Genomic DNA, 72,089 nt, shown 5'->3' with positions numbered 1-72,089 from the left:
GCGGTATACAACGGAGAGGCTCTGTTCAAACATCCTGCAACATCGAGTACAAGCCCTGTGAAGTAGACGATCGCCAATCGATTTTTCTTGTCCACTCAGAGCTACAAATCTTTGCTCTTCGCATGAATACCGACTCCAGACCAGTTCGTACAGTGTGACACGTTATTTTGAGGAAGGGACCGTGTTGTAGCCACGGCCTGGATCCAGGTGGGTTGAAGACGAATTTGCTGTTCAGATGTATCCCCTCTCCCCTGTCCACACAGATTTCGCGCTGTATCCCCATCTCAACCTCAGAACCACTGCGTGGAACGATTGAAAATGAGGTCACAGGGAGCTGGATCAGGGGCACATCATGATTTCAGAAATATCATTCTTCCATAGAGACTAGAGCCTGCTTTACAAGAATACTAGGATCAGATCTGTCGTATCACACTGTGATGATAACAGTGAAATATACTTACAAGTTTTACAGCTCTCGAATGAATGTGTTTGACTCCCATATAGCCATTAGTTAAATGAAAAATTTAAAGTTATTACATGTTTGACTATGACACAGAAACCAGGCGCTTGGCCGGCGATTACCAACACTCTTTGAAGACTTCCGTACACATGTCAAATGGTTCAAATGGCTCTGAGCAGTATGCGACTTAACATCTATGGTCATCAGTCCCCTAGAACTTAGAACTACTTAAACCTAACTAACCTAAGGACAGCACACAACACCCAGTCATCAAGAGGCAGAGAAAATCCCTGACCCGCCGGGAATCGAACCCGGGCGAGGGAAGCGAGAACGCTACCGCACGACCACGAGCTGCGGACGTACACGTGTCACTCAAGTTCTTAACCTCATCAGAGTCTTCCATATCGTAACAAAGTACAGTGTGGCGAGCAGTAATTTCCTCTGTGACATGCTTTTTCTGTGAGCAGTGCTTAGTTTGGTAGAGGGCATTAGGTCGCGCCTAATGGCTATGGTGCCAAGTTCCATAGCTCACAGGAGTTCCTTTGTATCACGTATTTTGTTCCGGAAATCTTTTATCCTCCTTCGTTTGACATTTAAGGGATCTACTTCCATTGGACAAGACTTAACGTAAGACAGGTAGCCGTTAAGTCTTAGCAGACACCTCGGAAATGTAATTAGTTTTCTTCCTCCCTGTGTAAGAATATCCCTTGTCATAAACTTGGCCGACGAACGGTGGCCCCATAGACTGAGGCCGAACCGTTCACTTACGCCAACAATAAAAGTGGCCTCCGGATTATAACTCCAGCCATCTGCGCCAACTGGCAACACTACTGCATGCCGAAGTTTCTACAGGTGCTACTGTATTCTACTCAAGCTGTTCTTGCGCTGTATCTGCTTGTGGTGTGTTGGTAAACGTCGCTCAGTGTAAACATGATATCGAGAAATCGAACACGCTCATTCCTTTATTTTTTTAAATGAATTTCTTCTGTTTGCTAACAGTATTAGTGTGACGGAAGCTCTAAGACAATTTACTTCAGTTTCGATTCAGCCAGTAACAGAATAACTTCCATCAAAAATTCTGTAAAAGAGCTCGTGGCCGTCTGTCCTCTGGGTGCAGCAAACGACACGATCTGTGGACACCACTCTCTTGAAATCAGCTGAATTACAGGCCCGTATCACTATCGTCGATTTGCAGTACGGGTTTTGAACGTATACTGTATTCGAACATTATGAAGTGCCTCCAAGAAAACGATTTATTGTCACCTAGTCAGCACGGTTTCAGAAAATATCGTTGTTGTGAAACACAACTAGCTCTTTATACTCACCATGTAATAAATGCTATCGACAGGGGATGTCAAGTTGCTTCCATATTTTCAAATTTCCAGAAGGCTTTCGACACCGTTCCTCACAAGCGTCTTCTAACCAGACTGCGTGCCTACGGGGTATCGCCTCAGCTGTGCGACTGGATTCGTGATTTCCTGTCAGAAAGGTCACAGTTCGTAGTAATAGACGTAAAGCCATCGAGTTAAACATAAGTAATATCCGACGTTTCCCAAGGAAGTATTATAGGCCCTCTATTGCTTCGGATCTATATTAACGACATAGGAGACAAACTGAGTAGCCGTTTCAGATGATGCTGTCATTTACCGCCTTGTAAAGTCATCAGATGATCAAAACGACTTGCAAAATGATTTAGATAAGACATCTGTATGGTGCGCAAAGTGGCAATTGACCCTGAATAAAGAAAAGTGTGAAGTTATTCACATGAGTACTAAAAGAAATCAGCTAAATTTCGATTACACGATAAGTCACACAAATCTGAAGGCTGTAAATTCAGCTAAATACTTAGGGATTACAATTACAAGTAACCTCAATTGGAACGATCACATAGATAATATTGTGGGTAGAGCAAATCGAAGACAGAACACTTAGAAGATGCAAGAGGTCTACTAAAGAGACTATTTACACAACGCTTGTCCTCCCTATTGTGGAGTATTGCTGTGCGGTGTGGAATCCGCATCAGGTGGGACTGACGGATGACATCGAAAAATTACAAAGAAGGTCAGCTCGCTTTGTATTATCGCGAAACAGGGGAGATAGTGCCACAGACATGATACGTGAATTGGAGTGGCAACCATTGAAAGAAAGGCGTTTTTCGTTGCGACGGGATCTTCTCATGAAATTTCAGCCACCAGTTTTCTCCTCCGATTGCGAAAACATTCTGTTGGAACCCCCCGACATAGGGAGAAATGATCATCACGATAAAATAAGAGTAATCAGGGCTCCCATAGAAAAATTTAAGTTTTTGTTTTCCCGCGTGCCTTTCGAGAGTGGAACGGTAGAGAGACAGCTTGGAGGTGGTTCATTGAACCCTCTGCCAGGCACATTATTGTGAATAGTAGAGTAATCACGTAGATATCGATGTAGATGTAGAAACCAACCGCCATCCATGCCAGCGATCCTGACGCTGACGCTTCACGCCTTGCACCTACGATCCACTGTGACCATTTAACCTTTATACGGAACTTACATTCAGAGAGCATGATTAGAAAGTTCAGAGTAAGGGTACCACATGGTTATATTCAAAGCAACCAAAATGGCAGCATTAGTCGGAATTACATTTCTGTTTGCATATAATTAGTCACTCACTCAAGATTTCTATGTAGCATCGTTATTGCTGATATGGGTTGTTACGCCACTTACATAAAAACTTACTAATGAGTGAGTCCAAGTACGAAACGTGTCCTCAGGCAGGGAGGCTTGTGTCTGAACACAAGAGATAATATTTTGCATCTGGTGTTACAAAAATGGCTGCCGTTTTCTACGAACAGCTTCCCAGCAGTGTGTACAACACCGCTAGAATTTGTGACTAGCATCCAATAAGGTTTTTGGTAAGAAAAACGACCAAGAAGAAAGAAGCAAGAGCTGCGGCACGGATTTTTTAAAGAAGAAACCCATCCAGCAGCGAGGTTCTCCACATTTTGCGCTGTAAAAGATTTACCTCTTTTACTCGTTCTCGAATGCTCATCAGGACTGTTCCATTCCGGATGAAAATGACCACTAACTTTGATTTCCGAGATATTTACCAGCAGACCAGTACATTTCTACAGGTGTTGAATCGAAAAACTATCCGAACACTCACAGTCTGAAGAAACAATAGTAATAGGACAGAACTAAGGAGACTGTGGCTGTGTGTTAGGGGAAAGTGACAGTTAGAGAGAAACAACGAGATAATGACGATGATTTGTGCTCCGATAGGAGCATTTTCCTTGTGGTAAGGATTTTGGCCTGTTCTCCAGTTGCTATCTCTGCTGCATGGGCACATTTCAATTGGTCTCGTAATGGTATGAGCTATTCGCAAGCCAAACTGAGCACCTTAGCACGAGAGGCACTACAATGATTACCTATACAAGGTCCAACATAGGAACCCTGCTAACAAGAAGAAACAAAATATCGACACCATAGGGCCAGAAATAAAAGTCTTTCAATGTCTTGATTTATTGACATATTCCCCTCTGCCTAAGATAATTACATTGTGTGTACAACTGTAAGGTGTCAGGCAAATCCAACACCTTCCATGAAAACCCTGACATGATAAGCAAATCCAGTAGTATGTCACATAGCTCCGAGTAAATCGTGACATTAAATTAACCAAAGTAATACGAGTAACGAGTGAGCAAATGGAATGCCACAGACTAACACAAGAATGCCTAAATGCATGTCATACCTTCCCACCGTGAGACAGACGCAGTTCCGAGGGGACAAGCGAGAAGCGAGAACAGAAGCCCAGAGCAGAACCGTGTTAAGCTGGAAGGCCCTACGATAAGGGACGGACGGACACCCACGTCGCCAGCTAGCCGCTAGGACGACACCACCCGCAAGTTTTAGCGTGAGACTTTTTCGCGTCTCTGTTACGTTAGGACCACCCCCAGCCCATGTTAAAAGATAGTGCCCTCCAGAAGAACAGTACAAATCTTACGATAACGCTAAAAGGACCACACCAGCTGCAAGTTTTAGGGTGAGACTTTTTCGCGTCTCTGTTACGTTGCAAACTTTAAAAAACATTGCCTCACCACGAAAAGTATAACGTTTCTCATTGGATAGACAGAATTTTTGTAGGCGGAGCTTAAGGTTAACATTGAGATCCTGATTGGTCAGATGAAAACACAGCCAGATAGTTGTTTTAAACCAACTTCGGTAAATTGTAGCAAGGAGAAGTTAGAGGAGAGTTGCTTCCGAGAGGGCGAGCTGGACGGAGCTGCCCCCCCCCCCCCCCCTTACGAACACCGACAAGGTAATGAACGCACGCGATGCCGTATAACAGCGCATAAAGCTTCACTCAGAACTGCAGAAGTCTCATCTGTTACATCCCCTTTTTGCATAATACTAGTGTCGATCGTCAATTAAAGCTCATGATGTTCACATTTGCCACTTGAAGTAAAAATCTGACACGCGATGATTTTTCTGTTATATAGTTATTGAGAAGCCACATCAGCCACTGTAATTTACGACAAGTTAGATAAATAATTAAAGATAATTGAGGGTCACTGTAGACCATTTTGATAACTTTCTCTTTTGTGAAACTTAATTTAAACCTAGATTATAGATGTGATATGGCATAGGTCATCCTTCGATCCATTGTAGAACTTGGAAACCCACTCAGGGAATATTCGTTCACATTTTTGTTGAACGCAGTTGGTTTTTACCAACCTGTACTAAAACATTTCCTTTTATCAATAGTGCAATTTATAATTGATGTTTTGTGAATAGAATAAAATTTCCAATGGTAAACTTACTTGCTTTTTCGACGTTATTTTACAAGCTAACTAAAAATAGAAAAGCCTTGAACCCCTTCCACTAAATTTAGTTAGTATTAAGATTCCTTTACAGGGAGTGCAGTGGAGCTGACGCTGAAATCATTGAGTATTTGATTATATCATCGCTAGTCTCACTGAACTCTTCTGAATTCTACATGTCATGTGTGGTCTGGCGTCTTCTTACCAGCAACAGGTCCCAGGTTCAAACTAGTCAATTCCCTAAAGAACACGCTCAGAGCGTCGTTGAGCGAAAGTGGTAGGGAGACACGATATAGAACAAACAGACACCACGCAGAATGTTTGGACAACAATGAGATAGTATTGCACAGCTTTTCCGTACACAATATCACTTCTGTGTCTAAACTGTCCACTATTAAACCCAACACTAGTGACATTCCAAAATATCATATTTATGTGTCAATGTTATAACCTGCCACGCATACTGTAACAGGCGTTAAAGTGTCTGTCGTGGTTACACAGGCGCATTGGCTTGCGAATTGCTCATATCACTGTTAATGGGATGACAGATTTATAATCTGAACACACTCTCGTGCCGTTCTGAGCGCCCTAGATCATACTCCTTACTGTTTCGAATACCACTGTTGTCTGTCAATATACTAACGCATATTTCTTTAATACTACTCAAAGTGGTAAATTCTTAAAGTGTCTGTTACTCACAAAAGTGATTCCTTGACGCTGGTTTCAACTGTCATCTATCCCTTCAAATTTCTTCATAGTTTAATGTTCCCTCAGTAAAGGTACTCGATATTCTAAAATAATTGTGGTTTACATACATCATAACCTGTCATACCAAATATTACAGTTATCTCTTAAAATATCTTTTAAATTGAAGCAACAGATCCTGATATTTGATACCATTTATCTATGGCGTGTGTTGTTTTCTTTAATGTCTCCCAATATAGTGGTGAAATTTTAAGCTAAAATACTGCGTGACAAAATCTGGTAACAAAAATATTCCCCTGTTACTGTTCTGGTCTTGCCTTGTCTTGCAGAACGGGATATTCACGCTGCCTCAGGCTTCCTTCTCATCCCTCAATCGGAATGACATAGAAGTGTAAATATTTTTCGCAAAATGAAGAACAAATCGCCTTCAGTCACAAGTTGCGTTTATTTACTGCACTATGCATTTCGAGCCCTGGAGGCTCATCTTCAGGTGCTTTTTAGTGATTTACATGAAGTTTTTTTAGTTGTTTGCCTGTTGATATTACATTTTTGTGGTACAACATGGTATATTGTAGACATAAGTTTAACAGAGTTAATAATATGAAACTAACTTACAGTTTAACATTGTATGATGTTTGCTTCTGTTGTGCAGTTGGTATACGCAATACGCATCTTTAATTTTGCCGTACATACTGGGATATATACATAGTCACACACTTTTTCGCACATTGTAGTAGCAGAACGTAAACATACTAAAGATTCTCGTTCATACAGATGTTCTGTTTCTAAATATAATCGATTTTCTTGTTTCACAGAAGATAATATGGTATAGTATTACTAGTACACAGGTATTATTAAAATAATTATTTGGCATCATGTTGTAGGTTGTCAGCTGTTTGTACTATTATAGAGTTGAATCCTCAGGAAAAAATAAACTTTTAAAGGTGTAGAAAAAATTGTAGCTGTTGAACTCTGTTTGTTCATTCAACAAGTTTTCGCAATATTTTTCTTTGTGTAGCATTATTTCTAACTGTTTTAGTAGATTAAGTTTTTTACTGTTGGGTTCTGTGTGAAGTACAGTTAGGCTGTTGTGGATGTCGTCAAGTCTGCGTTTATTAATATACATGTGGTTAGCCATTGTAGATTTTTCAAAATGGTTTAGTCGCAAGGCGTCGTTGTGTTCTTTATACCGTGTGTGGAAGGTTCTTCCACTTTTTCCTACGGAAAACGCAGGGCAACTGTTACATTGTAATTTATATATTCCACTGTGTTGTGTTATTGGCTTGTTTGTGTTCAGTGTGTGAGGTAAGTGGTATCCAAGTTTGCTGATTGTGGAGAAAGATATTTTAATATTGTTTTTTTTTTTTGAATAAGTTAGCTATTTTTTGTGATACTGTGCCTAAGTATGGAATGCTTGTGAAGATTTGTTTTGTGTCGGTAGTTTTCTTTTCAGTGTTGTTGTGAGTAATGTTGGTCTGAATTTTTCTAGATAGTTTATGAATTGATTTTACAGAGTAACTATTATTTACTGCAATTGTTTTGATAGTATCTATTTCTTGCGTTAGTGCTTTTGGTTTTAAAGGTAATGTATGTGCCCTGTTCAACATTGATCTAAATGCAGCGTACTGTGTGTTCGGATGGTGTGAAGATTCATGTATTCGATCTCAGTGTAGGTTGGTTTTCGGTAAATGTACAAGTTATGTTCTTGTTGTTGATTCACAATTGTGAGCTCTAAAATTTATGGATTGATTTGTTTCATGTTCTATTGTGAACTTTATTTTATTCTGGAGTGAGTTGAATGACGTGAGGAGTTCTTCAAGTTCATCTTTAGTGCCATCAAATAAGAGTAGTGTGTCATCTACATATGTCTTGTAATACACAATTTTTTGAACAAGTTTATTTTCTCCTTTGAAGAACTTATTCTCCAAGTGGTTGATGAAAATGTCAGCTAGGAAACTTGACATGCAGTTATCCATAGCTAAGCCTTCTTTCTGTTGATAGATTTTATTATTAAATTAAAAGTATGCATATATATATATATAAGAAATATTTTTACTGATAATGGCAGAGTTTACATGTTCAGTGATAGAAAAAATTATGAAAATAAAATAATTTCAATAATATCCGTTTTACTACGTGTATACTTGCGTTACAATGCAATAATAGAGTCCTGGAATTACTTGTTTATACACTAAAACCTATTTAGAAAAGAAAAACTCTCCGTAATTTTTTTAAGAAAAAACGATATAAATAATTCCAGCCCGGTCATGTAGTTGGCTGTTGCAGGGAATACACGTTATTTATGTAGCTATGTTAACGACACAAAAATGCAGTTACTTTTTGTGAAGTTTGGTTGCGCATTCTTAGATTTCTACTATCAGACATACGGAAGTAATTTATTTCATTCCTACCTCAAATGTGCACTTTTAAGATGAGTGAAATTGTTCTCTTCATCTGAAAGGCTAGAGTTCGGTTGCCTTTGGAACTGGAATGCCCGCTTAAGAATCGCAGCAGTTCCAGACACGCCAGATAAAACGCGGGACCGGGATAAAGAGGGAGCTAAGCCGTAAATCAGGGTTGCCTGAGTCTCTCGGTTGCTCTACTTTGCTACGATTAACACCAGGGAAGGAGATTAATGGCCAAGGAGAGGCCTTACACGGCTCGGCTACCAACATAAGTGTACATCCTTTCCTCTAATGCTCTTGTTTAAAATTCAGAGTCCCGGTGTCGCTTGCTTTGGTGATATTTCTTAAAGGACTTTAAGGTTATATTCATAATGTTATGTCTGATGAAAGGTTATTCCCTTAACCAGTCTGGGATCTTTTTTCGGCCTTTCGGTCAGCCCAGGATGTTGACAGCTCGTCCGCTAATTCTTGTTAGCCCACTGCTTAGACTTTAGACTTTTAAGCCGGCCGAGGTGGCCGAGCGGTACTAAGCGCTACAGTCTGGAACCGCGTGACCGGTACGGACGCAGGTTCGAATCCTACAAAAAGCATTTATTGAGACATAAACGCGCAATTCCTAAATTATATCCTAATAATCTGTTGTCTAGGGTAGCGTTTTTGGTTCGTAACCAAAATGTCCTTGGTCCCGGGTTCGAATCCCGCCACCGCTTAAATTTAGGTTAATAATCAGCATTGGCGGCCGAAGACTTCGGCCATAAGAATTACCCTCATTCTCCCAACGGCCTTGTCAAGAGGGCGGAGAAGCTAACAGAGGTTCAGGGCCCTCTGTTGTCGTAGGGGTGGAAGCTGCCCCTAAAGGCAGAACAATCAGCAATGACAAACGGCATGAGGATGTAGAAGGCAATGGAAACCACTGCATTAAAGACAAGTAACGTGTATACACAGGACATGGGGCCTGGCCTGTAACGGAAAAATCGTCATTATGATCTCTCCAGTGGCAAAAAATTCCGGAACAGTCCCTCATTCGGATCTCGGGGAGGGGACTGCCAAGGAGGAGGTAACCATGAGAAAAAGATACATTAATCAACGAAAGGATAACACTCTACGAGTCGGGGCGTGGAATGCCAGAAGCTTGAAAGTGGTAGGGAAATGCAAAGGTGCAATGTAGATATAGAAATAAAATGGAAAGAAGACAAGGGTTACTGGTCAGCTAATATAGGGTAATATCAACAGCAACAGAAAATGGTATGTTGGGAGTATGATTCGTTACAAATAGGAAGATGGGGCAGAAAGTGTCTTACTTTGAACAGTTCAGTGATAGGGTTATCTTATTAGAATGAACAGCAAACCAACACCGTCAACGATAGTCTAGGCATACATGCCGACGTCACAAGCGGAAAATGAAGAAGCGAAGAAAGTATACGAGGATATTGAAACGGTACTACAGTACGTAAAGGGAGACGAAAGTATAATAGTCATGGGGGACCTGAACGCAGTTGTAGGGGAAGCAGTAGAAGAAAAGGTTACGGGAGAATATGGGCTTAGGAGGAGGAATGAGAGAGGAAAAGGACAATTGAGTTCTGTGACAAAATTTAGCTAGTAATAACGATTACTCTGTTGAAGAATCACATCAGGAGGAGGCATACTTGGAAAAGGCAGGCTGACACGAGAAGATTCCAGTTAATTACGTCATCGTCAGACAGAGATTCCGAAATCAGACACAGGATTATAAAGCATACTTAGTAGCAGATATAACCTCAGACCACAATACAGTGAGAAAAGTAGGCTCAAGGTTAAGACGTTAGTTAGGGAGAACAAATGCACAAAGAAGTGGAATACCGAAGTACTAAGGAATGACGAGATATGCTTGAAGTTCTCTAAGGCTATAGATACAGCAATGAGGAATAGCTCAGTAGGCAGTGCAGTTGAAGAGGAATGGAAATCCCTATAAAGGGCAATCACAGATGTTGGAAAGAAAAACATAGGTACAAAGAAAGTAACTGCGAAGAAACCATGGGTAACGGAAGAAATACTTCAGCTGATAAATGACAGGAGAAAGTACAAAACTATTTCGGGAAACTCAGGAATACAGAAATACGAGTCGCTGAAGAATGAAATATATAGGAAATGCAGGGAAGCTAAGACTAAGTGGCCCGCATGATAAATGTGAAGAAATCGAAAAACAAATGATTGTCGGAAGGACTGACTCGGCTTACAGGATTAAGAGTGCTACCGGAATTCCAATGTTAAATGCACATGAGAGAGCAGATAAGTGGAAATAATACACTAATAGTCTCTATGAGGGGGAAGATTTGTCTGATGTGATTGAAGAAGAAACACGAGTCGACTTATAAGAGACAGGAGATGCAGTATTAGAATCAGAATTTAAAAGATCTTTGGAGGACTTAACATCAAATAAGGCAGAAAGGGTGTATAACATTTCATCAGAATTTCTAAAATCAATGGGGGAATGTGTAGAATGTATGATTCTGGCAATACAGCGTCTGACTTTCGGAAAAATATCATCCAGACAATTCCGAAGACTCAAAGAGCTGACAAGTGTGAGAATTATCGCATAATCTGAGGAAGAAATTTCTGAGAATGTACGTCTCGGGAGCAGCATTGTACGGTAGTGAAACATGGACTGTGGGAAAATCGGAACAGAAGAGAACCGAAGCATTTGAGATGTTGTGCTACAGACGAATGTTGAAAGTTGGGTGGACTGATAAGGTAAGGAATGAGGAGGTTCTACGCAGAATCGGAGAGAAAAGGAGTACGTGGAAAAGACAGATAAGGAGAAAGGACAGGATGATAAGACATCTGATAAGACTTGAGAGAATGACTTCCATGGTACTATAAGGAGCTATAGAGGGCAAAAACCTTAGAGGAAGGAAGAGATTGGAATACATCCAGCAAATAATTGAGGAAGTAGGTTGCAAGTGCTACTCTGGGATGGAGAGGTTGGCGCGAGAGGAATTTGTGCCGTGCCGCATCTTACCAGTCAGAAGACTGGTGACCCGAAAAGAATCCTAATAACCATGGATAAAAAGAAGCAAGTAGATTCGATACTTTCAGACTTCCAAAAAGCTTTGATTCGGTATCACTATTAGACGTACTAGTGAGAGAGAGAGAGAGAGAGAGAGAGAGAGAGAGAGAGAGAGAGAGAGATGGAGGATTTAGAGAGGGTGGGGGTTGGAGTAGGGGAGGGGGGGAGAGTCAGGTGTTCATATGGAATATGTGTGCAACTGGGTTGATTACTTCCTCATATGCAGGACGCTGTTATGGATAGAGAATAAACCATTGCTCAATCATAGACACCTACTTGGTAACATCAATCACCCGCTTTCACCCGATAACGGCGTCGGTGTTTCTTGTGATTGACTCAACTAGACAGCCAAGGCCATTGGAGACGATTAGTGATAACTAATCCGCCATGTGCTGTTAACAGGGGTGGTGGAAGTTACATTCAAGCGACGCACGTGCCGTTTGATGGAGGTTCAAATGTGTTCAACAGGACTGAAATCAGGTAACCTAGGGGTTCCCCGAACCTCGTTCAGGTCCATGAAGCAGTACGACACGTTTCGTCAACAATCAGTCAGTAGACTGTCATACCAAAGGTGCAGGATGCCAGAGGGTTGACGTAGAAGAGTGAGCGTATGCACGTGAGACCGCTACTCGTACTTCTAACCGACACCTTTCTGTGCTTCGACCGACCACTGGCTATGTTTCTCTAGTTAAGATAGCCTCTGTGCCTGAATGCAGGGTTTGACCATATGGGATTGTTCTACCTGCAGCCGCTAGTGCGGAAAATATTTTGGGCGAAATGGCAGCTGAATGGTTCTACTTTTCCCACAACACTACCAAATTAGTTACAATGTAACTTGTAATTTGCTGAAGGAATCTGCAATAACGGACTATGCTTCCCGTTATCAACACTACTTGACGACGATAGCTGGCTCTGGCGTTGGTGACTTCCACTGAATGGAGACGTTAAAGATACATCTTTGAGAAACTGATACACGAAAAGGACACTGTCAGCAAGATCCTTGAGATGGGTGATGATCAAACCCAATGTCCCTGTGTCTCTTGTTAGCTCTCTGATCGGCTGTCACGCTGACGGCCAGTACAAGGTCTGACGACATTCCAATCTCGTGACATGATGAACTATTCGATTCAGGCCACCCCTGTATAAAAAAATCGATTGTATTTAACTTAATTTCTTGGGAATGTGGTTTCTAGTGAGCACGGGGAAGTGCGACAGAGCTGTTGTTTTTTCTTTTATAGGTTCGTGATCCTGCGATTAGTTGTAACAAACGGAGCTGATATCAATAATGAGTGAAATCCCATAATAAAATTAGTAATCCACGTGATATTCTGCGAACAAAGTATGAAGGGCAGCAGACAGGTATCCTTAAAGCTTTTGCTTGGTGCCCCACTGCAGACTGTTAACAAAGGTACACGCATATGCAATAGGTTCCCCCAGTGGATCGAAGACTTCTTAAGTAATACAATCCATTACGTTGTCTACGATGACGAGTGTTCACCAGAGACAGGTGTATCGTCAGCTCTGCCTCGGGGAAAATACGATAGGACCCCTATTATTTTCTGTAAACATAAATGATATGACGGACAGGGTGAGCAGCAAATTGCAGCTGTTTGCTGATGATAGTGTGGTACACGAGAAGGTGTCGTCGTTGACTGACTGTACGAGGATACAAGATGACTTAGACAAAATTTCCAATTGGTGTGATGAATGGCAGTTAATGCTAATTGAAAGAGAGAAATAGTAAGTTAACTTACACGAGTAGGAAAAAGGAACTAGTAATTTCGGGATACAGCATTAGAAGTACGCGGCTCGATGCAGTCATGGTATCATCACGTTGCAGAACGTCATGAAATGAAACGAGCATGTAAGGATTGTATTAGGAAAAGCAAATGGTCGAATTCGGTTGTTTGGGAGAATTTTAGGAAAGTGTGGTTCATCTGTAAAGGAGACGTATCTTTGCATCTGTAAAGGGGGCGTATAGAATCCTATTTCGATCCATCCTGGAGTACTGCTGGAGTGTTTGCAATCCTCACCAGGCCGGTTTAAAGGAAGGCATCGAATTGCCTCAGAGGCGGGCTGCTAGAAGTGTTATCAGCGGTTTCAGTCACCACGCAAGTATTAGGGATATGCTTCGTGGTCTCCAATGAGAATCCCTGTACAGAAGACGACTCTATTTTCAAGGAACGCTATGAGAAAATTTAGAGACAGGGTGTCTGAGGCTGACTGCAAAACAAACTCTACTGCCGCCCTCGTACATTTAGCGTAAGGAACTCAAAAGATAACATAAGAAAAATTAGGGCTCGTACAGAGGTATACAGGCAGTCGATTTTCCCACGCTCTGTTGCGAGTGTAACAGGAAGGAAAATGATTACTAGTGGTACAGTGTACCCTCCGCCACGCACCCTACGGTGGCTTGCGGAGTATAGATGTGGACAGATAATTTTGATTAAGAACTGTTTCCTCCCTTCCTCCTCCCCCTTCCCCCCCCCCCCCTCCCCACTCCTCTCTCCCCCACCCCCTGGCCACCAGTTCTGTTAAGAATCGAAGTCCGTTGTATAAAACATCTTCAAAGGTCTGATTACTCGATGGTAGTTTAAATATTTGGCGTTAAGCATAGAAAACCACAATGGCCGAGTACGCTACACCCTACTTCTGTTGGTTTTATTAACTTAATATTACGGACTAGATTAATGAATAAAAGAAAAGTCAGAAAGAAAATAAGTCTATATTCTGTAAATGTTTAGGAGAATACATTTCCAGAGCTATGCGTCGTAGAATAATATAATTTTGTAGATTCATTCAGTGTTATATGGGAATACTGCTTGCAAAATGTTTTGCTAAAACAATTACAAACAAAATTAATGAATTAACACGTCTTGTGCGATGCTGAAGTTTTACTGTGTGGGCGGAGAAAATATAATAAGCGTTGAAACTTTTTGATTTCATTATTTAGTGGTAGTTGTGAGCGAGAAAATGTTTCGTAAAGGTTTGAAAATACGTGTAAAATTTGTTAGAAATCGCTAAGTGCTCTCATTCTTAAATACTGGATGAATATGCCTCTTCTGGACACATACACAACTTGTAACTTTAATTCTTATCTTATTGAAAGTTTAATGTAGCATTACGCCGCTTAATGAGTAGCTTATGGCAGCATTTTAAATTTATGAATTAACTGAATAATTATGCCAAATACTGAAAATCAAATTATCGTTCCCCCTTAAAGCCGTTAGACAGGCATGCTGTTTGTTTTGGGTTGGGCGACGGATTTAAACATTTAGTGATAGAGATCAGTCCAGTAGAAAACTGCGTAATAGAAAAATATGTTCTTGTACATTACATCAATGGAAACGTATTGCTGCCTTCGAGCACACGATTAAATCAGTCGAATTTCCTGATAACAACAAAGGTAGTAGTAGAGCTCTTATTTTTATCCACAGTCAAATCGTAAACTACGCATACATTCCTGCAGTATCGTATCAAAAAACCTGGAAAATGAGGCAGCAAAGCAATAATAATAATAATATGCGGTATCAAAATTCAGTTCTACATTTCTATTTTTTTCTAAAACAATATGTAACAGCCAAATTCTCAAAATTTTTTTCACTTCCACTTGCTTGTTAATCTGGTACCATTTTTGTACATATAAATTAACTTCCTACATTATAAGAAGTGGCGGGTGCATACTTAAGTGAAGAAATTTCAGAGACAATCAGATTAAGTACAAAGTCCTTTACATTTTCGCCACACAATACTTTTTGTGAACTTGATAAACTCAGAGTCAGAACTTGATCCGATACGTTTTTGATATTTTTATCTGCAACACTCACTTCTCCGTAGGATAATTGCAAAGATTTTTCAACCTCCTCAATATTTGTCAGAGGTTCCATCAGTTACTTGTAGCTCTTGTAGCTTATGAAGTTTTCTGGACTCAGAAACCCCAAAATAAAACATAAAAGTATAGTTCTATATCCATTTACTAACAAAATAATTTTCTTCGACTTAACACAAATGGCCTCCTCCGACTGATATTGACGCTCACAACAAAGTGCAAAAATGTCAGTAACCTGGAAGAAAATCATAATAGACGGGAAGTCCGCTGAATGCTTGTAACACAGTCCTGTTACTGAGACACGCAAAGATATTCTCTGTGATACAGTACATTCCAAGTTTACGATCCAACGGGAAGGCATAAGTCGGAAAAGAATGATACTTAAGGTTCCAACAAGACCATAAACAATTTCAGAGTCCCTTAGTCTCACCGGACGAGTCTGACAGTAACTAATCATACCAACGGTACCCACGAGCACGTCACCAAACTGGAGATGAAGATGGTGTACAAGCGGAAGGGGTACTGGCCCGAAGCAGAGGGCATCAGCAACGTAACTGGCTGGATCGGGGCCAGTGTATTCCTATATACTCGCATAGCGGAGGAATACATGCATTCGATTGACATCACTTGAGAAGGTGGATGCAGCAAAAGGTCCGCAGCAAAAGCGACCCCTGTCGCTATTGTGCGCTCCACCTGTTCTCGTGTCTGGTGTACGAGAAGGCTTCTGCGGGCCGGGATGCCAATTTCGTATCTCGCTGCTCTGTGCAATCGTTCAGTCACAGGTGCAATGCTTGCTGCAGCCCGCCTAGCAGACGTGTATTGCAGGGTGGCTTCGGCGCCTGATGACTTCCGCGACACACCCGCTTCCAACTTCATTGTTATCGCAAGCACAACCACAGAATTTGATTTAGTGTAAATTAAGTCTTGCTTCATGTCTGTTTTCTTGAATGTCACTTCCACATAATGCAAGCTGCATTAGTGTCCTCGACAGTATCTGCGACCCAAACCCAGAATTAACACGATTAGGGGATAATAATTTGAAGTTTTTCTGTAGGTAAAGCACACAGATGTTATCATCATGGACTGTGTGGCTGGTCCCGGCGGAGGTTCGAGTCCTCCCTCGGGCATGGGTATGTGTGTTTGCCCTTAGGATACCTTAGGTTAAGTAGTGTGTAAGCTTAGGGACTGATGACCTTAGCAGTTCAGTCCCATAAGATTTCACACACACTTGAACATTTTTTGTCATCATCAACAAATTTTCGTGAATTTACGGTCTCCTAGAGCCTTATTGTCAAAGTTATCACAGTAAAGATGGCGTCATTAATTGCATTTCGGACGTCTCATTAACTCGTTTTTGGACACTACCAGTGAATTCAAATTGTCATATTTCAGACGTACTGTTTCTGCTACGGCTTGTATTGCGTGGGCTAAAGAACGAACGTGCCTTAGTTTACGGTAAAATATTTTAACTGCTTTCCCATCGAACAAGTACGGCGCAGCATTTCTTAGCAACAACAGGATTGTTTCTAGATTTAAATTAGTGGCAAAAAACATATGCTGACCTCTAGCAACGTCTACCGAGCCGACGGAGGGCACTTGAGATCATTATGAAGTACAGACTGGCACAAAATTAGCGAGATTACGCATGTACTGCGATTTTGACATGATTTGTGTTATATAAACATCAACAAGAGGTGTTACCACGCGAGTTATTGCAACATACTATAAAGTGACTGAGTGTGCCGCCCCCTAATCAATAAAAGTTTGAGATTCTGCATGTAACAAGAATTTCGAGACAGAGTTTAATTGCACTCGAAATAAGTACCAAAACATCAAATTGGCTCTTGCTTGCAAAGGGGACGATGTCGGAATTAAATTTTTGCAACGTGGTGATTTAATTACTAGATATAATTCTATTTACAGTAGAATATTTGTTTTGACGTTTGTCAGGCTTTGAATTGAGTAGATACCTTTACTGATGTGTTTTCGATTTTCACGTCAGAGGAAGGTGAGATGTAAGTGCCGCGGACAGAGGAGAGAGCGCTTTTGCTTTGTTCTGTTTTCTTGGACGAAACGTGTGCGTGAATCAATAATTCGTCTTGGTAATTTGAAAACACGTAGATTTGAATAGTCGCGCGATAGACAATAGTGTGGTACGTAAATAATTAGTGGAGATTTAAAGACTCACCCGTGCTAAGTATTAAGATATTCAATTTTGAAATAATCGGCAATACGGAGTAGCTTACTGACTCCGTTGCTACGTTGCATACGAAATCAGACTATTTAAGATGAGTGGATGTAGAGTAACTGCAGTTTTATTTCAGAAGGGTCAATAAATCGCAGTTCGACATATTCAATGTTGTTCGATTTTCTTAACGTAAAGCCAATCTTTTGAACTTTGAATGCCAGTAGACTACATATCTGTCGGAATTTTGGTGAGGGTGACCAGACTTTCATTAAAAAAAAGGTAAATTAAATTAAAAATACAAATCCACACCAGGACACTAACTGAATAGTCACGCTTACCGAAACTCTACCTGCCGTTCTCCATCGCTCCTTCCCTGAGACGAACAAGCCGGAAGACAAGAGGGCACGACGCCAAGCGGTTCACGTGGTGATGCGAGAGAAGGAGGGGAAAAAGTGGTTCAATATGCACCGAGGCCAGAAAATAGATATAATCTTTATCATAAATATGTGATTTGGTTAACTTGATGAAATCTTGGAAACATGGATTTACTCCCCAAATGGCCGAAACATGCAAAGATGAAGGTATAATACATATGCGTGGATATCCAGTTGTAAGGTGTCAGGCAAATCCAACACCTTCCATGAAAACCCTGACATGATAAGCAAATCCAGTAGTATGTCACATAGCTCCGAATAAATCGTGACATTAAATTAACCAAAGAAATACGAGTAACGAGTGAGCAAATGGAATACCACAGACTAACACAAGAATGTCTAAATGCATGTCATACCTTCCCACCGTGAGACAGACGCAGTTCCGAGGGGAGAAACGAGAACAGAAGCCGAGAGCAGAGCCGTGTTAAGCTAGAAGGCCCTTCGATAAGGGACGGACTGGACAGCCACGTCGACAGCTAACCACTAGGACCACCTCAGCTGCAAGTTTTAGCGTGAGACTTTTTCGCGTCTCTGTTACGTTAGGACCACCACCCAGCCCATGTTAAGATCTAGAGCCCTCCAGAAGAACAGTATAGATCTTACGATAACACTATAAAGGACCACACCAGCTGCAAGTTTTAGCGTGAGACTTTTTCGCGTCTCTGTTACGTTGCAAACTTTAAAAACATTGCCCCACTACGAAAAGTATATCGTTTCTCATTGTAAAGACAGAATTTTTGTGGGCGGAGTTTAGGGTTAACATTGAGACCCTGATTGGTCAGATGAAAACACAGCCAGATAGTTTTTTTAAACCAACTTCGTTAAATTGTAGTAAGGAGAAGTTAGGAGAGAGTTGCTTCCGAGAGGGCGAGGTGAGTGGAGCTGCGCCGGCCGCCGCCCCCTGACGAACACCGACAAGGTAATGAACGCACGCGGTGCCGCAGTTTTGAGCGCATAAGGCTTCACTCAGAACTGCAGAAGTCTCATCTGTTACATCCCCTTTTTACGTAATACTAGTGTCGATCGTCAATTGAAGCTCATGGTGTTCACAATTGCCACTTGAAGTAAAAATCTGATTTTTCTGTTATATAGTTGTTGAGAAGCCACATCAACCACTGTAATTTACGACAAGTTAGATAAGTAATTAAAGATAATTGAGGGTCACTGTAGACCATTTTGATAGTTTTCTCTTTTGTGAAACTTAATTTAAACCTAGATTATAGATGTGATGTGGCATAGGTCTTCCTTCGATCCGTTGTAGAACTTGGAAATCCATTCACGGAATATTCGTTCACATTTTTGCTGAACGCAGTTGGTTTTTACCATCCTGTATTAAAGCATTTCCTTTTATCAATAGTGCAATTTATAAACAATGTTTTGTGAGTAGAATAAAATTTCCAATGGTAAACTTAACTGCTTTTTCGACGTTATTTTACCATCTAACTAAAAATAGGAAAGCCTTGAACCCCTTCCACTAAATTTAGTTAGTATTAAGATTCTTTTACAGGGAGTGCAGTGGAGCTGACGCTGAAATCAGTAAGTATTTGGTTATAACATCGCTAGTCTCACTGAACTCTTCTGAATTCTACATGTCATGTGTGGTCTGGCGTCTCCTTACCAGCAACAGGTCTCAGGTTCAAACTAGTCAATTCCCTAAAAAACACGCTCAGAGCGTCGTTGCGCTAAAGTGGTAGGGAGACACGATATAGAACAAACAGACACCACGCAGAATGTTAGACAGTCTCTGATAATTAGATATGATGTGTAACGATCATTTATGGTCATTTGTAGGAGGTGGCAATGTCAGATTACGATTTATTGTCAATAAACTTAATCAGTAAGACGCCTTCCAATGGTTTATCAATACGAGAATACCATCGATATCTTTTCTGTTTCTGCTGTCGACAGCTAACCGTGTTAACCTAGTCTTAGCTCAAAAGTTACGAAACAAAATAGTATTATTTTCAGCACTCTATAGCTGTTTCCGTGTGCAGCTAACAGAAACTGAAGTACGACCATGCAACAGGAAATATATTTAGTGAAGAAATTTGGTATGAGTTACCTTCTTTTCCCTTATGTCCGGAAGGTCCTCCTGCAGTTGTCTTACCAGCTCAGATTCCCCAACCTTTCCTCAACTCCTCCTCCTCTCGCTATCTCAACCCGCAAATCATTGAGTTGCAACGCTACGTGAAGTTGACAGGAGGATAAACGTCTGTTGCAGGCGAGGTGGTGTTGCAGCCCGACGAGCCCATGCCGGAGTTCCTGGCGCCGCTGGAGAACCTCACGGCCACGCAGGGCCGTGACGTCACCTTCACGTGCGTCGTCAACCACCTGGGCAAGTACAAGGTGAGCCTGCACGACCCGCCCCCACCTCCGAATACCATTCCATAACGCTGAGCGCTGGACTGTGAGCTGTGAGTGCTGCGCTGTCGCAGGTGGCGTGGATCAAGTCCGACTCCAAGGCGATCCTCGCGATCCACACGCACCTCGTGGCCCACAACCCGCGCCTCACCGTCACCCACAACGGGCACAACACGTGGAAGCTGCACATCAATTCCGTGCACCAGGACGACTCCGGCATCTACATGTGCCAGGTCAACACGGAGCCCATGCGTAGCCAGGTGAGTGCCTCGTCTCGAACTTACAACAGTGCGTGGCAAGTACTGCAAATACTTCTATATCTGCATAAATACTCTGTAAACCACTGTAGAGTGCATGTCGGACGATACGTGGAATACGCCCTGCACGATGCTAAGTCGAGGAACATCCTGTCATAGCGGAGAAGCTGCACAAACGGGCAAATATGGGGAAAACAAGATTCGATGATCGCAAATTATTTCATGTATACTTTTGAAACTTAAATAGCCGATCACACACGGTTGTAATTCTGCGAGGTACCAAATCCACGCGCCAGCGTCGCGGATATCTTTGGCGGATCCTACCTGCCGATCCCACAAACTTTCAGTGCCTGCTTACCGGATCTAGTCGTTCAGATGTGCCGGAACCAAGGCCTTGATGTGTTGCATAAATCGACGGATTTTCGTGATTTATCTACGAATCCAGGACTGTAGTGAAAATTTGATAGGCTAGAGGCCACGGGATACAGATTTCAGTAGCTGTGACTGTGTCTCGCCAAAAGCGCTTTGTACGCTGAGGTATTTTTAGACGTACCGTTAATTGTACTGAATTTTTTGTAACTCGTTTTTATCGTCAAGAGGAAGTTATTATGTACTGTAGTAGGAAGAAAATTCTGGGAATCGTCGGCGATTTGTAAGCTATGTATTCACGTATTTCTCGAAACAAAAAGAGCGCAGAACGAGTCAAAAATGGGTTGCCGAAACACAACATTCCAGACACATATGTCTGATTCAGAATCGTAGGCCTTCCTCTGAGAATCGTGAAGGTTACAAGTGCTAGGGATAGGATCTTCTTAATCTTTGTAATGTTCATTAGTTCGCAACATCTGTAAAATAATGGTAAAATAATGGACGGGACACAGTTATTGGTAATACAGGATGGTAATAATACCGGCATCACTTTATTGGCACTTTCCATAGTGTTGTTTTATGCAATTCATTTCCTCCAGTTTGCAGCCTCTTTCAAGAGAAGCTCTTTTCTGAAATTACTGAAGGTATTTTAAATCCATCACTCGTAATACAATAAAATGCATATTTCGTCACCAGCTGCATTTCGTTCCTTTGAAGCAAAATTTCGTCAGTGGCTCCTAATGAAACATGTTTACGGTTTGCCTTGCTTTCTAGATCTAAGACCAGTTCGTTACAAAAGATAATGATTTTGATACGTCACTTTATGTCAATCAGAAAACGCAGTTTTCTATCACAATCTTGAGGTATTCCGTCGTTTGACAGTGCTGTTTTCCGCCTAATTCCACATTTTGCAGAGCTATACACTTATTGATGTGAAATACGATAAGTAAGGAGACGAAAATCGGACATAAAACACTGCAAGTAAAATTAGCACCTTTTGCTTCGAACAATTTTTAGATACAGAAAGCAAACCGTTACAGTCTACTGACAATGTTGTAGATCAGTCAAACTAAAGGTGTTGATAGAACCTACCGGTAACAAATCTAACAGTCCGTCTCTAAATTGCTTCGCTGTCTTCCTATAATCAGACCCGATAAGGTTTCCAAACACTAGAGCAGTACTCAAGAATAGGTCGCACATTCTATATGTGGTCTCTATTACAGATGAATCACGGTTTCCTAAAACTCTTTCAATAAACCGAAGTCGACGATTCGCCCTCCCCACTATTTAATCTACCTCACTGGGTCAAGAAGTACACTACTAATACTGTATTCCAACTTTGGGAACATTAATTGCTCGTCACTTTTTCTTGTTTGTTTTTTTTGTGCGAGAAAGTTACAGAGATACTCAACAAAATCTAGTGGCACATTGCGACTCAGAAAGGTTTACTATTGAAATTTCGAGTGAGCACTTTTCGGGAAAAGCTGGACGATATATTATTTTTCCTCACGGACATCACACAAACTGACCAAGGCGAAAAAATTGAGAATCTGTTACTAATACAGAGGCTTACCGTCGATCTTTCTTCCAACGCCCCATTCACGAATGGGACAGGGAATAGGAGATCGGTTTTTGATACCAGAAGCACCCTCTACCACACACCGTTTGGTGGCTTGTGGATTATGATACAGTTGTAGATGTAGGTAGGGCACTGTTTTTCCTAATCATCTGCATTATCTTACATTTGTCTACGTTTATAGCTAGCTGCTATTCATGACACCGACAAGAAATTTTGTCATTTTTTCGTTTTCCACCCTTCCTTAGGTGCTTCAAAATTGATGAAGGACAGTTTGTTTTATCCATACACGTTTCGCTTCTTTTATTTATGAAGAATCTTCAGTGACGATTTCCATTGTTGTTCGTCCATACGTACGGTCTTAGAGATTTATTTATTCGAGATCCATGCTCCAGCTGGCCGTTTTCCGGCGTTTTTTCACCCACATTTGTTATGACACATCACTTTCACTTTTCATTTTATGATCAACATATGTATGTTTGCACACACTCTTAACCACACACATGTTGATTAGAAATGGAAAGTGCAAGTGATGTATCACAATAAATGTGGATGAAAAAAGCCGGAAATCGGAAAGCTGGATCATGGGGACCGAATGTACGCTTCTTCGGACCACATATATGGACTAGCAACACTACAAATCGCAAATGAATATGCTTCATAAATAAAAGACGCGAAACGCGTATGGCAAAAAACAATCTGTCCTTCGTGCAGTTGCATAGATGGAATACTAATGTATGAAAAAAACTTTCTTTAGGTCATCTAATATTCTTCTGCAGTCACTCAACGACAACCTCCTTCCGCACATCACAGCACCATCATCAAACCCGCAGGTTGCTGCTCATATTCATTGTCACATCATCTATGTAGACGGAAAATAAGAACAGTCCTATCACACTTCATTGGGATACTCCTGTCGATACCCTTATCTCTGATAAACACTCGCCGTCGATGACAACTTACTGGGTCCTATTATTTAAGAAGTCCTGGAGCCACTCACAACTGGGAACCTATTCCGTGCGCTCGTACCTTCGCTAACAATCTGCCTCTTCCCGTTGATTCACAGTTCGTAGCCAGCCGGGGTGGCCGAGCGGTTCTAGGCGCTTCAGTCTGGAACCACGCGACCGCTACGGTCGCAAGTTCGAATCTTGTCTCGGGCATGGATGTGTGTGATGTCCTTCGGTTAGTTAGGTTTAAGTAGTTCTAAGTTCTAGGGGACTGATGACCTCAGAAGTTAAGTCCCATAATGCTCAGATCCATTTTTTGAACGACAGTTCGCAAGATGTCGTGCCAGAAAAGGACAAGCAGAGTTTCGGTCGGGGAATGCTTTCTAGCGCTTTCCTGATTTTTGCACAGAAGCATTTCCTCCTCAAGGAATTTATTATATTCGAACTGAGAATAAGTTCAAAAACTCTGCAGCAAACTGATGTCGGGGATATTGATTTGCAGTTTTGTTGGTCCGTTCTTTTACACTTGTTATATACAGGATTCACCTGAATTTTTTTCCAGTCCTTGTGATTTTGCGCTGCGCTAGTGATACGCAATAAATGAAGCTACGGAAGGGGCCAATTGCGTACAGTACTCTGCAACGCCTAATTTGGGCTCCATCCTGATCTGGCGACTTGTTTGTTTTTCGATACGATACTGCATGCGTATATGCACGTCCGAAGTAACTTTGCATCGTATTTCTGAACAACAATGGCATTGCATTATCGTATTTATCCTCCGAAAGCGGGCAAGGACTTTCAATTAAAATGTCTCCTCTGTACCAGAATACACAAAATGGATGCACGAGTTCAGGTTACAGACACATGGTTGACGACATATGGAAGATTGGATCTGACAGTGGGTCGTGCTCGGATAGTCTAAAGACAAGGTGACAGCTCGAGATAAGGGGACACTCCGGGTTCGTATCTCGGTCTGGCACAGATTTTCGTTGCCGTCATTCCATTATATGGCTGACAGCAGGCCATATTCGCAAATCCGGAACATTTCATATACACAAATCAGAATTTGAATTACTGCACGCCGATATGTATTATTTGTCTCTCCCTATAGTAACTTCACTGTTGCGGTTGTGCCTCACTGTATTTAGAATCTGCAATCGGTGGCTGCGGAGGCTGGAAAACTAATCTCTGGCTCAGTACCAGTAGCTCTTCTCTGCCAAAGCCTATGTTCAACCTTAGCTGCATGACAGTTTCTCGTCTCATACATGCACTGTCAAAGCAGAGGTGTGGTCTGAAATTGACGTCTACCAGAGAAGTGACTATCTGCACAGTGCTTCCGACAAAGAAAACTTTGAGGTCTGGAGTTCTCAACATAGCATAGCGTAATTTTGATTGGAACAGTACTGACCGACAAGATATTGTTTTAAAGACATTGGCCTCCCTTCCTTACTCGGACTCCAGGGAGTTAAACATTTAAAAAAACTTGTTAGTCTTGGAGCACCAAGATTGTCTATGCATTACTCCCTTTTTCCCCCTTTATTTGTGGGCTGATTTCTGTAAGTACAGTCGGACTGTCTTCTTCCACTCATAGATTGTTTATATGAACCAATAGGAGCTGTCTTTACGTTTGTTTAAAAGCTTATTTAGTTTGACGTCTCTCGGTCGGGTTCCGGCGTCTCACGCCCAACGAAGAAGTCTCAACTTCTGTTCCTGTTCCACTTTCTAGGATGCTATCTCAACAGCCCATGTTTTTCTGCGAAGTTTGTGTTCCCGCTGAGAGCTGCTGAAAAAGCATTTCTCCCAGGTATCTGACCATCACGTGAACGCACTCCGTGGACATCACCTGTTAAAAACAAACTCTGTTGACAAGCGCCGACCTGGGATGCACTCTGCACTGTCAGATGGCAGACGCACGGGGCCAAATGTCTCTTTGTTGTTTCTTTCTGTCTCTTTGTCTCTCTCTATCGCCCCCACAAAGTAAAACTGAGCTCCGACCATTTTCAGAGTTATCTCACGTTTCCCTTCAAACGGAGAGGCAAGTGGGCAGTCCTGGGAATGTCGTGTGCTAGACTCTCTGAGGGATATGCAACCAACACAGAACTCCTCGCTCTTACCGGCGTTCTACTTGCTTTCCCAATGACCTTTCATTTTACTATAATGCAGTTAGGGATACGAAATCAAAAACGAAGTGTTTCGGCAGTCACTAGTACAGATTCATATTTTATAACCCGAAGGGGATTCATTTACTCCAAATTAAGGTCATTATCTTTTGTGGTTTTTACACATTTTAAAGGTCATTTTGATTTAAAGTGTGTGGTAACAACCAGAACGTCGATACTAGTTCACTTCGACTTGCTTACGACGAAGGCCACATCTACCCAGCTACCTGAGGATGAATGCAACCACTTTCCGAGTTCTATGCATAACAGTTTATTGTTAGGACGCTCTCAGATTTCAAGTCGTGGTGGTGGTAAAAATAGCAGATTGTCGATGCTGCTAGTTATACAGCTATTGCGTTTGGAGTGACTAGTTGTGCGCATCTCGAGGTTTTAAGATTGCATCCTAACGAGTCAGTCTAACTTGACTATCTGATCAGATTTTTACGCGTACTTAAGTAATTTATAATTTATCCAGGACATTCACTTTGCATATACAAAAAGGTGCTATCTGAACAGATATTTCAAAGAGTTCTGATTATTTTCCAAGCCAGGTAAAATGTGTAAAATTAAAAACATACGATACATTGCGAGCATAGAACGTTATAATACACCATTCTAATGTTAATGTGTACAGGTCCAGTATTTTAGTCGTTGATGGTATCCTACTACACCACTGTAGCCCTAACATCAGAAGGACGTATATGTGTGGATATGTATCAACAACAGAAACACTCAATTTGAAGTGTTCTCTTTGTGTACACCGCTAGTCAAAAACAATACGACTTGAATATAATATCTGTATTTTAAGGCAGAAAATTTGAAACGTGCAACACGAATAACATTTTCTAATTATGCAAATGCGGCATCTTTTAATGACTTTCACATAAAATACTGCTGTACTTTATTTCTTCTTCTGCACTTGTCCTTAGGCACTCTGGTTTCACAATTAATGTTAATTTTTTTTGCTAAGCTTCCTGCAGTGCAAACTGCAAAACGCAGGGCATCCATTTGTATCTTGTCATTTAACATATGAGTCACTTTATAAGACACTCTACTTCCGTAAGGTAATTGTCAAATATACATTAAGTTTCCTTGAATTACCTCATTATGCCCACTTGTTAGGCTGGAAAGAGCTGTAAATTTGAAAATTCTCGTCAAGCAAAGACATAAAATGTGTGATACAGATATTTAATTATTTATATTTCAAGTTGTTTGAACAGAAGTGGCATTATATGGCAAATCATTTTGTTCAGATCACTGGATAATACACTGTTATTTAGTTAGTCACTTGTTAAAATGAAAACGTTTACACTGTTCACTTATTTTATTTCATATTGCAACAACATTGCAGGTTCAGCACTGTAACCATTTGGCATCAATTCATTATCACCCCTTTTGCAGTTGGTTACACTGCAATACGTATATGTCAGGAACATTATATACTTTATTTTACCATAGAATCATCGTCATATTGAATCACGCCTCACCTCCTCATAGTTATTTAATGAATACTATTTTATCAATCTGGTCTTAATTAGAATAAAAAAACCAGCCCTACGTTGCGTCACTGATCAATTATTGCGGCAGCATATGTACGTCATGTAGCACCAAGAGAAGGAACCAGCCAAAAACTAACTTCTGCAACGTAATGTCCAATAGCTTATCTACAACAGTAAATAGTGGTGTAACAGGGGTCCGTGACTTACAGGACCTACCATCTAATGCTACACACCTGACGTCCTCCGGCAAATTCTCCACCTGTTAAACCACCCTTTCCTGTGGTGCGTATATCCTTAACCTGTGGTCCCATATGCGTACCTAATAAAACCTAACGTGAATACAACAGTGCTCTGAAACTGGCCGGTATCACCATCGAACAAATCACAAATCATTGTGCTAAAATACAATTTATTACTGGTGACTTGTATCCTGTTGACTTGGTGAGTTGGTGTATAGACGGTACAACATTCATATGCCGCGCGGAGTGACCGTGCAGTTTGAGGTACCAAGTCACGAACTGCGCAGCCCCTCCCTCCGGAGGTTCGAGTTCTCCCTCGAGCATGGGCGTGTGTGTGTTGTTCTTAGCATAAGATAGTTTAAGTTGGTTTAATGTAGTGTGTAAGTCTAGGGACCGATGCCCTCAGCACTTTAGTCCCCTTGAAATTCACACACACACACACACACACACACACACACACACACACACACACACACACACACACACACACATTTATGCAAAGTTGACAGTTCTGCTCATCACAATTCAGGAAGCATGCGACGCTGAAAGTAATAGCGATTTAAAGCAAAAATTTGGCTTGCCAAATTAGCTGTTCGCAGATAACATTACAATCATTTTTCTGCTCTGCCATGCACGACTTAGACAAGAGATCACCAAGATAGTTTTTGAATCTGCTGCAATAAGTCACAAGATTCCTCGAAAGCATAAAATACGCTAACCCCACAGCTCCGAGTAGATGGGCATCAGCGATAATCCACAAGAACAGTGAGCCAGTACTTAAATAAAAGGCTGGCCGGAGTGGCCGTGCGGTTCTAGGTGCTACAGTCTGGAGCCGAGCGACCGCTGCGGTCGCAGGTTCGAATCCTGCCTCAGGCATGGATGTGTGTTAGGTTAGTTAGGTTTACTTAGTTCTAAGTTCTAGGCGACTGATGACCTCAGAAGTTAAGTCGCATAGTGCTCAGAGCCATTTGAACAGAAATAAACTTCTAGCATCGTCCGACATAGTGACGTTTAGTTTGGTGATGACATGTTACGCTCCGGTTCGGCCACACTTCCAGCATGATAATTATGGGCTTATGCTTCTATGCGATGTCAAGAATTTTGATTCCAATAGCTGATTAAAACTGAAATATGTTGTGATCTACGGCTCTGATTACCAAGCGATTTTTACCAAACACTCCTAAATAAACTACACCATCCAAACAGCTTCTGTTAAAACCTCTTTCTCCCTATACTCCATTCTTATGCTTGCTGCAACAAAGACATTGGCAATGACCGATGTCAGTAACTGTACATCTCACTGTCACATCTCAGTGTTACAGCGTAACACAACGGTCACTGATTGGTCAAGTAACGAATTTGATGTTCTTGACATATACATTGACGGAAGAAATGTCGCAAAAACGAAAATTAAAACTGGTAGGCGTATTTATACATCTGAAAGATGATTATTCACATTTAACTCCAGTCCCTTAAGAATGCCACTAGCGTAGCGGCACTATGTGTATGCAAATCAGATTTGATTTAAATATATGCTGTAACGGTCGTTAGCGTTAGTTACCTTTGAGATTGTCCATGGTGAGTTGATGTTGGTGAAGAATATCTTTAAGGCAACAAAGACGTCATTACGAACACCTTACGGAGTTTGGATGAGGTCGTGTAATAAGGCTACGAGACGTTGGATGTACAGGGCTATTACAAATGATTGAAGCGATTTCATAAATTCACTGTAGCTCCATTCATTGACATATGGTCACGACACACTACAGATACGTAGAAAAACTCATAAAGTTTTGTTCGGCTGAAGCCGCACTTCAGGTTTCTGCCGCCAGAGCGCTCGAGAGCGCAGTGAGACAAAATGGCGACAGGACCCGAGAAAGCGTATGTCGTGCTTGAAATGCACTCACATCAGTCAGTCATAACAGTGCAACGGCACTTCAGGACGAAGTTCAACAAAGATCCACCAACTGCTAACTCCATTCGGGGATGGTATGCGCAGTTTAAAGCTTCTGGATGCCTCTGTAAAGGGAAATCAACGGGTCGGCCTGCAGTGAGCGAAGAAACGGTTGAACACATGCGGGCAAGTTTCACGCGTAGCCCGCGGAAGTCGACGATTAAAGCAAGCAGGGAGCTAAACGTACCACAGCCGACGGTTTGGAAAATCTTACGGAAAAGGCTAAAGCAGAAGCCTTACCGTTTACAATTGCTACAAGCCCTGACACCCGATGACAAAGTCAAACGCTTTGAATTCTCGGCGCGGTTGCAACAGCTCATGGAAGAGGATGCGTTCAGTGCGAAACTTGTTTTCAGTGATGAAGCAACATTTTTTCTTAATGGTGAAGTGCACAGACACAATGTGGGAATCTGGGCGGTAGAGAATTCTCACGCATTCGTGCAGCAAATTCGCAATTCACCAAAAGTTAAAGTGTTTTGTGCAATCTCACGGTTTAAAGTTTACGGTCCCTTTTTCTTCTGCGAAAAAATGTTACAGGACACGTGTATCTGGACATGCTGGAAAATTGGCTCATGCCACAACTGGAGACCGACAGCGCCGACTTCATCTTTCAACAGGATGGTGCTCCACCGCACTTCCATCATGATGTTCGGCATTTCTTAAATGAGAGATTGGAAAACCGATGGATCGATCGTGGTGGAGATCATGATCAGCAATTCATGTCATGGCCTCCACGCTCTCCCGACAAAACCCCATGCGACTTCTTTCTGTGGGGTTATGTGAAAGATTCAGTGTTTAAACCTCCTCTAGCAAGAAACGTGCCAGAACTGCGAGCTCGCATCAACGATGCTTTCGAACTCATTGATGGGGACATGCTGCGCCGAGTGTGGGAGGAACTTGATTATCGGCTTGATGTCTGACGAATCACTAAAGTGGCACATATCGAACATTTGTGAATGCCTAAAAAAACTTTTTGAGTTTTTGTATGTGTGTGCAAAGCATTGTGAAAATATCTCAAATAATAAAGTTATTGTAGAGCTGTGAAATCGCTTCAATCATTTGTAATAATCCTGTACTTTCTGTGGTGTTGCAGAAAGACTTGACAGGAATATGATCACTGTCTATGACTGCTGGCAGCCTTGGTCACGAGAGTATATGGTTACAAGGAGTCAAGGCTTCGGGCGGCCATGTGGTGCGACCGAGAGGGACGACCATCGTCTTCGGCTTGGTGGACTGGCACATCGTACTGCACCTGCAACAATAGTTTCAGCAGCAGTTGTCACCACAGTGATACAATAAACTGTTATAAATCGATTACTTCAAGAACAGCTCAGGGCCAGACACCTTACGAGAGCATTCCACTGAAGCAAACCATCGCCATTTACGAACTCAGTGGTGTGAAGCGAGAGCTCATTGGTGGGTAGGGTGCAGCTTTATTTTACTTTCTAATGGAAACTGGTTCTGCCTCGGGGCCAGTGTGTTGGTCAGAAGGACCGCAGCTTAGGGCCTGCAACCAGCCTGTCTGGATCTAAGACTGGAGTTATGGTCTGAAGTGAGGTTTTTGTGTGACAGTACACTCACGGTTATCCCACGAATCTTGACTTCAAATTTGTACGTTAGTCTGGTGATTCGACCTGTCGTGCTACCATTCATTAACAGTACCCTGGGAGAGTTTTCCTGTAGCAAACCACTCGCTCGCATACAGCTATTGTAGCCCAACATGCTCTGCAGAGCGTCGACATCACCAGATGTGGCTCCGCTTGAGCACTCACGCTTGCATACTTGCATTCAACATTCTGATGGAAGCACCGCTTATTAATGTACTAGCATCTTGCATTTGCAGTGAATTATCTTGGACTTGCATTAACCCGTGATCTTGTAATGTTAATAACTTAAATACGTTACCTAGAAGAATGTCTTACAGAAATTTCATTACTCTACATTAATTAATTTTTGGTGTTGCGACTTTTTACTGTCAGTCTACGATCAAATTAAATGTAAGGTATTTTAGAAAATAAAGTAAAAATGATTTCAGAATGGCTACAGAGCTGAAACTTTTGCGGGTTCATAATGAAATGAATCAAATGACGGAAATATTATTATCCAAATTACACGTTATTTGTAGGAAATTATAACATAATCTGTTATGTATTACACAGGATCTCTCTCCTAATGGTAGTCACGCACATTTTCTCTGATGTTTCAGCAGATATTTGTAGTCAAGTTTTGCATTGTGTAGCTTGAGGCACCTCAAACAAACACTGCTCATCGTGTCTTTCATGTAACGCCTGGTGTTGATGCAAAGAGATAATTGTTTTCAGTTACAAAGAAAATGAGTTTTTAAGCGGAATTTTACGTATTCATTCGTCGTAACAGTCACAGATTAGTCTACTCCGACAAAAAATTCGTTTTATTGGTATCTATTAACAGGCACAGCAAAACACGTAGAATAACCAGAATTCCAGCAGCAGCTGCAGTGGCGTGGCCTACGCTGACTACTACCATCAAGTATCCAGCGTTACTAAGTCACTGCTAGATTGCCATTTACTCTTCGTGTTTTATTGTCTCTGTTAATACGTACCAATAATACGAATACCAGACTAGACTAGTTTAGGAGCGCTCAATGGAATGTGTACGTAAAATTCCAATTTAAAAATAATTGTATTTGTAATGGGAAAACCACAAAGGTTTCTGTTGTCACTGGGCTTGTGTGAAAGATGTGACAAGAAGCAATTATTTGGGCTGACCCCAGTAATGCAGTACAAACACTAAATTGTGAATGTCTGCCGAAACACCAGAGAAAATGCGCCTGATGGCCCTTAGGAGAGACACTTGATATATATAAAGCAGTGTGTATGTATGTACAGCATCTCCTCCCATATCCCTAGATCGTTTTCAGTCAAAATCGGCACACAAACAGCAGGTCTCATGAGTATCGGCACTGTCAGTTTTATAACCTCCTGGCTATAATAGGAACAGAGATATGGCACTAAACGACTTATTTTCTACGTCTGATATATAGGCCACCCTGCAAAACAGGGATGTTTTGTGGGAACAGCACTTGCCTGTCAAATCAATCTGCTTGGCAAGGCAGCCTACATGCCAGGGCAGCCAACATGTCAGGGCCAAGAAGTCATCAGAAATGCTCGATGGAGAGTCCTCAGCAGCATCTGCTGCTCTTTCTTCCTTACGATATACCGTCGATTCGCGCAGTCGTTAACACAAAACATGTCACGAAAGGCAATCCCTTCGTTAGCGGCACAGCGCCTGGACTCAGCGGTATATCCAGCTCACTTTTAGGTTGCCATGTATTACAAGTATGTTGTGTTGGAGTGACATAGGCCAGCTTTATCAACCTGCTTTGCATAGTGTTCTGTGCATAAAAGTCAAATAAATATTTTAAAGCCTCTCATGTATAGCCTACCTTGCATGCCAGGTGTGGAAGTAGTATCAGCCTCATTTATTGAACTGTATTGCACGGGTCTCTAAGTGTCGATGAGAGTGACTGGGGACAGGTTGACATGGTGGAGGAAGGAAGTGACAGAGTGAGTGATGAAATGCAAAGAGACAGAGGAGCAGCGGTTATGTGTGAGACAGATGGGTGATGTAGAGGGTTAGTGGGTGAGTGGAAACAGAAGAGGGGAAGCAGAGATAGTAAGAGATAAGGGGTGGGGTGGAGTACATGGACAAAGGGATGGAGAGGAAGATTTAGTCGAAGGGATAGGATAGAGGAGATGGACAGAGAGAAGGGGAGAAGGAGGTGAAGAGACAGAGAGAGTGTGGAGGAGGCGACAGACAGGTAGTGCGAGGATGAAGTGGACAGATAGTGGGAGGAAGAGCTGGACACAGACAGGGAGAAGAGAAGGTTTGTTCATTGCAAATGGCGAACCCATATTGTAGTGAAGCTGCGGCAAAAAAGGGTGATTAGTATAGTAAAATGAAAAAGAACTAGTATTAATTGATTATCGGCTTGATGTCTGCCGAATCACTAAAGGGGCACGTATCGAACATTTGTGAATGCCTAAAAAAACTTTTTGAGTTTTTGCATGTGTGTGCAAAGCATTGTGAAAATATCTCAAATAATAAAGTTACTGTAGAACTGTGAAATCGCTTCAATCATTTGTAATAACGCTGTACTTCCAGTGGATCCTGATGCAGTTTGGAATTCCTGTGTGATGGGCTGGATAGATGTCTGCCTATTACACATTACGACCCTCTTCAACTCCGTTGGTCTCTGTCAGTCAACAGACGAGGCCAGCCTGTATGTTTTGTGCTGTACACTCGACAGCAAAAAAAGTGGGTCACCCCTGAATTCCAACGTGTAGGCTGCACCTGAATGTATGCAAGCAACACAGCATATCTGTGTAGCACATAGTCGCAACCCTCCACAGTACAGTCATTGTAAGATATACAATGGGTACCACTAGTCAAAGTATTTTATGCTGCTCTGTGTATCATTATTTTGTTCCTATTACACAACCTTTGAAGTTCACATTGCTTTGTCAGGAAGACTTAAAGAACCTGTGGACCACTCGGGACCTCAACTAGCTGGAAGGGTTATTAGTGACACTTGTTGCCCCAAATGTGCGATGAAGTGTTCCTTTCTGACCATGCAGATGTAGACTTAGACACTTTTCTGCTGCTCTGACACCGGCCGCAGATGGGCCACCTGGACGTGGTGGTGCCTCCCGACATCCTGAGCAACGGCTCGACGGACAGCGCGACGGCGCCGGAGGGCGGCACTGTGCGGCTGCGCTGCGTCGCCACGGGCGTGCCGCCGTCGCGGGTCACCTGGCGGCGAGAGGACGCCAAGGAGATCGTGCTGCGCCAGGAGGGCGGCCGCGACAAGCAGAGTGAGTCCCAGCCCCAACCTGTTCACTGCCTAACTTATTACTTACACTTTAAGAGCTGCAGATTCAAACTGATGAAATTGTAAAGAGGACATATAATTAAGGAGATGGCACCTGGGTACGTTGAAAGAGTCAGAGGTTGTTGACACTTACAGTGGTAGCATTAGGCAACGACAGACTGAAACAGGTGATAGGAACAGTAGATGGCGAATCGGTAGCTTTGCGAAACGAGATAGCATAGGCAGCAGAGATCAAACAGGTAAAAAGTCAAGGCCTAGTAGAAATTTGTTGATATCGCAAGAGATATTGAATTTAATCGAGGAAAGTAGAAAATGATGCATGTGTAACGGTATGCAAGTGTCTAAAAAGTGAGACCGACAGGAAATGCAAATGATTCTGTTCTGTTTTGCTTCTTTGTTCGATGTATAAAAAACACGAATTTAACAAAGCCAACAGTTCTAATATGTTTTAAGTCCTCAAAATATTCTGTTAAGAGGCTCCCCATTTCAACGACTACTTGCATGCTGCGAGGGAGGGAGCCTTTGAGGTGAGTAATGAATTTATTTTTGCCATCTTTTTGGTGGCAGCAAGGGCGACTTTCCAAAGGTCATCGCAGGTTTCTGGAACGAAGCTATGAGTCCTCAACCATATCCAGCCACCAATACTGTAAGGTTCTCCAGTCCATAGGAGCAATTCCAGCCCTAAACTATCACAAACACACGGCCACTGCTCCATGAGTCGTAGGTATAATTGGAGACTGAACGAACACCATGGGGCTTACGTACTCGTACTGGAACACCATATGCTTTTGAAAATACTGATTCGTCTTTCGAAAATATTACATACTGCAGTCAAGATAGGTATTTTTCTCATCAAAAGCTGTTAGTAGAGTGAAAGATCATCACGGAGAATTCGCTTAAGGGCCTCATATAAGCTTTCTAGTCCAGCCTCAGCCTCCCCGAAATCTGCGCCGAACTGGAACAACCTGAGAAGCACCGTTTACCGTGTTTGAGAAAGGATTTTGACGGGTTGAGTTTACAAGTTAATTGTTGTTGTTGTGGTCTTCACTCCAGAGACTGGTTTGATGCAGCTCTCCATGCTACTCTATCCTGTGCAAGCTTCTCAATCTCTCAGTACCTACTGCAACCCACATCCTTCTGAATCTGTTTAGTGTATTCATCTCATTACGACTTTTTCCCTCCACGCTGCCCTCCAATACTAGATTGGTGATCCCTTGACCCCTCAGGAGCTGCCCTACCAACCGATCCCTTCTTCTAGTCAAGTTGTGCCACAAATTTCTCTTCTCTCCAATTCCATTCAACACCTCCTCATATTTATGTGATCTACCCATCTAATCTTCAGCATTCTTCTGTAGCACCACATTTCGAAAGCTTCTATTCTCTTCTTGTCTAAAGTATTCATCGTCCATGTTTCACTTCCATACATGGCTACACTCCACACAAATACTTTCAGAAACGACTTCCTGACACTTAAATCTATACTCGATGTTAACAAAGTTAACAAGTTAATTATCTTAGGCTACTGTGAAACATAAACGTCCATTTCCCACAAGCTCACTCGATTTTCCAGTATCAGGGTTTCGTTTGGTCTATCATTTCACAGAGTGTTCAGGAACGACATACGGTGCCCCAGCCTCCAACGCCATCAAACTCTCCTCCTCCACAAGACTAAAGACGCAATCACGAATAGCCATTTGTCAATGATGCGTGGCTACTGAAAAAGTGGCAGGACTCAAACTGTGGTGCTTTAGGTCTTTGACCTAGAATCTTGTATTGTCGTTGGGCCTTAGAGAATGAATGGTGCTACGACAGATATAAAGGATCTTCTCTATCTCCTCTGTTAATTATAGTTAGCAAGCGTGGCAGACTGCTGAGGAATCGGTCGAACAAGTGTTTAGTTAGCCGTTGCTTTCTTTAGGGAAATACATTTCCTTCAGATTCTGTCAAAAATCTCAGCCTGGGATTCGCTTTTCTTACACTTTGTTTTCTATGGTCATTCCATTTTAGGTCGGGATGGTCAATCCTTGGTATTTTACACTAGTTACTGTTTCCAGTGAATTGTCCCCAGTAATGTAATCGTACGGTATCGAATTCCTTCGCCTATTTTATACCAAATACATTACATTCGCTTCAGGGTCAACTGCCGATTGCTGCAAATTTTTCCTGCAATCCTCTACAGTCACCTGGATTTGTTAACTTTCTATAAACAACCACATCATCTGCAAACGGCCTCGGTACACAAACACGCATACACGAGTATATATTACCCTACTACCATAACTATATTTACTCTGTTAATTCAGATCACCAGGCGTGCCTGTTGTATTTATGATTAGAATGGAATAACAACCAAATATGTCTCACTTGACAGACATTGTGATTTCGTGCACCTAGTACCATATTATAAGCGAACAGGTGGTGGAAAGTGACTTAGCGATGTGCATCCAGCATGCGAACCTATTCCGCATGACTCAGTTTCGATATGGACGAATACTGAAAGGGTATTACTTTGCAGCCAATCTTACTCTTTCTTATTATGCAAGTGGAATATGGAAGAAAATCTTCGGAATGCTCGGTGTAATTTTACATAATCGGTGCAATGCCTCTCTATAATGACAGACTTTTATGTTCCTTTTGAATAACAATGGTAATAGGTTAACGTACCTTTACAGTAGAAATCAGAACATTCACAATCAACTCCAAGCGGTCCCCTACCACACGTTGGATTGCTTTTAGTGAGATATTATTTTAAAACATCAGGGAATGCACACATTGTCAATAGACTGAGGTAATCATGTGTGATAAAAGATACGGGTCTTCTTCCTTCATATTCTTCAAAGATACACACGGAAGGCATGCCATTCTGTTATTTACTGCTCACCAGGTACAGAGTCGAGAGTGAGCGCTGTTTCGAGGGCAACCTACGTCGACGGAACTTTCACAAATTCCGAAAATTTACTGTTATGCCAAAGTCCCCCACCCAAACATAGGTATCCATTCTGCCCGTCATCCCGAGCTCCATGCACTTCATCGTGACAATAACTAACAGCATGAGAATCACGAACACGCACTCACTACTGAGACCAACACACAACCTTGTCTCAACGAACAACAGGAAACCAACTAAAAGGAAATAAGCCTAAGCCTTTTCACACAAAAGATGGTTAATTTCACGGAAGTTGCAATAAGTGACCTTAGACAATAATCATCTACAAGAAAATGCCCATTTAAATCTGACTGCTGCAATGATCAAGGTTCACCTCTCTATATTTTACTACACACGACAAATATTTCATCAAAAATGGAATAAATAACATCAGATATTTACCTAGCATAATTAGACTGAAACAAAAATGACTAAAGACGATAAACCATAAAATTAACATATACTGACACATTCCTCCCAAGACTTTACAGCACCGCTCTGAAAAGTACATCTGCCCACTTACCGAGCCAACCAAGAAGTGTCTGAAACCGCTTTTGCTTAAAACTGGTGGTAGGGAGAGATTCGTTGAGTCTGAGACGTTCACCCACCTCTCTCGCTCCAGGTTTAGCGTTTTCGTCCTTAAGCCTGCTCTCCTCTCTGACGTGTTTAAAACGACACTAGGTAGAGAATGGTTCACGTGTTTAAAAAGTGGTGGGGAGAGATTCGTTGACTTTAAAATGCCCAGCCAACTGTCTCACCCATGAAGCACTCCTCATTCTTACCTTTACGTCTGTCACTTTTGTTGCGTTAAGGGCAACGTGCTGAATTCTGTATGCAGGGAAGTTCCGATTACAGTCACAGATCTGGTCCGATATTCGATATTTTGTTCATTAACAATGGCGCGGAACTGTGCCATGTGCCTTAGATAAATCCAAGAACTCGGCATCAACTTTCTCAACGATGTCTACTGTGTTCTGCATCTCATGGGCAAACAGATACAGCCGATTTTAGCAAGACCTCTGTTTGTGCAATCCTTTTTGTTTTCCATACAGGTGTATTTAGGTTCTTCAGAAACATCATAATTGGAGGTCACAGAACGTCTCTCGCAATTCTAGTACAGGCTTGCATCAGCGATATACAACTGCAATTGTCTGCACTCTCCAGCACCATTCTTTGGAAGTGGGAATGACGTGCAGATTTTCCAGTTTCTAGACAGCATTTGTAGCCACAGTGACCTTCGATAAACTGCTACTAGGAGGCGACCGTGTTCTTCCAAACAATCTCTGCAGAATCGCACGTATTTCTCAAACCGTTCAGGATTCCATGCTGTTACTGTGTGACTGTTATTGCTTTTCTGCATGTACAATCGAAAACAAAACAAAAAAGAAAAGAAATAGAAACGGACGCGCCACGAAGGAATTATCCGAATGGGACCAAAGTCGGTAGACTTGATGTACTGGTAGAGACAAACAAACAATTACAATTCCAGAAAAACTGTATAATTTACTCCTGAGAAAGAGCTTCACAAACTGAGCAAGTCAATAACGTATTGGTTCTCCTCTGACACTTATGCAAGCAGTTATTCGGCTTGGCATAGATTGACAGAGGTGCTGGAAGACCGCCTGAGGAATATCGTACCGAATTCTGTCCAACTGGCGAGTGAGATCGTCAAAATTCTGAGCTGATTGTAGGGCACCGTCCGAAGGCTCCACACGGTCTCAGTTAGGGAAAGATCCAGTGATGTTGCTGGCCGAGAGAGGGTTTCGCAGGCCGAAGACAAGCAGCAGAAACTGTTGCTGTGTGCGGGCGGGAATTACCATGCTGAAATGCAAGCCAAAGATGGCTAATCATGAAGGGCAACCAAACGGGGCGTAGAATACCGTCAACGTATTGGTGTGCTGTAAGGATGAATCGGATGGCCAGCAAAGGGATCATACTGTGAAATGAAGTAGCACCGCACACCTGGTTGTCAGTCCGGACGGAGGACAACAGTCAAGGTGGTATATCACAGCCGCCTGTGGTGTCTCCAGGCACGTCTTCGTTGGTCATCGAGGCTCAGTTCAAAGCGGGACTCAGCACTGAGCACAATTCTACTCCAGCCATGGAGACTCCAGGCCGAATGTGCCCGACACCACTGCTAATGGGGCTGTTGGTGTACGGAGGTCAATGGTATTATGCGCAATGGGCGCCGTGAGCTCGGCCACCTTTCTATGAGCATCTTTTTATGGTCCTTGTGGTCAGTGGAAAACCGATTACACGTTGGCTCGACGATAATGATGAATCCGGGGCTCTGAGTGCCTCTCTGATGACTGATCTGTACTTACGGCCTGCCGTCTGTCAAGGTCGCATGCTTCCTTATTGACGCTGTGCTGAGCCACAGTTTACCCATTCCTGCCAATATCGTCGAATCATGGCATCGCTCCTATTCGAATGTTGAGTGATTCGCCGATTGCGTCAACCAACTTCCACTCGTACCCGCTCAGATGCTGACATCTGCATATATTGTCCACGCGTTTATCTGCCAGGAATGATATTAACAAAGAATTTGTGCCTTTACATCGACCGAGCGAGGTGGCGCAGTGGCTAGCATATTGGACTCGTATTTGGTAGGACGGAGGTTCAATCCCGCGTCCGGCCGTCCTGATGCAGGTTTTGCGTGATTTTCCTAAATCGCTCCAGGCAAATGCCGGGACGGTTGCTTTGAAAGGGCACGGCCGACTTCATTCCCCGTCCTTCCCTAATCCAATGAGACCGATGACCGCGCTGTTTGATCTCCTCCCCCACACAACCCAACCCAATCCCTTGCATCGACACATCCCCTCTCTACCATCCTCACAAGCTGCATTGTGAATTGACGCTGGAACATCAGACATTAATCGATCGACCGCCAAAGTTTACAGTTTTGTATTTTCCGTCGATACCCATATGAATATCAGTGAATATCAGTGTGTGACCAATTTGATAAGTTCTTCGAAGTGTGGCGTTTCTTTTCTTTGTCTTCGTGTATACGTCGTACTCCAAGAAATGGAAAGAAAAAAAATTGTTACAAATTATCTTGCAATCAGGTGTTAAATTACGCACAGTGAGACCTGGCACTGATAAGTACAATTACTAACCTCCTTGATTGCCAATGTACGTGTTTCTCGAATCATGAGAATTGAGTAACAGAAGAATGAGGTTAGGACAGGAAGAGTATGGATAAGGTTCTTTATTTAAGAACGCTGGGTGGATACCGCATGGTGATGCGAGTTGTGGATCACGAGTTATTTCTGTTTCAATTAGGTACTAAAATCAGAATTTGTGTCTGGGTACTGACGCCCGACGCAGCCATTGTCGCGAGTTGTAGTGACAGAGGGTCCAAAGACGCTATGTCATCATGGCAGGGCTTAAAGTGCGTTGTCAGAAAATATTTGGGGCACTTACAAAGGACACAAAGTAAAAAACATGTCTTGGCAACAACCAGCAGGACAAGTCCAAGGTGTGGCCGACAGAGGAAAGAAGAATTATAGATCAGGAAAACACATTTCCCAAGAGTAATCAGGAAGGGAGAATTATTTCAGATTCCCAGAAGAGTTCCCACTGGAAGAATTGATGCAGGTAAAGTACAATTTAGATAGGAAAATTCTTAGTAGAGTGACTGGTATGACGCTAACATAGCCCAAAGTGTTAAAAGTAGTAAACCACTGTGTGAAGAAGAACACGTCGGGGCATCGCTGAGGTCGGACCTATGTTAGATGGAAGTGTAAACTAAACTAAACTCCGTGTGAACAGGCCTTTGAAGGCCCAACGGTACCGACCGGCCGCCGTGTCATCCTCAGCCCACAGGCGTTACTGGATGCAGACATGGAGGGGCATCTGGCCAGCACACCGCTCTCCCGGCCGTACTTCAGTTTACGAGACCGGAGCCGCTACTTCTGAGCAAAGTAGCTCCTCAGTATGCCTCACAGGCGCTGAATGCACCCCGCTTTCAAACAGCGCTCGGCAGACCGGATGCTCAGCCATCAAAGTGTTAGTCCAGCCAGACAGCGTTTAACTTCGGTGATCTGACGGGAACTGGTGTTACCACTGCGGCAAGGCCGTTGGCTAGATGGAAGTCTACCTTACTCAAATCATACGCTTTGTATTTGTTTATTGGATGTTGACTAAATGTGAATGCACAGAATTGCGGAGGCAGTGTTCTTAATTGGTGCTTCAAAATACATTTTTGCTCGTGACAATATCTAGAGATTTGGAAATTGGTCTACCGAAAAAAGCTTATGGCTTTGTCGGCAAGCCGGACGGTATTGATTAACTAGTTGTGTACCATCTCATAGTTGTGATAAATTGTCATGGACTTCAGGTCATGATAGTGGGCTTAGCAGTTTGTTCCTTGGAAAACTAGTGAGACTTATTGCCGATAGGTCTCAAAACTATCCTAGTGGTTCGTGTGTGAGTCCCACGCGACGTAGCATAAAGTAATTGAATTTATATGCGAGTAGGTAATTTGGTAGGACGGAAATGTTAATCGAAATTAGTTTCAATCCCACAAACTAATTTTTTGGAATGACTCCTGTTTTCCATCTTTTCATTTTGTCTACGTACCGTTAAACCTTGATAGCAGTCCTTCAAGTCCTGTGACGCAAGGAACCTCAGTAATTCATGTATTTCCTCGACACAGTACTGTGAATGTTGCACTGTACTGAATCTCAAATGAAAGAAAGAATAAGAATGTGTTATTATTTGAAGCCACAATGACGATATCGCTGTAGGTATCCGACTATTGTGGCATATGATTTAGATAAAATACATGTTTGACATATTTTGCTGCAAAAGCGGATTCCACGAGTAGCAGCTGCACTAAATTTTACGGAGAAGCTGCGAGCTCCGTCCGCGCAGTGACGCTGTTTACGCGTTCCAGTTCGTCGCCTGCAAATTTCCCGTTTAATTATTTAATCAGCTTAAAGTGCACAGGGTGGGGAGCGCCTCAATCGGAAACAAAGTGTCTACGTGACAGAATCTTAATCTCGCAAAGAACCAGAGTGGGAGTACTTTTATCAGACAATGCGCAGTAGGAGCAGTAAGCAGCTTTTCGGTTCTATTCACTTATTATTTATCAGAATGAAGAAGAACTTTGATTTATTTACTGAGAAATGGTGAAATGTGATCTTAGAGTTCAAAACTGAGCTGATTCAACATGAATTATAGGAGCGACGACTGTGCTTTGGTTTAACCCAAAGTGAGAACTGATTGCCTCAGTTACAATAATTTTCATCTCTGTCAGATAAAATGCTTCCAAATTAACGACTCCTTTTTTTCATCATCATCTTCTCAGCCCTTTCCCACGTTATGTGGGATCGGTGTTGCTTTGCTGGATTCTTCCATAAATGCCTCTCCAGTGCTTCTTCTCCCAGCCATCCTTTCTCCCGTAGGTCCCCTGCTACCTTGCCTTTCCATCTCAGTTTCGGTCTTTCTCTACTCTTTGATCCTTCGATTTCTGGGTCTTCAACTCTTCTCCCCACCTAGTACTCCCCTCTCCTCTGCATATGTCCATACCACCTTAGCCTACTATCTTGGATCTTCTTCCCTATGGGCCCCACTTTCACTGTTGCCCCGATGTACTCATTCCTTAGTCTGTCCTTTCTTGTCATCCCACTCATCCACTTTAACATTCTCATTTCTGCCACTTCCATATTTTCCTCTTGGACCTTTGTAATTGGCAAAGTTTGTTCGCTATACAGCATCGCAGGCCTCACCACAGACTTGTAAAGCTTTACTTTTATTCTGCAGCTAACCTTCTTACCACACAGTACTCCGCTCAGTTTCCTCAGATTCATCCGTCCAGTAGTTATCCTGTGCTCTATTTCGGCCTCCAGTCCTCCAACCTAGGTATATAAATTTCTTGACCCACGTCAGTTTTTCTCCTTGCGGGTTAATATATAGACCTTTGGCATCATTTGTACACATATACTCTGTTTTCACCCCGCTAATTCTCATTCCTCTTTCCTCTAGAGCTTTTCTCCACTGTTCAAGCTTGTCTTGAAGTACCTACTCACTGATTACAACATCATCGGCGAGCATCATACTCCTAGGTGCCCTTTTACACGTCTTTGACTAGTAGATCCATGACAAGGTCACAGAGATATAGGCTGACAGCGGATACCTGATGTAGTCCTTCTCGCTCTGAAATGCCTTTGTTGCGCCTGAACTGCTCCTGAATATTGTCATTGCACCTTAATACATGTCTTCTACCACCCTGATGACTTCTTTTCTTATGAACTAAAAATTTTTTCATACTCCCATTCACACCTCCGAGCACTGGAGCATTTATGCCTACCACTCACTTACAAGGAACCCCTTAAATGAGAGGCCGAAAAAGATCAATGATGTTTACGGAAATCGACGCCTCACAGATTATTTACCATGCAGCCACAGTATTATCTGCTAGAGGCAACAGGGGGCGAGCATCGAGTTATACAATGGTGAGCACAGCATGAGGCTACGGAACACTGTTGGCTTGACTAGTCGACGAATAACTCACAACAGTGCTGCTGTGCTAGTGACGTTGATACAAAGCAGAGCAATGAAAATGATAAACAAAGCAAACATTGCATAATACCTACAATAACTTTTACCGAAGTTGGCATTTCGTCAGAAAGGGACCTAAAAATTTCGCAGAGTAAAAAAGAAGAGGCAGATAAAATATTGTGTGATTCATGAGTTTCTCCCGGCGTATTTGATAATCAAAATATCCACGGGTGTGCTGCCGGTCTATAGTGTCCAACGGGCACAATATTTCGGCGAACATACATGTCGCCATCATCAGGTGAACTGACGGACTGAGCTCCTGTGAACGTGCCGGCACGGAGATCCGTACGCTAAGGCTGCTCAGAGGGAACTGGGTTCGGTCGCGGCGGCGGCCGATTTAAATACCCTCCGTCCGCGGCGCGCTCCCTCCGCCGTCCGCGCCCCGCGCCACGGTCGCGCGGTGGAACAGATTGCGACGGCGTCTGAGATGACGTCGGTGTGATGGCTCTGTCCGCCGTGGTCGTCACAACTATACGTTTGCTCGATTTACTCTTGATTAACCCAATAGCTGGTTCCCATGCCTTGCTAAGATTATAGCCACAGTCACGGTTTATGAGGTCGTCATTGGTGCGAATTTCGATGGCCTCTCTAACAACGCTGTCCCAGTATCTCGACGTCTGTACCAGAATCCTCGTGCGGTCATACTCCATGGCGTGATTTTCCGACAAACAATGTTCAGCGACCGCCGACTTGCTCGGATACATCAGTCGAGTGTGCCTCTAGTGTTCACGGCATCGATCCTCGACGGTACGCATCGTCTGACCAATATACGACTTGCCACATTGACACGGAATCTGGTACACGCCGGCCTTCCTCAAACCGAGGTCATCTTTGGCGCTCCCCACCAGTGCATGACTTTTATTTGGAGGACAAAACACAGTTCCGACCCGGTGTTTCTTCAGAATGCGGGCGATTTTCCCCGAGAGAGCGCCTGTGTATGGAATAAATGCAGTGCCTACCTCCTCCCTCGTGACTTCATACATCTCAACAGGTTGTGCTGCAGTGGTTGGGCGGAGGGCACGTTGAATCTGCCACTCTAAGTACCCATTTTTTCGAAATACAGTTCTCAGATGTTCAAATTCCTGGGGTAGACTCTCTGCGTCAGAGATAGTGCGCGCCCTATGTACTAGAGTTTTAAGTACCCCATTCCTCTGTGAAGGGTGGTGGCAGCTGTCTGCGTGCAAATACAGATCAGTGTGCGTTGTCTTCCGATACACCCCATGACCTAGGGTGCCGTCAGCCCTTCTCTTGACCAAGACGTCAAGGAAAGGTAATTTACCCTCCATTTCAGTCTCCATAGTGAATTTGATGTTGGGGTGTATGGAGTTTAGATGTGTAAGGAAGTCAAGGAGTTTATCCATACCATGTGGCGACATGACGAACGTGTCGTCCACGTAACGGAAAAAGCAAGTAGGTTTCCATACGGATGACGACAGGGCTTCCTCCTCAAAGTTCTCCATGTACAAATATTAGCTGTTCTTCGAGATGAGTAAATGGAATGTGTTGTATTGTATAAGATCGACGGTACAGACATTGTCCTTGAGGAACACATTTATGACGATACGTGCTTACCAAGTGAAAGTGATATCGAAAGAGGTGTCGAGGCATCTAGTTCATCATCCTTGCCAGACAGCCACAAATCTTGTCTCCAGGGAAATGTAGTAAAGGACAGTCGTTGTCCAAAGTGCGATACATTAAACCTAATTATGTACAAGGAATTTCATACCCAACACATTAAAAAAAAGCGTTATGAACAGATTTAGAATAAGCATGCAGCAATATTACCGTGTTGTGCATAATACAAACTACGGATGTTCAAGAGAGGACAAGATGCACTTGCTACAAAAACTGGTTTTTGCACCTTCCAATGTACCTCGATACAATTTACAAGCGAGTGACGTACTGCGTTATGGACATCAAACTGCACGTGACTTAGATTGTAGCGATTTCAACGGAAGCAGTGGATGATTACATAACGTCAAACGACGCTCCAGAATTGGAAGACGTAAGGAAACGAAATTTCAAACACAGCGTCAATTACACTGTGGAATCGGCCGGAAAATTTGTAAATTAGATAAAAAAAATTTATCCCACCGTTCAGTATGAAATCAGATTTCAACTCCGACCAATGGGGATCTGAAGAAGAAATCAGAACTTCAAAGAAAGTAATATCAATTTCAACTAACAATAATGCCTTCACACATTCGTGTAAAATTATGCCGACTGTTAATCTGGATGCTAAATCGGCTGGAGGGTTATCTATTGTGCTGCAAGACGTTAGAGGTGCTCTGCCCCCGACAGTTCTTCCTCAACTGAGTGACGTTGCAGGGACAGTACGGAATATTTTTGCGTCACAGCAAGCAAATGGACGACAGAGAACTACAACTACGGTATGAGCCCTGCTTTTGGCCAATATATGGTCAAAATAAGTTGCTGTTACTAGATTCCTAGTTTGCGTACAAAAATCGTACTCGTTTAGAGCAACCTACCTCTCCGAAAAATTTGTGTCATTGCCACCCGGAACCACTGGACAAATTCAGCCACTGGATAATCGCAGTTTGCGTTCCTATAAAACGTATTACCGCACCATCTGCTGCGTCGCCTTAAGGAATAGACAGTTTCGCGATAAGGTCGACAGCAGCCTCTTTCACTTTTTGTTGTACACTATCAAATTCCATCAGTTCTCATCACCGGGCTACACCAATAACATACTATATACATTCTTTAAGAGTGTATACCTAGCTGCCGGCCGTTGTGGCCGAGCGGTTCTAGGCGTTTCAGTCCGGAACCGATCTACTGCTACGGTCGCAGGTTCGAATCTTGCCTCGGGCGTGGATGCGTGTGATGTCCTTAGGTTTAAGTAGTTCTAAGTTCTAGGGGACTGATGACCTCAGATGTTACGTCCCACAGTGCTCGGAGCCATATGATACCTAGATGCATGATTTGTAACTCCAAATGAATGTACCTTCGATCTTGATGGTGTGAACCTTAGTGATCAATGTGGAGCTCCATTTTTCATTCGGTGTTCGTGGTCCAACTTAATGTTCTGTTCCGAAAATTTCTAGAATGTCGACGAGATCCACTTTCGTCTATACCCAGACCTAAATGGCTGCTCTGCAAATTGCTCTTTAAGTGCTTAGCAGAGTGTTTACCGAACCAACTTCACGATGTTATTCCACTCTTTAACAGCGCGCAGAAAAAGATGCAAACATGTATCCTTCCGTGTGCGCTCTGACTTCCGTTATTTTATTATGACGATCGTTTCTTCCCATGTAGATCGGTGTCAACAAAATATTTCCTCATTCTGAGGAAGAAGTTGGTGAATCAAATTTCGTGAGAAGATCCGCCCTCAACCAGAAACGCCTTTAAAGATAAACAATCTTGACCGCGAGAAACCTTGATTTTTGTGGCTACCGGTTTCGGTCACTTTTTTTACAATCTTCAGAACTTACAGCTGACCAGTTGATGTTAGTGGAGTCGTAACAGTTGCTTCGTTCATCGCCACAGCCTACCATCATGGCATAAGGTCTGAAGATGGTCGAAATCTGACCGGAAACGGTAACCACAAAAATAAATGTTTCTCGCGCTCAAGATAGTTTATGTCTGTTTTAAGTACTAAAGGAACCGCTGTTCTAATCACAATTTATGTATCACGACCGTGACACTCCGTTCCTTATTTCTTAATAATGCAAAACGTGCTGCTCTCTGGTAAAGACTCAACGGCGTGCGGCAGTAATCCAAAAGATGACGAACAAGCATAGTGAAGGCAGTCTCTTTAGTAGATCTGTTCCATGTTAGGCAGTCTCTTTAGAGATCGGTTGCACGTTATAAGTGTTCTACCAATGAAACGGAGTATTCGGTTCACCTTCCTCACAACATTTTATGTGTTCTTTCCCGTTATTCGTAATTGTAATTCCAAGGTATTTAGTTGAATTCACAGCCTTCACATTTGATTTAATTATCGTGTAACCGAAATTTAACAGGTTCTTTTTTTCTCTCATTTGAATGACCTCACACATTCCATTTTAAGTGTCTATTGCCAACTTCTGCACCTTACTGATATTCTAATTAAATAGTTTATCACTTGATTTTTACCTTCTGATGACTTTTCTAGGCGATAAACGACAGCGTCGACCGCCAACAATGTAAGATGACTGCTCAGAGTGTCTCCTAAATCATTTTTATAGATAAGGAACAAGAGAGGGCATGCAACGCTTCTTTGGGGAACACCAGAAATCACTTCTGTTTTACTCTATGGATTCCCGTCAATTACAACGAACTGTGACCTCATGTGAAAAAAAAAGTTGAAATGTGTGGGAAATCTTATGGGACTTAACTGCTAAGGTCATCAGTACCTAAGCTTACACACTACTTAACCGAAATTATTCTAAGAACAAACACACACACCCATGCCCGAGAGAGGACTCGAACCTCCGCCGGGACCTCATGTGAGGTACGATGTCAAAACACTTCCGGAAATCTAGAAATATGGAGTCAATTTGAAATCTTTTGTCGATACCACTCAACACTTCGTGTAAGGAAAGAGCTAGTTGTGAAACACAAGAACGATGTTTTTAAAATCCGCGTTGACTGTGTGTCAATAGACCGTTCTCTTCGAGATAATTGATAATCTTCGAACACAATGTATGCTCAAAAATCCTGCTCCATATCGACGCAAACTGTATTGGCCTGTAATTTAGTGGATTAGTCCCGTTGCCTTTCTTGAAGATGGGTGAGACCTGTGCAACTTTCCATTCTTTGGGAACGGGTCTTTCGTAGAGCAAGCGGATGTATATGATTGTTAAGAATAGAGCTACTGGATCAGCATACTTTGAAAGGAACCTCATTGGTATACAATCTTGACCGGAAGACTTGCTTTCATTAAGTAACTTAAGCTGCTTCACTACTCCGAGGATATCTACCTCTTCACTTACTCATTTGGCAGCTGTTCTTGATTCGAATACAGGAATATTTACTTCGTCGTCTTAGGTGAAAGGATTTAGGAACGCTGTGCTTAGTAACTCTACTTTAGCAGCTCTGTCATCGATAGTGTTTCCATTGCTATGTCGCAGGGAAGGCATTGATTGTGTCTTGCCGCTAGAATGCTTCACATACGAGCACAACCTCTTTATACCATCTGCCAGGTTTCGAGACAAAGTTTCGTTGTAGAAACTACTATAAGCATGTCGCATTGAAGTCCGTGCTAAATTTCGATCTTCTGTAAAAGATCTCCAATTTTTCATCCGTTTAAATTTGGCATGTTTTTCGTTGTTTCTGCAGCAGTGTTGAGACCCATTTTGTGCACCAAAGAGAATCAGCAAAGTCGTTTCTTAATTTATTTGGTATAAATCTCTCAACTGCTGCCGATGCTATTTCTTTGAATTCAGGCCACATCTGGTTTACACTTACGTTGTTAATTTAGAAGGATTGGAGATTGTCTTTCAGGAAGGCGTCAAGTTAACTTTCATCTGCTTTTCTGAATAGATATATTTCCGTTTGTTTTTGAAGGATTTGGGAGTTGTGGTATTCGTTCTCTCTACGACAGACCTGTGTTCGCCAGTCACTGTATCCGTTTTGATGCTTTTTGCTAGCTGAGGATTATTTGCTGCTAAGAGATCACAGAACGCATTTCGCACAATTTCGGATGATGTTTTATGTGCATCTCAGGATTTAAACACGCTTTTTCGCAAACTTATCGAGGGTAAACTGTAGTTACCACCAGCTATAATTGTATGAGTCGGTAGACTCTCTTTGAACTTTTCAGCAGTCGTATTATCTGAGTTGGGAGGACTGTAAATGGATCCAATTATTATTTTATTCCGGTACCAAGAATGAACTCTACCCATACTTACTCACTGGAACTATCAATTTCGCTACAATATGAACTACTTCTAACAGCAACCAACATGGCATCGCCAACTGTGTTTATCCTTTATGAACACCGTTAGGTCCTTCGCAAAAATTTCACCTGAACCTATCCCGGAATGTAGCCAGTTTTTAGTGCCTGTAGCGGTTTGACAATAAGTGCTTTCTATTATCGCTTCGAGCTTTGGTACTTTCCTAAAAGAGCTACAACAATTTACTAATGTTATACCTATGGTTCCTAGATCTACGTTCTTCCTATGTTCGACCTGCACTCTTTGCGACTGAAACTCTTCCTGTGTTTCACCGAGTCCTCCCAATCTAAAAAACCACCCACTCCAGTCAACACAGCCCCCGCTACCCGGCGACCACCTCCTGCGTGTAATGGACTCCTGACCTATTTAGCGGAACCCAAAATCTCATCGTCCTATGGTGAAGTCGAGGAATTTGCAGCCTACATGTTCTAAGGCGAAATACCCTCAGACTTCAAGAAGAATATAATAATTCCAATCCCAAAGAAAGCAGGTGTTGACAGATGTGAAAATTACCGAACTATCAGCTTAATAAGTCACAGCTGCAAAATACTAACACGAATTCTTTACAGACGAATGGAAAAACTAGTAGAAGCCAACCTCGGGGAAGATCAGTTTGGATTCCGTAGAAACACTGGAACACGTGAGGCAATACTGACCTTACGACTTATCTTAGAAGAAAGATTAAGGAAAGGCAAACCTACGTTTCTAGCATTTGTAGACTTAGAGAAAGCTTTTGACAATGTTGACTGGAATACTCTCTTTCAAATTCTAAAGGTGGCAGGGGTAAAATACAGGGAGCGAAAAGCTATTTACAATTTGTACAGAAACCAGATGGTAGTTATAAGAGTCGAGGGACATGAAAGGGAAGCAGTGGTTGGGAAGGGAGTAAGACAGGGTTGTAGCCTCTCCCCGATGTTGTTCAATCTGTATATTGAGCAAGCAGTAAAGGAAACAAAAGAAAAATTCGGAGTAGGTATTAAAATTCATGGAGAAGAAATAAAAACTTTGAGGTTCGCCGATGACATTGTAATTCTGTCAGAGACAGCAAAGGACTTAGAAGAGCAGTTGAATGGAATGGATAGTGTCTTGAAAGGAGGATATAAGATGAACATCAACAAAAGCAAAACAAGGATAATGGAATGTAGTTTAATTAAGTCGGGTGATGCTGAGGGAATTAGATTAGGAAATGAGGCACTTAAAGTAGTAAAGGAGTTTTGCTATTTGGGGAGCAAAATAACTGATGATGGTCGAAGTAGAGAGGATATAAAATGTAGGCTGGCAATGGCAAGGAAAGCGTTTCTGAAGAAGAGAAATTTGTTAACATCCAGTATTGATTTAAGTGTCAGGAAGTCATTTCTGAAGGTATTCGTATGGAGTGTAGCCATGTATGGAAGTGAAACATGGACGATAAATAGTTTGGACAAGAAGAGAATAGAAGCTTTCGAAATGTGGTGCTACAGAAGAATGCTGAAGATTAGATGGGTAGATCACATAACTAATGAGGAAGTATTGAATAGGATTGGGGAGAAGAGAAGTTTGTGGCACAACTTGACCAGAAGAAGGGATCGGTTGGTAGGACATGTTCTGAGGCATCAAGGGATCACCAATTTAATATTGGAGGGCAGCGTGGAGGGTAAAAATCGTAGAGGGAGACCAAGAGATGAATACACTAAGCAAATTCAGAAGGATGTAGGTTGCAGTAGGTACTGGGAGATGAAAAAGCTTGCACAGGATAGAGTAGCATGGAGAGCTGCATCAAACCAGTCTCACGACTGAAGACCACAACAACAACAACATGTTCTAAGAACCGTCGAAGAACCATGAAGAACAAGTAGACTCTCCACTCGGCTCTGTATTAGAGATTCACATCGGGGACTAATGGCTAACTCAAATGTTGAGCTCTGCTTTCATCTCGCGAACCTTTACCACTTCTGTTAGCTGCTCGAAACCAGAGATAATCTCTTCTTATCCAAATCAATACACATCACTGGTGGCGACGTGAGTCACATCCTGCAATTGGCTGCACCGAGTGCTTCTTCATGGCATCCAAAAGGACCTGTTCCACGTCTGTAATGAGTTCACCCGATATGCACAGGTACTTCACATTGGTTTTCTTCCCCTCCTTGGTAGCCAAATCTCTAAGAAGATCTATAAAGTGATTAACATTGGAACTCCCAGCTACCAATAATCCCACCCCCTGTAACTGCTGTATCTTGCAGGCTGAGAGGTTTCCTCTTAAACAGGACAAGCGACTGAATCTGGGTGAGGGACATAGACGGCCACGGGCAGCACCTTGAACCCGCTTGTCTGGCTAACTGTGGAGGCATTACCTTCGGGTCCCGGGAAACCTTTTACAGCCGGCTACGCACTGAGGCGACCTCCCATTCGACCACGGATGATGGGTCAGCCTCAATGGGAGCAGTACTGAGCTGTGAAGTGTAATACACACATCCCGTAGAAGTTGAAGTAATGAGAAGTAGCAGAAATCAGAACAGCGAGAAACTTAATGTCAGGATTGATGGTCACGAAATAGAAGAAGTTAAGGAATTTCGCTACGTAGGCAATAAAATATCCAATTACGGACGGAGCAAGGAGGATATCAAAAGCAGACTAGCACTGGCAAGAAGGGCATTCTTGGAAAAGAGAAATCTAAAAGTATGAAACATGGGCCCTAATTTTAGAGAGAAATTTTTGGGAATGTACGTCGGGAGCACAGCACTGGATGGTAGTAAAACATGGACAGTGAGAAAACCGGAACAGAAAATAATCGACGCATTTCAGGTGTAGTGCAACAGACGAATGTTGAAAATTAGGTGGACAGATAAGGTAGGGAATGAGGAGGTTCTGCGCAGAACCGGAGAGGAAAGGAATACAAGAAGAAGGGACAGGGTGCCAGGTCATCTGTTAAGACATGGAGGAATGACTTCCATGGTCCTAGAGGGGCCAAAAGTTGTAGAGGAAGACGAAGGTTGGAATACTAGTTGAGGACGTAGGTTGCAATAAGTGCTATTCTGAGATTAAGAAGTTGTCACAGAAGAGGAGTTCATAGTGGGCCGCATCAAACCAGAAGACTGATGAATCAAACAAAAACAAAAAAGAAAAAAAAGAGGCCGGTCTCTGCACCTCACGGACACCAATTTTGTGTCGCCCTTCTGATGCGCATAGTGAGTGATTTGCAGCTAATATTTTTCTTGTCATAATTACTAACACAACATTTCAAAGGAGACTTACTAAAGATTAAACTTGTGATCTCGTGCTCAAGGGACTTCTTGTTAGAAATGTTTCTAGACCGGGACTAACAGAGAGTCTTATGTACCCCGATAGCAGTACAACAGCACAGTTTATTAAGAGGTCAAGAAGATTCAGTAGATGTATAATGTTTTCAGGTATTTGGAATATCTCCGATGCTTACAAGGGGAGGCCACCAATTGTGAAATTCAGATTCTATTCATACTGCGCATAATAAAAGCTCATGGCCAGAGGAGTAATGTGACAAAGCACCAAGATGCACTTCTCAGCCGTTGTCGAGAAAATCGAGTTAAAAGAAACCGTTGCGGTGAAATACTGTCTACGATTAGTAATTTTCTACAGCGTCGTGGCACAGCGGTAAGCGCTCGGGTTCGTTATTCGAAGGTCGCCGGATCGAATCTCGCCCCATGCGATTTTTTTATTATTAGTTTTTTGTAATATATATATATATATACAATTAATGAATTGCTTATGCATGTTGGTGAAGGCGGATCGCTCTCCAATTGTACCGCCTCCATTTTTCCGTTTTTTTAACAGGGTGTACCAAAGCTCTCCCGTCCGCACTGATTTTCGACGATGTTATAAGTTGCGCTAGGGACCGCATCTACCTTCTTTCGAAGTTAGCAGGCAACTACGCTGTTATGCAGCGGCTCGTTTCGGCCCATTCAACATCTGTCATTCAAGTGTAACGAGCGAGTAACGGAGTTTATATTTCATACCTGCCACAGCAAGTTTGTGTTCGTGGGGTCTCTATTCTAATTCGAACGCTTGACTTACACTATACTTATTCGTTTCGGAATACAGTTTCTACGTCTTCCGTTAACTATACGTGGTTACCATTATGGAGACAATTAATAACATTTGTGAAATACAACTTTGTATGCGGAAAGCATAATGATGTTCGAAGTCGCTAGTTTTTCCACGACAAACGACTTTCAACAACTTATTATATGCGTAATTGTTGCAACTGATTGCCGGGAATTATATATATATATATATGTAAATATATGTATATATATATGAATTACAAAAAACAAATACTAAAAAAAAAACGGTTGCATGGCGCGAGATTCGATCCGGCGACCTTCGGATTACGAACCCGAGCGCTTACCGCTGCGCAACGACGCTGTAGAAAATCATTAATCGTAGACAGTATTTCACCGCAACGGTTTCTTTTAACTGTCGATTTTCTCGACAACGGCTGAGAAGTGCATCTTGGTGCTTTGCCACATTACACCTCTGGCCATGAGCTTTAATTATGCGCAGTATGAATCGAATCTGAATTTCACAATTGGCGGCCTCCGCTTGTTAGTTGCGTAAGGTAATCCAAGCTTACAGGAGCAACGTCAGTGCTGGATTCGCTGTTGTCACACACTCGCTTTCTCCTTCACTCACAGGTGTGCTCTACTTCGAAGGCGAGACTCTGACGCTGACGGGCGTGCAGCGGAGCGACATGGGGGTCTACCTGTGCATAGCCTCCAACGGGATCCCGCCGTCCGTCAGCAAGAGGTTCCCCGTCACGGTGCTCTGTAAGTATCAACCGACCTTCTAGATATCTGAGCGTCGCTCATAAGAAAGTAACCATTTTCTGCTTTATTTACAGCATAGAGCCTCGTATCGGGTTTCTTGTTGCCCCGACTGTCGTCGTCATTGCCCTCCGTGTTGTCTCTTAATTTTACACTACTGGCCATTAAAAACGCTACACCACGAAGATGACGTGCTACTGACGCGAAATTTAACAGACAGGAAGAAGATGCTGTGATATGAAAATGAGTAGATTTCAGAGCATTCACACAAGGCTGGCGCCGGTGGCGACATCTACAACGTGCTGACATCAGAAAAGTTTCCAACCGATTTCTCATACACAAACAGCAGTTGACCGGCGTTGCCTGGTGAAACGTTGTTGTGATGCCTTGTGTAAGGAGGAGAAATGCGTACCATCACGTTTCCGACTTTGATAAAGATCGGATTGTAGCCTATCGCGATTGCGGTTTATCGTATCGCGACATTGCTGTTCGCGTTGGTCGAGATCCAATGACCGCTAGCAGAATATGGAAACGGTGGGTTCAGGAGGGTAATACGGAACGCCGTGCTGTATCCAAACGGCCTCGTATCACTCGAGATGACAGACATCTTATCCGCATGGTTGTAATGGATCGCGCAGCCACGTCGCGATCCCCAAGTCAATAGATGGGGACGTTTGCAAGACAACAACCATCTGCACGAACAGTTCGACGACGTTTGCAGCAGCATGGACTATCAGCACGGAGACCGTGGCTGCGGTTACCCTTGACGCTGCATCACAGACAGAAGTGCCTGCGATGGTGTACTCAACGACGAACCTGGGCGCACGACTGGCAACACGTAATTTTTTCGGGTGAATCCAGATTCTGTTTACAGCATCATGATGGTCGCATCCGTGTTTGGCGAATCGTGGTGAACGCACATAGCCGTGATGGTATGGGGTGCCATTGGTTACGTATCTCGATCACCTCTTGTTCGCACTGACGGCACTCTGAACAGTGGACGATACATTTCAGATGTGTTACGACCCGTGGCTCTACCCTTCACCCTTCATTCGATCCCTGCGTAACCCTATATTTCAGCAGGATAACGCACGACCGCGTGTTGCAGGTTCTGTGCGCCCCTTTTTGGATACAGAAAATGTTCGACTGCTGCCCTCGTCAGCACATTCTCCAGATCTCTCACCAATTGAAAACGTCTGGTCAATGTTGGCCGAGCAACTGGCTCGTCACAATACGCCAGTCACTACTCTTGAACTGTGGTATCGTGTTGAAGCTGCATGGGCAGCTGTTCCTTTACACGCCATCCAAGCTCTGTTTGACTCAATGCCCAGGCGTATCAAGGCCATTATTACGGCCCGTGGTTGTTGTTTTGGGTACTGATTTCTCAGGATCTATGCACCCAAACTGCGTGAAAATGTAATCAACTGTCAATTCTAGTATAATATATTTGTCCAATGAATATCCTTTTATCATCTGCATTTCTTATTGGTGTTGCAATTTTAATGGCCAGTAGCGTATGTTAGGTTACGCGATGCATTTGTATTAACACAGTTACAAAAAAGGGAAGAAGAAACTTTCTACAATTATGTACAGAGTGTTTAAAGTGATTCAGCTTATTTCGCAAGACTATATCGGTTCGCATGTGACAGCATGCGCTACCGGTATGTTCCATACCGCTGCACATGAAAACGGTATTTTTCCAGGGTTATACCTCGAGTGCTGTTGATGACAGAAAGATAAGTTCAAGTGTTTTGCATAGCCCCGGTTTTAGGGACTATTTGTACACCCAATACAAGAATCCTCTTACTCCAACTATCCAGTGACAAAGTTTGAATATCACACACTTCCTCCAGCTTAGGCAAATTGAGCAGATCCAGTGGTTCTTTTTGCGTTATATGTGATCTACGGTGTGCCTTACTGGGCTAAGGTAGGTACCATTTAGTTCACAGGCGGTTCCTGAGAAAACACGAAAGAAGCGTTTTCCACCATCTCTGCGCCGACAGCATATTGATCAAATCTTAACGTTATATTCTCCAGGCAATTATGTAGGAGTGCCATCTTCTCGTTTTCAAAAATCTTTGACCGTTAACGTGAAACATCCGCGAAACATGGTTTTATGTACATCTAAACGAAACCGCGGATTACAAGACGGCTACGCACAGAAAATGTCTGCACTGTTTGCAACATATTTGTAAGGCCCTTATCTCTAACAGTCTTGAAAATTTTCTTGGTATCTTTATCCGTGTCAGAGATACAGAAGTTCAAAGTTTCCCTCATTGTACACTTACAATACGACGTGAGGTGAAATCATAGTTTATACAATAGCATAGCACGGATAAATATGCAGTAAAGTGTGTCTGTTATCATCGTAAGAGTATGGAAACCACATTTTGTAGCGCTGAAGCACATGCAAAATTTTCGTGCACGGTCTAATGTGAAAACTTATTTCAGTTTCAAACAAGTAAACTGTCAATATTTTCTTTATTCATTAAGTTCTTTTGATATGGAAATTTTTGAAGATGCCGAGGATGGTAAGGTGAGGCAGATGGTACCACAGTTTACAAGCCACAGTCTTTTAAACGGGAGCATCTTCCCCTTTTTTGTGCTCCGATGCGAGCAGTTTTCCGCTAGTCTTGTACATGACTGATGATAGAAATTTGCGGCGAATTTTAACTCATCCACAGCATTATAAAGATTTTTTTTTTTCAAAACAGATATTGAATTTGACGACGCTATATCACGTAGATCCAATTTGCGTTGTGTTTTGAAGTTACTTTTAGGATAAAGCTTTTGATCTACTTCATTCTTCCACGCGACGTACGACAACATCTAGACGATACTGAAACTCGTGCCATTCTTTTGCGAACGTGTGTGGAGTTTAATTGTTTTCACCGCTCTTATTCCGCGGCGTCGCACTTCACACAAAATTACTGGAAGGTGGCACACGCAGAGAAACAGTACCGCTGCCTTGGGTGCCAATGGAGTGATCCTACATCAATACGACCCTCACAGGCTGTCCGTAATTCAGGCTGCTCTTGCAAACACTTTTAGGCTATCTGAATTGCACCTGTTGACCCCTCCACTGTTGAGTGCGACTTAAGATTACGCACATCTACGTCACAGTTCCGATCGTACTGGGCACCACATAGCACTGAGTACACCAGCGGCTGCTGCGCTACCGTCCCAGAGTATTTTGTACTTATTCTCGCCAGTAATTTTTAAAAAAAAATAGTCTGTACTTCGAACGTTTATTGTTCTTGAAATTAGATAACATTACAAAGAAACGTATTTCAGAAAGTCCTTCTTTGTTTGTGATAGGCATGAGTGATGTGGGGTTATAGCTGAAACAACGGGTTTTCGCTTATATCGGCCTTTTTTCCCAGTGCCAGTTTAAACTGAGTGTTAAAACCGCTTAAAAGAAGCGGCTTCTGCAACAATCGATTTTCAATTTTTTATTCTGTTGTTTCCTATACTAAAACCTAGAAATCGAACAAAGATTGAAAAATTTTGACTCCTTCAGTTTCAAGAAATGCAGACTCAAAATATTAAACAGAAAACAAAAGAAAACGTAGTCCGCCTACCGTTAGCTGCTTTTATCGAAAAGTGATAAGTGGCTCAATACTACAAAACATTTCCAATATTCAATAATATAGATTCCAATGTTTTGAAACTCTGTTCAAATATCACGTTGTATTAGAGGATCAAATCACTATTTGTATATTGCGATTAGTCAGTGTAAAACGGTGAAGACTGGTAAGTTGTCCGTTTTCTAGGGTTACAAGCAGAAATAGGCATATTATGTAGATACAAGTAACACATTAGCTGTTTCCTCTGTTTAGTCTCAACTATGAATTAACTGTGAAGTTTTAAGTGTTATCCTCATATGACTTCGCCATCTGTGGTGGCTCCTCCCGTTCTTAATCTTTTTAAGCAAGTGGAACATTGAGCTTCACTGACACCGCCCTTCGTAAATATACTGCTTGATTAGGGATGGTGGCATTCTGTACTACAACTGATGTACGACGACAAGAGGAAGAAATTACGATATAGACCAGGTCGGGGCAAGTCTCGCGCACTGCATATACATTCGTACCATCCAATAGGCCACACCCAAGGTAACAAGTTACTGTTTCGGCATTGCTTCACCACTTCTTATCTCACGTGTTTTTTGCTCGTTTCTGTTTTCACTGCTGTTAAAACAGCACTGATGGATTTTCCCATTTCATATTGTAAAGCAATATTTCAAAGCAATTCAAGTTTTACAAATAAAAACTACACGCCTTTTAAGAAAAGATTCATTTAAAAATCAAGAATTTCAACACAACTGCTATGGCTCATTAATGTTTCAGTTTTAACTGGGTTATTAGCAATGTAAGAGACATCTGTTACGACCCAGACCGAACAAATACTGAAAAATACCGGCTATTCAGGATTAAAATATTGGTATCGGTTGGTTTTTACCATCCCTAACATACCCTGTCAAATGGTTCTAAGCACTATGCGACTTAACATCTGAGGTGATCAGTCCCCCAGACTTAGAACTACTTAAACGTAACTAACCTAAGGACACCACACACATCCATGCCCGAGGCAAGATTCGAATCTGCGACCGTAGCAGCAGCGGGGATCCGTACTGAAGCGCCTAGAGCCGCTCGACCACAGCGGCCGGCTAACATACCCTATCAAAACAAGGCATAACACACCGTCCCACATCACACTGTTTTTTTTTTTCTTTTTGTTCTTGTTACGCACAATGGATATCCTTACTCATTTGTGATGTTTAATGAGTAAATGCGTTTCGAGCAGCCACAACGAATTATCCTCTGATCGATGACCTCCTGATGCTTTCCTTTCTTGATGGCATGTCTCGGAAATCTCACGAGTCAGACAGATGATATTTGGCGATTGAAGTTTATCTTTTGGGTGTCAGCTTCGTAAGTAACAAATCCGCAAGTAACAAGGAGAGAGGGCGTCAACACCGATTCTCAGTCAACATATGGGCAGGCTTATTTGGCGATGGATTAATAGGGCCAGAACAGCTACCACAAAAGTTATCTAGACTTCCTCATTAATGTATTGCCTACCTTGCTGGAGGCCATTTCATTGCAGCAAAAAATGTAAATGTAACTCATGCATGATGGTGCAACAACACACTTTCGTCCCAATGTGACTGAACACGTGAGCCAGACATTTCAAAACCGCTAGGCTGGTCGGGTTCGGAAAGGGGAAAGGGGGGGGGGAGGAGGGCGGCACACCTTGGTCTACTCGTTTCCCAGACCTCATTCCCCTAGAGTTTCGTTTAAAGGGACAGTTGAAGGAATTGAAGAACAAAACGCTAGGCCAATCAACGATGTACGAACACTACAGGGTCGCTTGTTCAATGTGTGTCAGTAGGTACAACAACAGCTGGGTATACTTCAAAGGATGCGTCATTCCTTAAGCCGGAGGGCAGAGGGGTGCATTGTCAAGAATGGACGCCACGTTGATCACCTCCTCTAAACACAGGTTTATCGCAGAAAGTATGCATTTCCGGGTCCATGCTTACTGGACGTATTTCAGAAAATATGCGTTTCCGAATCCAGGTTCGCTGTACTTAGTTTCCGTGTTTCGATGGGTACTACCACCTCTCAAAATATTCAGCACTTTTTTGAACATACTGTACCCAGGCGCACACACATGTCTAACGAGTAAAATAATGAGTTTCCTGTACCATTTCTGTGTTTTACGAACACATTCCGTCGGGCTGAGCACCACGTCATATTCCTCCACCGCACCTATAGTTTCAAAATCAACACACAGATTGGTTTAAATTTTTCGGTATTAGTTTGGTGACTTATTTTGCAGCTGATTTCTTTTCAGATGTATCGTATACTGTCAAACTACATACACCTCTTTTGTCATTCCACTATAAAGCCATCATTGTGTGTGCTAAACTAAATTCCATATCTTCTTTTTATAGTTTCGCTCAAAGTTTGCTTACGTTTTCTGTTATTGCGAATTGTTGCTATTGCATTTGTACTTCTTTCATTCAACGAGTGGAAAAGAGATGGGTTTTTGTACCAATTGCCCACATATAGCGTGCTCTCCCTTCCTAAAAAAGGCCCCAGACGTGTCACAATATTGCCAGTAATTCACAAATATTCCTTATTGACTACTACGTCACACGTTGCACCAATATAAACCAAAATGTCCAGTACAACTACTTTTTTCATTTTTATACCAAAATGACATATTGTTTGGGAGCCAAGCATCCCTTGAATAACAGGAGACTTAAGTCAATTCTAACATTTTGTAATGCAGTGAGTGCTATATGCAACTTCTCTCTCACGTATAAAACAACTGTGAGTTCATACAACCAGTCATCTTAAACAGAAACATTGTTGTTCCAGAAATGCAGCCTACAGAAATAAGAAATAATAAATATCTGCCACGAAACATTATTTCACTGAAAATCAGAGTTATGAAGGGAGAGTAATTTGACCAACATTCAAACTTCATCAGTTTTTAGTCTTGCTATTAACAGAGATATTATCAGGGAACAATGCATCTCTTATATGTTTATTTCTCCAGGCCTTCAAATGGCTTTTCTATTTACCAGTAGTACTCTGAACTGTGTCTAAGTGTCGTAACTATTGGTCTCCTCTACAAATAACTAAGATTAATTCCTCCGCGAACAATGACTGAAGAACTGTTAACGCACTAGGGTTTTCCAAAAGTCTACGAGTCACGTCTGAGTGTACAGTATCACAATGATGAACCCTAGTATGTAGCTCCTTCCCGTGCCACTTAAATTTTTTCACAAACTTGCTATTCTTTGTGTCACTGTTTACAAGATTCCGTTCTTTTGGGGCCGCGTCATCTTTGTTATCGCTGTCTGTCGTACTTTGAAGATATGCGACCAGAAAAACGGTTTTCCGGTCCTGTAATGTCGAAGGCGAGAGTCAACAGGCATGGTGTCCTCAGTTTCAGACAAAGTAAGAGAAAGCTCACTTTCACCATCACTTTCAGTGAGAATGCATTCTATTTCCTTGTCAGACAGCACGCGTTTACACATTTTCAAATATAGTGATGTAAGTAGGCTGTTTAGGTTTTTTATTGGTAACGCCACATAGCGCTCTGTATGAAAATCATTGGCTGTGCTGTGTGCAGTCTGTGGCTGGTTTGCATTGTTGTTGGCTATTGTAGTGTTGGGCAGCTGGATGTTAACAGCGCGTAGCATTGCGCAGTTGGAGGTGAGCCGCCAGCAATGGTGGATGTGGGGAGAGAAGTGGCGGAGTTTTGAAATTTGTAAGACTGGATGTCATGAACTGCTATATACACTGCTGGCCACCGTAAATGCAACACCCTGAAGGAAGCATCCGAATCAAGTGAAATTTACACCATGGGTTTGCAGCGATGAGATATGCAACTGATTAGAATTTCAGCGCAGACGCACATCACGCGCGCCTGTGGCGCCACCTCATAGCGCCATTTAAGGCTTGGCGATTTCGACGAGTGTATGTTCGGCACGTGTGTTTACCTTGTGGTTGTTTCACAAGACGATCAGTTATGCCTCGTAGACAACAGCGAACATCGTTTGATCAAGTATCCGAGTTCGACAGAGGAAGGATAGTGGCTTACCGAGATTGTGGATTATCATACAGAGAAATCGCTAGTCGTGTTGGACGAAACCAAAAAACTGTAATGCGGATATGTGACCGTTGGATGCAGGAGGGTACGACGGACCGACGTGGTCGATCGCATTCACCTCGGTGCACCACTGCACGTGCTGATAGGCAAATTGTGCGCATGGTAGTGACGGATCACTCAGTGACATCCCGAACCATAGCACAGCACATTGCGTCTGTAACGCATCATCCAGTGTCTGCGCGTACCATTCGACGCCGTTTACAGCAGAGTGGTCTGTCGGCAAGACGTCCATTGCTTCGTGTACCATTGACGCAGAACCACAGACGTCTCCGTCGCCAATGGTGTGTTGACAGACGGATGTGGACGGCAGAATGGAATGACGTTGTCTTTACTGACGAGGCACACTTCTGTTTGCAGCACCACGATGGTCGGATTCGAGTGTGGAGACACCGTGGAGAGAGGATGCTGGACAGCTGCATTATGCACCGCCACACTGGTCTTGCACCGGGTATTATGGTATGGGGCGGTATTGGATATTATTCTCGCACGCCTCTAATACGCATTGCCGGTACTTTAAATAGCCGGCGCTACATATCCGAGGTGCTGGAGCCAGTTGTCCTTCCTTACCTTCAGGGCTCGGCCACAGCCATATTTCAACAGGATAATGCGCGACCACACGTGGCACACATTGTCCAAAGGTTCTTCGTCAATAACCAGATTGAAGTGCTTCCCTGGCCGGCTCGCTCTCCGGATCTTTCGCCAATAGAAAACATGTGGCCCATGGTTGCTCAACGAGTGACCCAGATTACATCCCCAGCTGCCACACCAGATGATCTTTGGCAACGTGTGGAAGCTGCTTGGGCTGCTGTACCCCAGGAACACATCCAACGTCTCTTTGACTCAATGCCGAGACGTGTGGCAGCGGTGATCTCCAACAATGGCGGCTACTCTGGCTACTGATTCTGGCAGAAACCATATGTCACAGACGTCTGTAAACGTAATCATTTGATACTTGGTCAACATGTTATCTACAAAATAAATTTTGTTGTGCTACCTTTTGTCTTTCTTGGTGTTGCATTTACGGTGGCCAGCAGTGTATATAATGACTTTTGAACACTATTAAGGTAAATACATTGTTTGTTCTCTATCAAAATCTTTCATTTGCTAACTATGCCTATCAGTAGTTAGTGCCTTCAGTAGTTTAAGTTTTTTATTTAGCTGGCAGTAGTGGCGCTAGCTGTATTGCAGTAGCTTGAGTAACGAAGATTTTTGTGAGGTAAGTGATTTGTGAAACGTATAGGTTAATGTTAGTCAGGGCCGTTCTTTTGTAGGGATTTTTGAAAGTCAGATTGCGTTGCGCTAAAAATATTGTGTCAGTTTAGTGTTGATCAGAATAGGTAAAGAGGGAAATGTCTGAGTACGTTCAGTTTTACTCAGCTGTTTGAAAATCAAATAATGTAAAAGGTTATCTGCACAGTAATTAATTAATTTTTCTAAGGGGAAGTTTCAGTGAAACAATACAACGCAGGCGGCTAGCCGATAAACTGCTGATGGTGACATTTACGTCACACTGAAAAACCGTTTGCAATCGTAAAACCACTTCTTGTGCTACAAGTGGCGTCGTTTTACCTGTCGCTAGTACTTACTGAGAGAATCTCGAAACGTGTGCAGCCGACGCTAGAATTCCCGCACATTTATGTTCTGTCGCCTGTATACTGTGTTAACACTCGACACACGATGGCTGAGCATGCACATGGAGGGGGTTCCGAAACTATTCGTTCAAATTAAAACAGGAGATGGAACACAAAAATATTTAGTTAGGGCAACTGTGATCCTTGACAGCAGTTTATGATGCTAGGGACGATTTACAGAAAAAGTAGTTTAGAATGCTAATTACAGCAATGCAGTTCATCGACACTGCTCAAATGTGTGATCATTGGCCTGTATGCGCCCAGTAAATCTTCGGGTGAGAGACTGTCGTGTCCGTTCGAAATTCCTGGCATGTGGACCATGGTACCAGCAGCCACAGCAATTCTACCGACGAGGTCTTCCGTTTCCGCAATGGTTTCAAACATTAGCTGCCTCATACGCCTCCAGACGTAGAAATCCATACACATAATGTTAGACGACCTGCGTGGCTTAGCCATAGGGCCACATGGGCCGACCAATCGATTCCCGAAGGCGCCTCTCTGATGATTCCTCACAGATACGGTGAAATGGGCTACCGCCACACCGTGCTGGGAGTACATCCTTCGTCTAACATTCATAGGTATACCTTCCAGCAGTTCTGGAAATACATTTTCCACGAAGATGCGTTATCTCCGTTCGCTGAGGTGGAATGGAATAATACTTTGCTACCTGTCAGACGTTTTATGTTACCAAGATAATGATTAAAGATTTTTATTGATGCGTATTGAACTCCTAACTGAACCACTGACGGCTTTAATGTTGGATAATAAAGGTCTTTGAACCTCTTGGTAGTAGTATCACTGATCTTGTATAATGTGATAGGCAATTTATGATGAATTCCATTAAGGACAATACGTGTTGTGACAGGTCACTGAAGAGGCACCAGCATGACATCCGTGGCTAAACACCACAAATTATTATTGCTGCTTGCTTTTGTGCAGCCAACACTATCTTTCTAAGTGATAAGTTACCCCATGAAATTATTCCGTACGACGTTACTGAGTGCAAATACGAAAAATATGTGGGGAGGTAGATACGTTTGTTTCCCAGATTGGCAATTATACGAAGAGCCACAGTTGGTGAACTTAATTGCTTTGCAAGCCCAGTAATATGCTTCTTCCATTTCAAATTTTCATCAGTACTGACATCCAAAAGTTTGGAGCATTCAGTCCTGCTTACTGACTCCTACACATTTGCCGCATTAGTTGTTGGTATGAATGTATTTGTTGTACAGAAATGAATATATTGTGTTTTTAAAAAATTTTGGGATGGTCCGTTTTCAAAAAACCACTTAATAATCTTTTGGAAAAATCATTTACTAACTCTTCTATATCTTTCTCTGTAATTGAATTTATTATAATACAAGTATCGCCTGGAAAAGTACCAATTTTGTTTCCTGAATGTTAAGTGGAAGGTCATTCAAATATTTAAGGAATGGGAGTGGACCCACAATTGAATCGTGTGGGACTCTGTTTGTGATTTTACCCCAGTCGCTAAAATTTTGTATCTTTCCGATATTGTCTGAATTATTCAGCACAACCTTTCGAATTCCGTTTGTGAAGTATGAGTGAAAACATTTATGTGTAAAGCCATCAGTTCCATAGAACTTCTGTTTTTCATAAGACTATGTTACACACTGTAAGACCTTGGAGAGATCGCAAAGTGTCTTCTTATTCACCGAAAATGTAGATTTTACTTAGCAGCACATTTGCTACTCATGCTGTCGACTCAGTCGTATAGAAGAGCTCGTCAGCTTCAAATATCAGACAAAGAGCTGCGCTGTTGAATGAAGACAATTTGAGCAACTGCTTAACATGGTGTTTGTCCAGCTGCTGAACGCGATTCTGCGTCCCAAGAACTACTAGGTTTCCAGAGGTATCCCGCTCCAAATCACTGTAGCACGGTTTAAGCCTTGTGACACTGACAGGTATCCCGTTGGAAGACATCACCGGTGGGGTAACGTCACACATGAAGGGACGCAGGTGGTCTGCGATGATGTTAACGTAGTGCATAGCTGGCGTGATGCCTCAGATTTCCAACCCAGCGCCCGTGGAAGTCGATGTCGATGTCACCCATGGCATACCACTGCTTTCACCAGACTGCGTCCATAGCTCGGTGCATGCTTTTAGCAGTCGTTCGCTTATATGAAGGCTCTTTCTTGCACGACCATCGACCTGTTGTAAACAAGAAACGCAGTTCATCCCACAAAGGAACGCGTTTCCATTACGACGCGATAGTATCCATGGTCCTGAAACCACTGTAGTTTTTTCATCTTCACTGTATATACTGTGGTGACAAAAGCCATGTGACGCATCCCAATATCGAGTCGGATCTCATTTATCCGGGTTACTGCAGCAACTCATCGTGACACTGTCTCAGCAAGACACTGGAAGTCCCCTGCGGAAATAGAGAGCTATGCTGCCTTTATAAGCATTCATAATTGCTAAAGTGTTGCCGGTGCAGAGTTTCGTGCTCGACCTGACCTCTCCACAATGTCCAATAAATGTTCAATATTCATGTCGGGGGACCTGAGTGGCCCAATCGTTCACTCGAACTGTCCGGAATGTTCTTCACACCAATCGCGAACAGTTGTGGCCCGGTGACAGGGCGCATTGTCATCCATGAAAATTCCATCGTTTTTTGGGAACCTGAAGTCCATGAATGGCTGCATGTGGTCTCCAAGTAGCCGAACATAACCATTTCCAGCCAATTGTCGGTTCAATTGGACCTGAAGAACTCAGTATATTCCATGTTGCACACAGCATTATGGAACCACCGCCAGCTTGTACAGTGCGTTGTTGACAACCTGGGTCCATGTCTTTGTGGGCTCTGCGCCACACTCTAACCCTACCAGCAGTTCCTTCCAACTGAAATCAGGGCCTGTCTGAGAAACCCACAGTTTTCCAGTTGTCTGGGGTCCAACTGAAATGATTACGAGCTCTGGAGAGAGGCTGTAGGCGAACTCATGCTGTTACCAAACTCACTCACGTCAGTTTTCAGCTGCCATACCGTATTAACGACAAATTCTGCTGCACTGTCCTAAGGGATACGTTCGTCGTACGAATACTATCCGTTTTTGCGGTTATTTCACGCAGTGTAGCAGAATCTATTAGCACTGACATTTCTACGCAGATGCCGCTGCCCTCGGTCGTTAGGTGAAGGCCGTCGGCCTCTGCGTGGTCCTTGGTGAGAGATATTGCCTGAAACTTGGTAGTCTCGGCACACTCTTGACACAGCAGATTTTGGAACATTGAATACCCTAACGATTTTCGAAATGGAACGTTCTGTGTGTCTAGCTCCAATTACCATTCTACGTCCCAAGTCTGTTAATTTCCGTCGTGCAGACATAATCACGTCGGAAACCTTCTCACTTGAATCACCTGAGTACAAATGACATCTCCGCTAGTGCAGTGCCCTTTTATACCTCGTGTAAGCGTCACTAAGGCTATGCGTATGTGTGCTATTCCGTGACTGATGTCACCTCAGTGTATTGGTATCTTAGCAACTGAATCTATTTGATCTTGGCAGTTAAGACTCTTTGGACTGATGTAAACATATGTATGAGGGAGTGTTAAGCTGTGATGTATTTGTCACTGTGCGCTGTGTGTCAGTCAGTTAAACATCTATCAAAAATGTAGGTAAATGCACTAACTTAATGATGAAAACATGCAGATCAGTTGCTGTCCAAAACAATAAAGTTTGTATCTTTCTGTGGAGGATTGCATTTCGACGCATAACCTCACTGGCATGGCATGCATAGCAGATGAACCTAATTACACATTTGATTACTGTAATGTATATGTACATGGAAAGCACCTGATGTTGGCAGCATGCTGCCGAAACTCATCGTGATAATTAAGTAATGGTGAAAAGTGGCTGAATCAATGGAAATTATTTCATAAATTTACAATACAGTCGCAGTTTTCGAAGAATTCTATGTACTCATAAAACGGATAAATTTACGTAACTGATCCATACCTGTAGTCAGTGACAGTCTCAATACATTTCGTCTGTGGAAGGAAGTTGGTTTACAGTTGTTCACACATGCTAGTGTGCAGGGAGTAGTTCAGGCTAGAAGTGAGTCTGTAATTTTGGGCTTGTTCATCGTACCATGACCTGGATCCATTCAGTGATATTACCACGAACAGAAACAAGCTGTTTATTTCGACAAGAAACGCAGCTCTGTGTTCTACATCTTCATTATTAATGTGCTGTAGACACCCACGTCTTCCAAGATGATAACAAACGTGTTCACAGGGCCGCATGCAGTAAGTGCCTGGTTTGACAAACTGTTACATACATAACCGTACCTCGAGTGGTCCTCAAAATCACTCGATCTTAATCCCATTACGCTACCGTCAACGTGCAGCACGATTTCAATTCCGATGTGTTTGATATGGTGAAATGGAATGTGCATTTGGCATACTTGACCGGCAACCCTCTTCTCGGGAATTCGGCCACCTGTTGCTAACGTTATTTCACGCCACTTCGCACACACACACACACACACACACACACACACACATACACACACACACTCACACACACACACACACAACACACACACACACTCACACACACTCACACACACACACACACACACACACACACACACACACACACACCTAATGCCTCGACACCGCCAGTAATCGAGCCCTGGGCCCCGCGAACGAGAGTCATCCAGGATAAGCACAGAACCACGAGATGATGTGGTCAAGACGACTCAAGGCTCCGTGCACGAAAACAGCGCCCAAGCAACGAATCTGTCCCGTCACGTTACCAGCACTCACTTCGGCACCTTCACCTTCCTCCACACTATGCAGAGCGCGTTCTTTAGGTATCATAGGCCCACACCCGTAGCAATAAGAATACGACGATTGGTAGCTTTGCCAAAGTCTAAGTTTCGAAATAAATTCCGTTGTCCTCAGTAACATTTGCACGGAAATCTTGCTGTCACTTATTATTTCTAGATCTCTGCAAAATGAGTTGCTTCTGTATGGTTAGCGTTAGAGTTCTTCCGGTACCTGAGAAATTTGGACAAAGGTAGTTTCGGTATGAATGTTTAGGCAGGAAGGCGAGCTGTGATTAGACAACACTGCTGTTCTGGTAACCCTCGATGAGGCAACAAAATTGCGCCCGGTCTCCGGCATTACTCTGCTCAATTACTCCGAGCTCCAAATTACTTGCTCTTGTGATGCTGTTTGCTCAATTTTAGTGTCAACACTGTGTTATTACTCTTACAGTCCTCAACCATGAGGCCTGTGCAGATATCTCATTTATTTCGTTACGAATTCTGCCTCCTGCAACCTTAACGTTCTGCCTTTATGTACTATATATTGGCACACCACCTACAATCCCCTCTTTCCACCACCCCTTCCACTCCAGTTTTAAGCAATAGATTATGTCGCTATAGTGTGCAAGTACACAGTGACGTAGTTGTTAGAGTAAAGGACAAGGACAGTGTTCTGCTCGTGGGTGATTTTAACGCCAGGATTGGAAATCGAACAGAAGGGTATGAAAAGGTTATGGGTAAATTTGAAGAGGATATGGAGGCCAACAGGAACGGGCAGCAACTCTTGGATTTCTGTGCCAGTATGAGCTTAGTAATCACAAACTCCTTTTTTAAACATAAGAACGTTCACCGGTATACTTGGGAAGGCAGGGGAACCAGATCTGTCATTGACTATGTAATAACAGATCAGGAACTCAGGAAGGCTGTGAGGGACACACGTGTATTCAGGGGATTCTTTGATGACACTGATCATTATTTAATCTGCAGTGAAATTGGGATTGTGAGGCCGAAAGTGCAGGAGGTCAGGGCCATATGTAGGAGGATAAGAGTGGAGAAACTTCAGGATAAGGAAATCAGGCACAAGTACATAACAGCGATCTCAGAAAGGTACCAGTTAGTTGAATGTAGTCAATTACAGTAATTGGAAAAGGAATGGACAAGGTACAGGGACACAGTACTAGAAGTGGCTAAAGATTGTCTTGGAACAGTAGTGTGTAAAGGTAGGATGAAGCAAACAGCTTGGTGGAATGATACAGTCAAGGCAGCCTGTAAAAGGAAAAAGAAGGCGTATCAAAAATGGCTACATACCAGAACCCAGGTAGACAGAGAAAGTTATGTTGCAGAAAGAAACAAAGCCAAACAGATAATTGCAGCATCCAAGAATAAATCGTGGGAAGACTTTGGAAACAGGTTGGAGACTATAGGTCAAGCTGCTGGAAAACCATTCTGGAGTGTAATTAGCAGTCTTCGAAAGGGAGGTAAGAAGGAAATGACAAGTATTTTGGACAGGTCAGGAAAACTGCTGGTGAATCCTGTGGATGCCTTGGGCAGATGGAGGGAATATTTTGAAGAGTTGCTCAATGTAGGTGAAAATGCGATCAGTAATGTTTCAGATTTCGTGGTAGAATGGGATAGGAATGATGATGGAAATAGGATCACATTTGAGGAAGTGGAAAAAATGGTCAATAGATTGCAGTGCAATAAAGCGGCTAAGGTGGATGAAATTAAGTCGGAACTCATCAAATACAGTGGAATGTCAGGTCTTAAGTGGCTACACAGGATAATTGAAATGGCCTGGGAGTCGGGACAGGTTCCATCAGACTGGACAAAAGCAGTAATCACACCAATCTTTAAATATGGAAACAGAAAAGATTGTAACTACTACAGAGGTATCTCTTTAATCAGCGTTGTGGGTAAAATCTTCTCAGGTATTGTTGAAAGGAAAGTGCGAGTATTAGTTGAGGACCAATTGGATAAAAATCAGTGTAGGTTTAGGCCTCTTAGAGGTTGTCAGGACCAGATCTTTAGCTTACGGCAAATAATGGAGAAGTGTAATGAGTGGAACAGGTAATTGTATCTATGCTTTATAGATCTAGAAAAGGCATATGACCGGGTTCCTAGGAGGAAGTTATTGTCTGTTCTACAAGATTATGGAATAGGAGGCAAACTTTTGCAAGCAATTAAAGGTCTTTACATGGATAGTCAGGCAGCAGTTAGAATTGACGGTAAATTGAGTTGATGGCTCAGAGTAGTTTCAGGGCTAAGACAAGGCTGCAACCTGTCTCCACTGTTGCTCATATTATTTATGGATCATATGTTGAAAACAATAGACTGGCTCGGTGAGATTAAGATATGTGAACACAAAATAAGCAGTCTTGCATATGCGGATGACTTAGTTGTCATGGCAGATTCGATTGAAAGTTTGCAAAGTAATATTTCAGAGCTAGATCAGAAATGTGAGGACTATGGTATGAAGATTAGCATCTCCAAAACGAAAGTAATGTCAGTGGGAAAGAAATATAAACGGATTGAGTGCCACATAGGAGGAACAAAGTTAGAACAGGTGGACGGTTTCAAGTACTTAGGATGCATATTCTCACAGGATGGCAACATAGTGAAAGAACTGGAAGCGAGGTGTAGGAAAGCTAATGCAGTGAGCGCTCAGCTACGATCTACTCTCTTCTGCAAGAAGGAAGTCAGTACCAAGACTAAGTTATCTGTGCACCGTTCAATCTTTCGACCAACTTTGTTGTACGGGAGCGAAAGCTGGGTGGATTCAGGTTATCTTATCAACAAGGTTGAGGTTATGGATATGAAAGTAGCTAGGATGATTGCAGGTACTAGTAGATGGGAACAATGGCAGGAGGGTGTCCACAAAGAGGAAATCAAAGAAAAACTGGGAATGAACGCTATAGATGTAGCAGTCAGGGCGAACAGGCTTAGATGGTGGGGTCATGTTACACGCATGGGAGAAGCAAGGTTACCCAAGAGACTCATGGATTCAGCAGTAGAGAGTAGGAGGAGTCGGGGCAGACCGAGGAGAAGGTACCTGGAATCGGTTAAGAATGATTTTGAAGTAATAGGTTTAACATCAGAAGAGGCACCAATGTTAGCACTGAATAGGGGATCATAGAGGAACTGTATAAGGGGGGCTATGCTCCAGACTGAACGCTGAAACGCATAATCAGTCTTAAATGATGATGATGAGTGTGCAACCAACCTATGTCTTCAGTATTCTTTAATTTCATTAAAATCTCGTTTCTGAAATTTATCTTTTTATACTGTCTATGCGTTGTTTTTTTTGTATTTAGATTCGAGGAAGGTTCACATGCAGTATGTTCTGAATTTTTCAAATTACAGAATTTCTCAACTTTTAGTTTAAAGTACGCAACTTCAAAGAAATAAACGAAGGTCATCGAAGATTTTTTAAATCTATGTCAGTTTTACATCTAAAAGGACTTGTGACACCTACAAGGTGATTATAGAAAACAATAAATTTTTAAACTTGTGTTGGTAAACGTGGGCGATAGGTAGCATTGGATAACGTACGCCAGCCTGCGAACGACACCTGGCCATTAGTTATCACTGATGCTTGGAGTGTTGCGCAATGTGTGTCTGTGATCAAAACACTTTTCAAGAACAATGACAGCGTGGAAGGGGTTCGTAGAGTATTTCGCCATCATTTTAATTTAAGAAGCCACGATCATGTTCCATCGGCACATG

General features: G+C 42.6%; 1 protein-coding gene across 1 annotated transcript; it reads left to right on the top strand.

The window, feature by feature from the left end:
* The first annotated feature begins 20,091 nt into the window (after positions 1–20,091).
* On the top strand, positions 20,092–54,338 carry LOC126481734 (lachesin-like). Its single transcript, XM_050105688.1, has 5 exons — positions 20,092–20,209; positions 20,299–20,484; positions 33,885–34,077; positions 54,128–54,259; positions 54,334–54,338. The coding sequence occupies exons 1-5, from the start codon at positions 20,114–20,116 to the stop codon at positions 54,336–54,338; spliced, it is 612 nt and encodes a 203-aa protein (XP_049961645.1). The 5' UTR covers positions 20,092–20,113.
* The last annotated feature ends 17,751 nt before the right edge of the window (positions 54,339–72,089 follow it).

This window comes from Schistocerca serialis, chromosome 5 (assembly GCF_023864345.2).
Source record: "Schistocerca serialis cubense isolate TAMUIC-IGC-003099 chromosome 5, iqSchSeri2.2, whole genome shotgun sequence".
Taxonomy (NCBI): Eukaryota; Metazoa; Arthropoda; class Insecta; order Orthoptera; family Acrididae; genus Schistocerca; species Schistocerca serialis.
Note: the sequence above shows the minus strand (reverse complement) of the source record. Positions and strands in the feature narration are given on the sequence as shown.

Coding starts and splice junctions, on each gene's coding strand:
- LOC126481734 (XM_050105688.1), top strand. CDS start 20,114: ATGCCGGAGTTCCTGGCGCCGCTGGAGAACCTCACGGCCACGCAGGGC. Junction 20,485..33,884: donor CGGAGCCCATGCGTAGCCAG/GTGAGTGCCTCG, acceptor CACCGGCCGCAG/ATGGGCCACCTGGACGTGGT. Junction 34,078..54,127: donor GGGCGGCCGCGACAAGCAGA/GTGAGTCCCAGC, acceptor CTTCACTCACAG/GTGTGCTCTACTTCGAAGGC.